The sequence below is a fragment of the Mus caroli genome, unplaced genomic scaffold, assembly GCF_978045245.1.
Source record: "Mus caroli unplaced genomic scaffold, Mus_caroli_1 scaffold_10, whole genome shotgun sequence".
NCBI classification, from domain to species: Eukaryota; Metazoa; Chordata; class Mammalia; order Rodentia; family Muridae; genus Mus; species Mus caroli.
The window spans coordinates 49,157,492-49,229,580 of NW_028227265.1; the positions used below are offsets into that span (position 1 = coordinate 49,157,492).

Below are 72,089 nucleotides of genomic sequence, written 5' to 3' on the forward strand. Positions count from 1 at the left end.
TACAATACATAGAAATTGTACTTCTTCCAAGAAATAATCTCCCAATCCTGCTACATTAGGAAAATCTATATGAAAAATACCAGATCTATGACTGAATGGTGCCTAAATATTAGATTGGAAAACTTGACCACTCTTACCAGCATTAGTATTATTTCAGCACAGGAATTTAAATAGGATATATATTAACAAAAACTTATTTTTCCTTTACCTTTTCCCCCCAGTCACTTATTTTACACCTTTGAAAAACTTGAGCTCTTGAGAAAATGTATGAAGCTTTTAATCATAGAGCAACAAACACCCTGTTTTCCACTGTTGGGGGCTGATTCCACAATGGCTGCACACCACACCCAAATGGATTTGATTGAGCACAAAGAATATTTTTAGAGGTTCCGGGACTCTGCCGAACTTAGGAACTTAATCTACACAGGTGAGAGTGTGCACCACAGAGGCAGACAGCTTCTGGGACAGGCTGGAGACACAGAGCCACTGAGGCAGCACTCTTTTGGGGCCGCAGACATCCAGCACCCTCCCAGCCGGAGGACAGTGGTCCTGCCCTGCACAGGAGCCCTCTGCCTCAGGAGCAGGGAGCGCCATCTTGGATCCGAGACTCCGCTTAGGAACTTAGTCTGCACAGGTGAGAGTGTGCACCACAGAAGCTGACAGCTTCTGTGACCTGCCAAAGCAACACAGCATCTGGGAAAGGTCCTGTTTTGGGCCTTCTTCTTCAGCCAGGAGGAGGTCCAAACACCAGATATCTGTGCACCTTCCCTGTAAGAGGAGAGCTTGCCAGCAGAGAGTGCTCTGACCAATGAAACTCAGAGGAGAGAGCCTGTCTCCCAGGTCTGCTGATAGATGGTAATTAGAATCACCAGAAGAACAATCTCTAAACAGAGACAACTATAACAACTCCAGAGATTACAGATGGCGAAAGGTAAACATAAGAATCTTACTAACAGAAACCAAGACCACTCACCATCATCAGAACCCAGCACTCCCACTTCGCCCAGTCCAGGGCACCCCAACACACCTGAAAAGCTAGACCTGGATTTAAAAGCATATCTCATGATGATGGTAGAGGACATCAAGAAGGACTTTAATAACTCACTTAAAGAATTACAGGAGAACATTGCTAAAGAGTTACAAGTCCTTAAAGAAAAACAGGATAACACAATCAAACAGGTAGAAGTGCTTAAAGAAAAACAGGAAAAGACAACCAAACAGGTAGAAGTCCTTAAAGAAAAACAGGAAAACACATCCAAACAGATGATGGAAATGAACAAAACCATACTAGACCTAAAAAGGGAAGTAGACACAATAAAGAAAACCCAAAATGAGGCAACACTGGAGATAGAAACCCTAGGAAAGAAATCTGGAACCATAGATACGAGCATCAGCAACAGAATACAAGAGATGGAAGAGAGAATCTCAGGTGCAGAAGATTCCATAGAGAACATCGGCACAACAATCAAAGAAAATGGAAAATGCAAAAAGATCCTAACTCAAAACATCCAGGAAATCCAGGACACAATGAGAAGACCAAACCTACGGATAATAGGAGTGGATGAGAATGAAGATTTTCAACTCAAAGGACCAGCAAATATCTTCAACAAAATTATAGAAGAAAACTTCCCAAATCTAAAGAAAGAGATGCCCATGAACATACAAGAAGCCTACAGAACTCCAAATAGACTGGATCAGAAAAGAAATACCTCCCGACACATAATAATCAGAACAACAAATGCTCTAAATAAAGATAGAATACTAAAAGCAGTAAGAGAAAAAGGCCAAGTAACATATAAAGGCAAGCCTATCAGAATTACACCAGATTTCTCACCAGAGACTATGAAAGCCAGAAGATCCTGGACGGATGTTATACAGAGACTAAAAGAACACAAACTCCAGCCCATGCTACTATACCCAGCCAAACTCTCAATTAACATAGATGGAGAAATCAAAGTATTCCACGACAAAACCAAATTCACACATTATCTCTCCACGAATCCAGCCCTTCAAAGGATAATAACAGAAAAAAGCCAATACAAGGACGGGAACCACGCCCTAGAAACAACAAGAAGGTAATCCCTCAACAAACCTAAAAGAAGACAGCCACAAGAACAGAATGCCAACTTTAACAACAAAGATAACAGGAAGCAACAATTACTTTTCCTTAATATCTCTTAATATCAATGGACTCAACTCCCCAATAAAAAGACATAGACTAACAAACTGGCTACACAAACAAGACCCAACATTTTGCTGCTTACAGAAAACTCATCTCAGAGAAAAAGATAGACACTACCTCAGAATGAAAGGCTGGAAAACAATTTTCCAAGAAAATGGTATGAAGAAACAAGCTGGAGTAGCGATTCTAATATCTGATAAGATTGACTTCCAACCCAAAGTTATCAAAAAATACAGGGAGGGGCACTTCATACTCATCAAAGGTAAAATCCTCCAAGAGGAACTATCAATTCTGAATATCTATGCTCCAAATACAAAGGCAGCCACATTCATTAAAGAAACTTTAGTAAAGCTCAAAGCACACATTGCACCTCATACAATAATAGTGGGAGACTTCAACATACCACTTTCACCAATGGACAGATCATGGACACAGAAACTAAACAGGGACACAGTGAAACTAACATGAATCAAATGGATCTGGCAGATATCTACAGAACATTCTATCCTAAAACAAAAGGATATACCTTCTTCTCAGCACCTCATGCTACCTTCTCCAAAATTGACCACATAATTGGACACAAAACAGGCCTCAACAGATACAAAAATATTGAAATTGTCCCATGCATCCTATCAGATCACCATGGACTAAGGCTGATCTTCAATAACAAAATAAATAATAGAGAGCCAACCTTCACGTGGAAACTGAACAACACTCTTCTCAATGATACCTTGGTCAAGGAAGGAATAACGAAAGAAATTAAGGACTTTTTAGAGTTCAATGAAAATGAAGCCACAACATACCCAAACTTATGGGACGCAATGAAAGCATTTCTAAGAGGAAAACTCATAGCTCTGAGTGCCTCCAAAAGGAAACTAGAGAGAGCACACAGTAGCAGCTTGACAACACACATAAAAGCACTAGAACAAAAGGAAGCAAATTCACCCAAGAGGAGTAGACGGCAGGAAATAATCAAACTCAGGGGCGAAATCAACCAAGTGGAAAAAAGAAGAACTATTCAAAGAATCAACCAATCAAAGAGCTGGTTCTTTGAGAAAATCAACAAGATAGATAAACCCTTAGCCAGACTCACTAGAGGGCACAGGGAAAGTATTCTAATTAACAAAATCAGAAATGAAAAAGGAGACATAACAACAGATCCTGAAGACATCCAAAACACCATCAGATCCTTCTACCAAAGGCTATACTCAACAAAACTGGAGAACCTGGATGAAATGGAGAAGTTTCTAGACAGATACCAGGTACCAAAGTTGAATCAAGATCAGGTTAATGATCTAAACAGCCCTATATCCCCCAAAGAAATAGAAGCAGTCATTAATAGTTTCCTAACCAAAAAAAGCCCAGGACCAGATGGGTTTAGTGCAGAGTTCTATCAGACCTTCAAAGAAGATCTAATCCCAGTTCTTCACAAACTATTCCACAAAATAGAAACAGAAGGTACTCTACCCAACTCATTCTATGAAGCAACAATTACTCTGATACCTAAACCACAAAAAGACCCAACAAAGATAGAGAAAACTTCAGACCAATATCCCTTATGAATATTGATGCAAAAATCCTCAATAAAGTTCTTGCTAATCGAATCCAAGAACACATCAAAACAATCATCCATCCTGACCAAGTCGGTTTCAGCCCATGGATGCAGGGATGGTTCAATATACAGAAATCCATCAACGTAATCCAGTATATAAACAAACTCAAAGACAAAAACAACATGATCATCTCGTTAGATGCGGAAAAAGCATTTGACAAGATCCAACACCCATTCATGATTAAAGTCTTGGAAAGATCAGTAATTCAAGGCCCATACCAAAACATGATAAAAACAATCTACAGGAAACCAGTAGCCAACATCAAAGTAAATGGTGAGAAGCTTGAAGCAATCCCTCTAAAATCAGGGAGTAGACAAGGCTGTCCACTTTCTCCATACCTATTCAACATCGTTCTTGAAGTCCTAGCCAGAGCAATTCTACAACAAAAGGAGATCAACGGGATACAAATTGGAAAAGAAGAAATCAAAATATCACTTTTTGCAGATGATATGATAGTATATATAAGTGACCCTAAAAATTCCACCAGAGAACTCCTAAGCCTGATAAACAGCTTCGGTGAAGTAGCTGGATATAAAATTAACTCAAACAAATCAATGGCCTTTCTCTACACAAAGAATAAACAGGCTGAGAAAGAAATCAGGGAAACAACACCCTTCTCAATAGTCACAAATAATATAAAATATCTTGGCGTGACTCTAACTAAGGAAGTGAAAGATCTGTATAATAAAAACTTCAAGTCTCTGAAGAAAGAAATTATAGAGGATCTCAGAAGATGGAAAGATCTCCCATGCTCATAGATTGGCAGGATCAACATTGTAGAAATGGCTATTTTGTCAAAAGCAATCTACAGATTCAATGCAATCCCCATCAAAATTCCAAATCAATTCTTCAACGAATTAGAAAGAGCAATCTGCAAATTCATCTGGAATAACAAAAAACCTAGGATAGCAAAAACTCTTTTCAAGGATAAAAGAACCTCTTGTGGAATCACCATGCCAGACCTAAAGCTTTACTACAGAGCAATTGTGATAAAAACTGCATGGTACTGGTATAGTGACAGAAAAATAGACCAATGGAATAGAATTGAAGACCCAGAAATGAACCCACACACCTACGGTCACTTGATCTTCGACAAGGGAGCTAAAAACATCCAGTGGAAGAAAGACAGCATTTTCAACAAATGGTGCTGGCACAACTGGTTGTTAACATGTAGAAGAATGCGAATCGATCCATTCCTATCTCCTTGTACTAAGGTCAAGTCTAAGTGGATCAAGGAACTTTACATAAAACCAGAGACACTGAAACTTATAGAGGAGAAAGTGGGGAAAAGCCTTGAAGATATGGGCACAGGGGAAAAATTCTTGAATAGAACAGCAATGGCTTGTGCTGTAAGATCGAGAATTGACAAGTGGAACCTCATGAAACTGCAAAGCTTCTGCAAGGCAAAAGGCACTGAAACTTATAGAGGAGAAAGTGGGGGAAAGCCGTGAAGATATGGGCACAGGGGAAAAATTCTTTAATAGAACAGCAATGGCTTGTGCTGTAAGATCGAGAATTGACAAGTGGGACCTCATGAAACTGCAAAGCTTCTGCAAGGCAAAAGACACCATCAATAAGACAAAAAAACCACCAACAGATTGGGAAAGGATCTTTACCTATCGTAAATCAGATAAGGGACTAATATCCAATATATATAAAGAACTCAAGAAGGTGGACTCCAGAAAGTCAAATAACCCCATTAAAAATGGGGCTCAGAACTGAACAAAGAATTCTCACCTGAGGAATACCGAATGGCAGAGAAGCACCTGAAAAAATGTTCAACATCCTTAATCATCAGGGAAATGCAAATCAAAACAACCCTGAGATTCCACCTCACACCAGTCAGAATGGTTAAGATCAAAAATTCAGGTGACAGCAGATGCTGGCGAGAATGTGGAGAATGAGGAACACTCCTCCATTGTTGGTGGGATTGCAAGCTTGTACAACCACTCTGGAAATCAGTCTGGCGGTTCCTCAGATAATTAGACATAGTACTACCAGAGGATCCCAGAATACCTCTCCTGGGCATATATCCAGAAGATGTCCCAACCGGTAAGAAGGACACATGCTCCACTATGTTCATAGCAGCCTTATTTATAATAGCCAGAAGCTGGAAAGAACCCAGATGCCCCTCAACAGAGGAATGGATACAGAAATTATGGTACATTTACACAATGGAGTACTACTCAGCTATTAAAAAGAATGAATATATGAAATTCCTAACCAAATGGATGGACCTCGAGGGCATCATCTTGAGTGAGGTAACACAATCACAAAGGAACTCACACAATATGTATTCACTGATAAGTGGATATTAGCCCAAAACTTAGGATACCCAAGATACAAGATACAATTTGCTAAACGCATGAAACTCAAGAAGAATGAAGACCAAAGTGTGGACACTATGCTCCTTCTTAGAATTGGGAACAAAAAACCCATGGAAGGAGTTACACAGACAAAGTTCGTAGCTGTGATGAAAGGATGGACCATCTAGAGACTGCCATATCCAGGGATCCATCCCATAATCAGCTTCCAAACGCTGACACCATTGCATACACTAGCAAGATTTTGCTGAAAGGACCCAGATATAGCTGTCTCTTGTGAGACTATGCCGGGGCCTAGCAAATACAGAAGTGGATGCTCACCGTCAGCTATTGGATGGATCACAGGGCTCTCAATGGAGAAGCTAGAGAAAGTACCCAAGGAGTTAAAGGGATCTGCAACCCTATAGGGGGTACAACATGATGAACTAACCAATACCCCGGAGCTCTTGTCTCTAGCTGCATATGTATCGAAAGATGGCCTTGTCGGCCATCACTGGAAAGAGAGGCCCATTGGACTTGCAAACTTTATATGCCCCAATACAGGGGAATGCCAGGGCCAAAAGAATGGGAATGGGTGGGTAGGGAAGTGGGGGGGGGGTATGGGGGACTTTTGGGATAGCATTGGAAATATAATTGAGGAAAATATGTAATAAAAATATTAAAAATTAAAAAAAAGAAACTAAAAAAAATAGAATCTTTTTAGAAAACCTAGAAAATGTATCAAAAGTCATGAGAACAAGAGGAACCTTGAAGTCTTTGAAAAATATGAGATTCACCTAGCCCCTGGCCAGCCCTGAGGAAAAAAGTGAATGAAGGAGTTATTCTACCCTACTGGGATTTTCAAAGTGTGTTTTGTCACACTGAAACCCATTTGTAAGTTCTATATGGGCATGAACAGAAACACATAAACAGAGAACAATTCAGCCATGTGTAGGAGGTACCCTCCTATGCAAACAAGGTTTAATAACAATTTCATCTCCCAAGTGCAAATGAATAACACTGAAAACTTGATTCCTCTCTTTTTATTTCACACTTGTCTGCAATTGCTATTTTATGGCATCCTCTGCTCTGATATGAAGTTGGGATGGTGAGTCCTGTCCTAGCCCTAAGCATAGTGAAAGTCAAGTAAAAACTCCCTTTGCTAGGAATCTGGAATTATAAGTAACATTGCTTGTCCCTGTCTCCCTCCACTGAGCACTGAACCCAGGACTCCAAGCATGCTAGGCCAGCACTTTAGTAACAAGCTACACCTCCCATTGCGTCTTACTTTTTGTTTTGAGTCAGGGCCTCTTTAAACTGCCCAGATTGCCCTTGAACTCACTCTATGGTCCCAGTTGGCCTTGAATGCACTCTATGGTCCCAGCTGGCCTTGAATTCACTCTGTGATCCCAGCTGGCCTTGAACTCTATGGCCCCAGCTGATCTTGAACTCACTCTATGATCCCAGCTGGTCTTGATCTCACTCTATGGTTACAGCTGGACTTGAACTTGTGATTCTCTCATCTCAGCTCGAGTAGCTAAGATTACAGTCCTACAACAGACGAGCCAATGCTTACTAATTTTAGGTTGCTTACCCTTTACCCTAAAGGCAGCCTGATGAAGGCTTTTGCTTTTGCTTTGGAAGGTTTTTGTTTGAAACCTACCTGCTGACCACTGGAATGTTAATTTCTCCAGGTTTCTGCTGGATATTCGCCCTTTTTGGTCCCCTAGAGAGTGAGAATCATAAACATATCCCACCCTTACAGAGCGGCACAGTTTATGGCATAGTCTAGTAGTGAATCTAGCCCAGGTTTTGTTACCTGGGAAGGCACTTAATGGAAAACCACTCTTTGGGTATGAGGTTGCTGGGTGAGCATTAAAGAATGGTTTTAAGTCCATCAAAGCTTTTGTAGCTCCCTGTCCAAGGCAGGTGAGCATCTAATTAGAGGAATCTGAGAGTTGGTAGCTTTAGTACTCAGGCATGGTCTGTGTTGAGTTTGACAAATGTCAGCTTCAGTTATAGTCTCCCTCCTGTTCGGTAGAAGGCAGTTTATTTCTCTGATGTATCTCTAATATAGTGCCCTATGACCAACCTGCCTTTCCTATATCTTCCTCCCCCTACCCTCATAACTGGCTTTTAGGTGATCTGGAACAATTTTTATTTTTAAGTGACCTGGAACAATTTGTTATTTATTTTACTATTATTTATTAATTTTATTTGAAAATCTCTAATTTTGGTACATCCCAAAACAGGAAACTGAGATTAATTAAATTTACAAATTTTTACTTGAGCATGAAAACATATTCTAGAACCAGACAGCATTTCAGACTGAAGGTAACTCAGAGTGCCCACATCAGCAGGTCATATTTGTAGCCCAAGAAAAAGTGCAACAAGCAGAAACAGCTTACTACTTGGGAGTCTAACAATCAAGGGATACTTGAACCCAGGAGTTCAAAACTGACCTGGGCACTATAGTAAGACCTAGATCCTCCTGCACCCCACAAAACAAAGGGGACACCCACAAACAAATAAAGAATCCAGGAAAACAAAAACAATTATTACACTGTACAAACATGATTTGAACAAGTAGCCTGCGATTCACTTCTTTGGCCAAGTGTATAATATCAAATGAGATTGTGATTTGTTTATACATGTAACTAGGGTGCCATTTGCTATGTACAAAGGCTCTTTGGGGACAAATTTATTGTTCAAGTGCAGAGGCTTCTTTATCCCAAACTTACTTTGATTCAACACACTCCTACCATCAGTTTATTGGATTCGCACATGGTTCCCTAGATAAAATTATTCATATTTTTCAGGTAAGGAAGCCAAGACTTAGGAGATAGCATAAGCTGCCAAGAGCAGCTAGGTTCTCTGCATTGTGAGGAGTGGGTCATACCTTAACAGCAGTGTCAGTAAAGACATGCCTTGGCTAGCATGGCTTTGTGCTATTGAAACATAAGATTTCCCCCTGAGATTCTCCTTTGGGAGCATACTATTCAAAATTATTCTTCCTATGCTTAAACCTGTTATAGACTGAATGCTGTGTCCTCGAAAAATTTATATGGCGAAGTTTTAATCCCAAATGTGGCTGGATTTGAAGACTGGCCCTCTAAAGAAGTAATTAAGATGGAAACAGGTAATCCATGCAGAATTCTGATCCAGAGGAATGTCTTTCTAAGAAGAGATTCAGAGCGAGACCCGACCCCCCCACCCACACACACACTGCAACTCCCTTTCTCCCCACACTGTATAGGGAACAGTGAGAAGGAATCATACGTAGCTAAGGAAATGGTCCCTCACTGCAAACTAAATCTCATTTGTGAACTTTCATAAGAAAATGTGTTTGTTGCTTGTTGTGGCATCTGGCAGGCTAGACAGGTGACCACAAGGATGCATATATTGGTATTCTCTTTTTTTTCAAATTTTTATTAGATATTTTCTTCATTTACATTTCAAATGCTATCCCAAAAGTCCACTATACCCTCCCCCTGCCCTGCTCCCCTACCCACCCACTCCCACTTCTTGGTCCTGGCATTCTCCTGTACTGGGGCATATAAAGTTTGCAAGACCAAGGGGGGCTCTCTTCCCAATGATGGCCAACTAGGCTATCTTCTGCTACATATGCAGTGAGAGACATGAGATCTGGGGGTACTGGTTAGTTCATATTGTTGTTTCTCCTATAGGGTTGCAGACCTCTTCAGCTCCTTGCGTTCTTTCTCTAGCTCCTCCATTGGGGGCCCCATGTTCCATCCAATAGATGACTGTGAGCATCCACTTCTGTATTTGCCAGGCACTGGCATACACGAGACAGCTATATCAGGGTCCTTTCAGCAAAGTCTTGCTGGCATATGCAATAGTGTCTCCATTTGGTGGCTGATTATGGGATGGATCCCTGGGGTGGGGTAGTCTCTGGATGGTCCATCTTTTCGTCTTAGCTCCAAACTTTGTCTCTGTAACTTCTTCCATGGGTATTTTGTTCCCTATTCTAAGGAGGAATGAAGCAGCCGCACGTTGGTCTTCTTTCTTCTTGATTTTCTTGTGTTTTGCAAATTGTATCTTGGGTATTCTAAGTTTCTGGGCTAATATCCACTTATCAGTGAGTGCATATCAAGTGACTTCTTTTGTGATCAGGTTACCTCACTCAGGATGATATCCTCCAGATACATCCATTTGCCCAAGAATTTCATAAATTCATTGTTTTTAATAGCTGAGTAGTACTGCATTGTGTAAATGTACCACATTTTCTGAATCCATTCCTCTGCTGAGGAACATCTGGGTTCTTTCCAGCTTCTGACTAGTAGGTATTCTCTTGTATACTCAGTGGTCATACTGATAAAGAGAAATTGTGTCTGTAGGAAAAAGGGGAGTTTTGGCTATTACTTACTTGATGTGGACCATCACATTACACACACACACACATATATATATAGTGTTATCACCCATTTAAAATGCTCTTAAAATCCTAGTTGATTTCAAGATGTTCAAATGATAAGATACAGTTTCCTTGTTAAATAGCCCATAAGAGAAATTTGTAACATGACATATATTGGACCAAGGAGATGGCACAGTGGATAAAGGTGCTGGTTCCAAATGCTGATGACCTGAGTGAGTTTAGTTTCCAAGATCTACATGGGGCAAAGAGAAAATTGGCTTCTATAAGTTCTCTGAATTTCATATGTGCATGCACACATGCACACATATACATACACACACGAGTAAATAAATAAATGCTTAAGAAGAGCATGCAAGCTCTGTGGGGTGGCATAAACCTTCAGGGAGGCAGAGTTAGGTGGATCTCTGTGAGTTCAAGGTTAGCCTGGTCTATACATTCCAGATCATCCGGGGCTAAACAGTTGAACCTGTTTCAAAAAACAAACAAACAAACACCAAACTAAACAAACAAAAACTCAAAATCCTAAAACTAAAAAAACAAAAATCACCCCTCAAAACATTCATTGATGATGTGTGTGATGTTTATATAATGGGTGTTCATATACACAAACAGACACACACTTGTAGTAATTTATGGGGGGTTTGCACCCCACACTAGCCTATGTAGCTCCTGAATAAATAGGATGGAGACTATATGATTTATTTAATCAAGCTTTACTGCACAATACCTGAGCAGTTATTACTTTATTCTATAGTCCAAGCTAATCTAGCTGCCTCCCAGCCAAAACCCCCGAGATACCTGCATTTTAGTATTGGTCTGGCTCTCTCTGCTCCAGTGCGTTCCCAAGGTGTCTCCTTGATCCTTTCCTCCTCCCTCTCTACCCCTCCCCTGTCTGGGATCAGAAGTCCAGCTTGATTCTCTCCTCTGCTTGGCCATCAGCTAATCATCTTTTATTGACAAATCATAGAAGGAATGGGGAGCAACGTTTACGCAACGTTCAGAAAGGAGATACTTGGAATAAACATCACAGTTTCGTGTCCAGATTGCAACCAGATATGGGGGCAGAGAAATCAGTATTTGAATAATACAAGGGTAATCCTTACACAGAGCACAATAACATTATGCTTACACACACTAGAGAGAGAGGAATGTGTGTGTGTGTGTGTATACTAGAGATTTACACAAATAGTCCTGTGATAATGTGATCTTTGTGAGGATGTACTATGTAATTTTCTTGATTTTGGTTACATACATTTTTTATGGTTTTATCATTGTATGTAAAAATGTGTAAAATAATACAAGTTACCACATAACCAGAAGACTGTTGGAGATGCGTGATATGTTTGTCTTCTCTGTAGGGTGATAGAGGGTTTAGGTGAATGTTAATAGATTGGAAGTGTGTTTTTTTTTTTTTCCCAGAAAATCTCTGACAATAAGAGGGAACATTGAAAAACAACGCCCCAGAATTCCCATAAACTATGTTTAGGTAAATACACCATTTGGAGTTGTAAAAGCTTCACCTAGGCTCCTTTAGGTGGGCTAGTGAAGTGGCTGCCCTCTCCTCTTCAGACAGCTGTGCTCTAGGGAATGATTAGTGTGCGACACGGATAGAAAGAGCGAGCGGTGGGTTGGGTGTGCATACACCTGGGCTCAACTCAGCTCCTTGATCTGCCGGACCTGGTGATCTGCCAAGGCTTTGTCTTTTACTATTTATTGTAATGTTAAGAGCTGCCCTAGAAGATTTGGAGTCTGAATGTAGCACGAGGGACCCTGACCTCAGTTAATTCTGATTGGTAAATTAAAATGGCAGCAGCCAATAACTGGGGAGAAGAGACATAGGTGGGGTTTAAGTTTCCTGGGCAAAGCAGAGCAAAACAAAACAAAACAAAACAAACAAACAAAAAAACCAAAGCGGCATTGGAAGGGTAAGGACATTCAGGGGGTGAGAGAAAGAAGCCATCATGGGGTAGAATGTGCAGAAAGGAGAAGGAGAGCGGCCATAAAAAAGGGCCAAGACAATGTGGCCCAGAGGGCTGCTCAGTTGTGTCAAGAGCAGCCAAGATGGAACATAGGAATTAGTAAGTGGTAACTGGGAGTTGTCGGTAGGACAGTAGATTCTACAGCATGGAGATTAGGCAGTTGCTTGGCTATTGTGATGCATAAGGCATATTTTAAAATATAAAGGCTACGTGTGTGTCTTTTATCTGGGAACATAAATGGTCTAAGGGAAGGAACCCCTGAGACGGGTTTTTCGTTTTACTGTTTTATGACAACATAGAGCTGCCACTGAAAAAGTCACTTCAATGTTCAAACCTTTGGTGTCTTCATTAGTAAAATTGGGATAACAATTCTGTGTCATTTACATAGTTTTCATCCGCATTGATCAGGCTGAAATAATATTTGCAAAGCTTTGTGACCTGGTGTGAATGCTAGCTATTATTCTGAAGGTGACTATTATAAAGTTAGACAAAATTATAAAAATGCAAGAATGCCCTAAGAGTGTTAGGGCCAGATAATTCTGCTGGGGCACCTCCCTTCATGTAGCCGACATTTCTGTCATGCTCAATAAGTGGCCACTAGTCCGTACACATTGGATTGCTGGTAGACAGTAAAATCTGGGGTTCAGGCACACTGCCAATCAATAGCCATGCAAACAGAACATAAAATTGTAAGTTCTAACTTTCCTTTGTTCAGTATTGATCATAGAAATCTATTTAGTGTTTACCTACAACCACTGCCAGCGGATCTAGCCAGAACTCTGATGCCCGGCTGAACACCACTGTCGCTGCCGACACGGGACTTAGGAACTTCAACCATGTGAGCTCTGCTATCCTGGTTCATCTTACAGGCCTGGCTTCCACGCTTCTATTTACCAGCTTGCTAAAATTCTCATACAGACACCAGCATATTAATTGGTAGAGTTGGTCGGCTGGAGGGCCTCTAATTTCCCAGATAAGGCTTGGCCAACCTTTTCTGGTGACTAAGGGGTTGGCATTTTACAGTTATGCCTCCCCCTGACACATGAGTTAAGACATCGACTGTTTAGGTAACTCCCGCCCTCCTCCCCCAAAGTTCCTCCACCTCTCCACTCTTGTAGTCTCTTGAAATGATCCAGGGTAGAGCACTTTCTACAGTAAGCCCAGGGCTTACTGGGTGACCACTAGAAGCCCTCATGACGACTTGGGCATCTAGCCTGGCTGATTTCCTTTTTGGTTTCTGGATTGTTCTCTGGACGCCGGTAGGAATAATCCAGTAACCCCCCAAATGGGTAATATGATGTCTTCGAATGTACACCCAGGCACCCTACTGAGATGTCTCCTAGAAAATCTCAAATCTTTGAACCTATTACCTCCCTTGAAGGCATCAAAATTAATATACCTCTGCAATAAGGTCTGGATTCAGTACCCACTAGATGATGGTTCCAAATGGCTACTTAATGGTACCCTAGATCCAAATATTTTAAGGGATCTTAATACATACTGTCAGCGAACTGGAAAATGGAAAGAGGTTATCTATACTAAAGCCTTCATCTATCTTCACTCTAATCCTTCTATGTGTTCTCCTTGCTCTCCAATCCAACTCCTCTTGGATGAAACCTATACAACCTCTGCTAGATGACACCACAATGTTAGATCCAGCTAACGAACAACCTCCTTTCCATGGCAGACCTGTTTCCAAGCCACCGAAAACCCAAACTGCTGCCTCAGTTTCTCCTCACCGAGATACCCCAGAGCCTGCTACCTCTAACTCTTCTTCTGTGCCAGCCATAGGCCCCTTCAAATATTCTACATTGGCACCTACCTGCACCCCGCCTATCACTCTCTCTAAGGACACAGTTCAACCCCCAAGTCCTTCCCCCCAGGGACACCTGACCCAGCAACGGTTCTTCCTCTAAGAGAAGTTGCGGGGGTAGATGGCCTTGTCAGAGTACATGTTCCTTTCTCACTGAGTGAACTTTCTCAGATAGGAAAGAGCTGGGTTCTTATACCTCTAACTCCTCTGCCTTTATTAAAGAGTTTCAGTGCAGTAGTCAATCTTACAGCCTGACTTTCCAAGATATACATATGAGACTTACTAATAACTTACTTCCTGAGGAATGCGGGCAAATTTGGGAGCAAGCGAGAACACATGCAGACGAAATTCATCACATAGTATCCAATCGGATCGGAGACAGTGCCTGAACAGAATCCTCAATGAACAGAATGCTCACTGGGATTATAACTCGGCAGGTGGTATTTTAGCCAGAGGGATACTTGTCTTACACTAAAACCTACATCTCCACCTTCACCCCCTGACACCCGCCACACTCTGTCCTATCTTCACCAACTCTTTCATCCTAACAGCCAAGCATTGTCTTCTTTTGTTAAGACTCACCTACAGTCTACTATTGAAGGCTTTTAAAGATCTATCACTGCTTCTTGCAAAAATCTGTCAGATGTCTGACTCCAACTCAAGGTATCATAGCACCCCTTTTCCTACCCATCAGGCTAGAGGTTCCCTTCCTGGAACTAACTGGGAACTTGACTTTACTCACATGCCCACTGTCAGATGTGTCAAGTACCTCCTGGTCTTGGTGGACACCTTCTCGGGTGGGTTGAGGCATTTCCCACAACTAACAAAAGGGCTCAGACAGTCTCTGATCTCCTCCTCCAAGAGATCATCCCCTAGTTTGGTGTCCCAGCCTCTCTCCAATCAGACAATGGTCCCAAATTTACTTCCCAAGTTTTAGAAATTCTATCTAAGGCCCTAGACGTCCCCTGGTATTTTCATATGTTCTACCACCCTCAATCTTCAGGCAAGGTAGAAAGACCTAATCACTCTTTTAAAAACCACTCTTATTAAGCTGTCACAAGAACGTCACATTGTTTGGGCAAAACTCCTACCTCTGGCTCTTTTCAGGGTACAAACTCTTTCCAAGCAACCTCTCTTCACTTTGAACTCATGTATGGATGTCCAGTCCTAACTACTGGTCTTTCACCTAAGTGCTCTCCCCTCCCAGACCCTTTACTTACTCCATTACTTTCCCATCTGCATTCTCCCCTATGGAACTTTGCTGATCACCACCTACCTCAGGCACTGTCTCCTGTTCACTGCCTGTCAACATTGGAGACCAAGTCCTTCTATCTCCTCCAGATCATCGGTCCTCACCCCTCTCTCCTAAATGGCAGGGCCCCTTATTTATTTATTTAGTAGGTATTTTCTTCATTTACATTTCCAATGCTATCCCAAAAGTCCCCCATACCCTCACCACAACTCCCCTACGCACCCACTCCCACTTCTTGGCCCTGGCATTCCCCTGTACTGAGGCATATAAAGTTTGCAAGACAAATGGGCCTCTCTTTCCAATGATGGCCGACTAGGCCATCTTCTGATACATATGCAGCTAGAGACACGAGCTGGGGGGCGAGGGGGGGACTGGTTAGTTCATATTGTTGTTCCACCTATAGGGTTGCAGACCCCTTTAGCTCCTTGGGTACTTCCTCTAGCTCCTCCATTGGTGGGCCCTGTGATCCATCCAATAGCTGACTGTGAGCATCCACTTCTGTGTTTGCTAGGTCCCGGCATTGCCTCACAAGAGACAGCTATATCTTGGTCCTTTCAGCAAAATCTTGCTGGTGTATGCAATGGTGTCAGCGTTTGGAGGCTGATTATAGGACCGATCCTTGGGTATGGCAGTCTCTAGATGGTCCATTCTTTCGTCACAGATCCAAACTTTGTCTCTGTAACTCCTTCCATGGGTGTTTTGTTCCCAATTCTAAGAAGGGGCAAAGTGTCCACACTATGGTCTTCGTTCTTCTTGAGTTTCATGTGTTTTGCAAATTGTATCTTGTATCTTGGAAATTCTAAGTATCTGGGCTAATATCCACTTATCAGTGAGTACATATCATGTGAATTCTTTTGTGATTGTGAAAGAACCTAGTGGGGAAACCCACACTCAACTAGCTCCGGGTTGTATCTCAGGCAGGAGACAGTAGATTCGACCATGAGACTTGAAAGTTAGGGGTTTTTATAGGGTCTGGGGTTGGGGGAGGAATTGGTGTGGTTTCACATGATTGGTTCATATAAACATCAGCAGACTGTACATGCAGATCAAGGTAACAGCAGAGCATCTGATTAACATTTAACTTAGGTCAGAAGGGCAGGAGATAGGGAGGTGCCAGGCCAGACTTGTATGTCTTCCCTATCTTTATGGCTAGTTGGTTCCTGGGATGACTTTACAGCCTTTGTTCTTGGCTCTAAGCCCAAAAAGCACTCCTAACTAGCAAGCTGCATGAGTCATGGACCTTGAATAAACTTTCTGGCTAGGGCTCTGAAGTCTTGAATTTAGTTTTCTTTCTTGCAATTGGGTTACCTCACTCAGAATGATGCCATCCAGGTCCATCCATTTGCCTAGGAATTTCATAAATTTATTGTTTTTAATAATTGAGTAGTACTCCATTGTGTAAATGTAACACATTTTCTGTATCCATTCCTCTGTTGAGGGACATCTGGGTTCTTTCCAGCTTCTGGCTATTATAAATAAGGCTGCTATGAACATAGTGGAGCATGTGTCCTTCTTACCGGTTGGGACATCTTCTGGATATATGCCCAGGAGAGGTATTGCTGTATTTTCTGGTAGTACTATGTCCAATTTTCTGAGGATCCGCCAGACTGATTTCCAGAGTGGTTGTACGAGCTTGCTATCCCACCAACAATGGAGGAGTGTTCCTCTTTCTCCACACCCTCACCAGCATCTGCTGTCACCTGAATTTTTGATCTTAGCCATTCTGATTGGTGTGAGGTGGAATCTTGGGGTTGCTTTGATATGCATTTCCCTGATGATTAAGGATGCTGAACATTTTTCCAGGTGCTTCTCAGCCATTTGGTATTCCTCAGGTGAGAATTCTTTGTTTAGCTCTGAGCCCCATTTTTTAATGGTGTTATTTGATTTTCTGAAGTCCACATTCTTGAGTTCTTTATATATATTGAATATTAGTTCCCTATCTGATTTAGGATAGGTAAAGATCCTTTCCCAATCTGTTGGTGTCCTTTTTGTCTTATTGGTGGTGTCTTTTGCCTTACAGAAGCTTTGCAATTTTATGAGGTCCCATTTGTCGATTCTCAATCTTACAGCAATTTAGGAGTTCTCCGGTGGAATTTTTAGGGTCACTTATATATACTATTATATCATCTGCAAAAAGTGATATTTTGACTTCTCCCTTCCAATTTGTATCCCCTTGATCTCCTTTTGTTGTCGAATTGCTCTGGCTAGGACTTCAAATACTATGCAGAATAGGTATAAAGTGGGCAGCCTTGTTTAGTCCCTGATTTTAGTGGGACTGCTTCCAGCTTCTCACCATTTACTTTGATGTTGGCTACTGGTTTGCTGTAGATTGCTTTTATCATGTTTAGGTATGGGCCTTGAATTCCTGATCTTTCCAAGACTTTTATCATGAATGGATGTTGGATTTTGTCAAAAGCTTTCTCCGCATCTAATGAGATGATCATGTAGTTTTTGTCTTTGAGTTTGTTTACATAGTAGATTACATTGATGGATATTAATTTCTGTATATTAAACCATCCCTGCATCCATGGAATGAAACCTACTTGGTCAGGATGGATGATTGTTTTGATGTGTTCTTGGATTCGGTTAGCGAGAATTTTATTGAGTATTTTTGCATTGACATTCATACAGGAAATTGGTCTGAGGTTCTCTATCTTTGTTGGGTCTTTCTGTGGTTTAGGTATCAGAGTAATTGTGGCTTCATAGAATGAATTGGGTAGAGTACCTTCTGCTTTTATTTTGTGGAATAGTTTGTGAAGAACTGGAATTAGATCTTCTTTGAAGGTTTGTTAGAACTCTGCACTAAACCCATCTGGTCCTGGGATTTTCTTTTGGGGAGACTATTAATGACTGCATCTATTTCTTTAGTGGATATAGGACTGTTTAGATCATTCACCTGATCCTAATTTAACTTTTGTACCTGGTATCTGTCTAGAAATTTGTTCATTTCATCCAGGTTCTCCAGTTATGTTGAGTATAGCCTTTTGTAGAAGGATCTGATGGTGTTTTGGATTTCTTCAGGATCTGTTGTTATGTCTCCCTTTTCATTTCTGATTTTGTTAATTAGGATGCTGTCCCTGTGCCCTCTAGTGAGTCTGGCTAAGGGTTTATCTATCTTGTTGATTTTCTCAAAGAACCAGCTCCTCGTTTGGTTGATACTGTGTAATTCTGATAGGCCTGCCTTTATATGTTACTTGACCTTTTTCCCTTATTGCTTTTAATATTCTATCTTTATTTAGTGTATTTGTTGTTCTGATTATTATGTGTCCGGAGGAATTTCTTTTCTGGTCCAGTCTATTTGGAGTTCTGTAGTATTCCTGTATGTTCATGGGCGTCTCTTTCTTTAGGCTTGGGAAGTTTTCTTCTATTATTTTGTTGAAGATATTTGCTGGCCTTTTAAGTTGAAAATCTTCATTCTTGTCTAGTCCTATTATCTGTAGTTTTGGTCTTCTCATTGTGTCCTGGATTTCCTGGATGTTTTGAGTTAGGATCTCATTTGGCATTTTGCATTTTCTTTGATTGTTGTGCCGATGTTCTCTATGGAATCTTCTGCACCTGAGATTCTCTCTTCCATCTCTTGTATTCTGTTGCTGATGCTCACATCTATGGTTCCGTATTCCTTTCCTAGGTTTTCTATCTCCAGCTTTGCTTCCCTTTGGGTTTTCTTTATTGTGTCTACTTCCCTTTTTAGGTCTAGTATGGTTTTGTTCATTTCCATCATCTGTTTGGATGTGTTTTCCTGTTTTTCTTTAAGGACTTGTAACTCTTTAGCAGTGTTCTCCTGTATTTCTTTAAGTGAGTTATTAAAGTCCTTCTTGATGTCCTCTACAATCATTATGAGATATGCTTTTAAATCTGGGACTAGGTTTTTGGGTGTGTTGGTGTGCCTAGGACTGGGTGAGGTGGGAGTGCTGTGTTCTGATGATGGTGAGTGGTCTTGGTTTCTGTTAGTCAGATTCTCAAGTTTGCCTTTCGCCATATGGTAATCTCTGGAATTAGTTGTTTTAGTTGTCTCTGGTTAGAGCTTGTTCCTCTCATGATTATTAGCCTCTATCAGCAGACATGGGAGACTAGCTCACTTCTGAGTTTCAGTGGTCATAGCATTCTCTGCAGGCAAGCTCTCCCTTGCAGGGTAGGTGCACAAATATCAGGTGTTCGGACCTGCCTCCTGGCAGAAGATGAAGGCTGAAACAGGGACTGGCCCAGAAGCTGTGTTGCTTCAGCCTGTCCCAGAAGATGTTAGCTTCTGTAGTCCACACTCTCACCTGTGCAGACTAGTCTCAGAGGGATCCAGGAACCAAGATGGCTCCCCCAGGTGCTTCGGAAAAGCCCTCCCAGGTGGGTCCTCTCCTCTGGCAAGGAAGGAGCCTGTATGCTGGAGCCCGAAACAAGGTATGCCTCAGCAGCTGTCCTCTAGGGACCTTGGGGAGTCCACTGACTCTGTGCCCAAGGTTACCTGGTGCTTGTGCCGACCAGAAGTGACTTGTGTGACCCTGGTCAGGCCGGGTTTTCTGCTTCCTTAATGCTGTCTCAGGCCCTGCACGATTGGAATGGAACAAAAGTTGTGTTCCATTCACCAGAGGTCCTATGATCATGTGGAGAGTCCTCTAGGGACCTTGGGGAGTCCGCCGACTCTGCGCCCAAAGTGACCCGGTGCTGTTGCAGAGCGGGAAGGGATTTGTGACCCTGGTCCGGCCAGGTTTTCTGCTTTCCTAATGCTGTCTCAGGTCCTGCGTGATTGGATTGGAACAGAAGTTGTGTTCCATTCATCAGAGGTCCTAAGATCACATGGAGAGTCCTCTAGGGACCTTGGAGGTATCCACTGACTCCACGCCCAAGGTTACCCAGTGCTGGCATGGACCACAAGGGACTTGTGACCCAGGTCAGGCCGGGTTTTCTGCTTCCCGAATGCTGTCTATTGGAATGGAACTGAAGTTGTGTTCCACTCACTGGTGATCCGTAGATCACGTGGAGAGTCCTCTAGGGACCTTGGGGGTGTCTGCCGACTCCGCGCCCAAGGTGACCTGGTGCTTGCTCCGACTGCAAGGGACTTGTGACCCTGGTCAGCCCGGGTTTTCTGCTTCCTTAATGCTGTCTCAGGTCCCACACGATTGGAATGGAACAAAAGTTGTGTTCCACTCACCGGTGCTCCTAAGATCTCGGGGAGAGTCCTCTAGGGATCTTGGGGGTGTCCACCAACTCCATTTCCGAGGTGACCCTGTGCTGGCGTGGACTGGAAAGGACTTGTGACCCAGGTCAGGCCGGGTTTTATTCTTTCCTAATGCTGTCTCAGGTCCTGTGTGATTGGAGTGGAACAGAAGTTGTTTCCCATTCACCCGAGGTCCTAAGATCACATGGAGAGTCCTCTAGGGACCTTGGAGGTGTCCACCGACTCCTTGCCCAAGGTTGCCAGTGCTGGCGCTGACCGGAAGGGACTTGTGACCCTGGTCAGGCCAGGTTCTGCTTCCCTAATGCTGTCTCAGGTCCCACACGATTGGGATGGAACAGAAGTTGTGTTCCACTCACCGGTGCTCCTAAGATCTCGTGGTGAGTCCTCTAGGGACTTTGGGGGTGTCCACCGACTCCGCACCCAAGGTGACCCGGTGCTGGTGCCAGGCAGAAGGGATTTGTGACCCTGGTCCGGCTGGGTTTTCTGCTTTCTTAATGCTGTCTCAAGTCCTGTGCAATTGGAATGGAACAGAAGTTGTGTTCCACTCATCAGTGGTCCTAAGACCGTGTGGAGTGTCCTCTAGGGACTTTGGGGAGTCCGCCAACTCTGCACCCAAAGTGACCCGGTGCTGGTGCCGGGCAAAAGGGATTAGTGACCCTGGTCCGGCTGGGTTTTCTGCTTCCTTAATGCTGTCTCATGTCCCACGCGATTGGAATGGAACAAAAGTTGTGTTCCTCTCACTGGTGCGCCTAAGATCACATGGAGAGTCCTCTAGAGATCTTGGGGATGTCTGCCAACTCCATTCCCGAGGTGACCCGGTGCTGGCCGGAAGGGATTTGTGACCCAGGTCAGGCCATGTTTTGCGCTTCCCTAATGCTGTCTATTGGAAGTTGTGTTCCACTCATCAGTGGTCCTAAGATCACGTGGAGAGTCCTCTAGGGACCTTGGGGGTGTCTGTTGACTTCATGCCCAAAGTCTGGCAGGGCCCTTTTAAGGTAATCCTCATGACCCCTACAGCTGCTAAACCCGAGGGTCTCTCTCATTGGATCCATCTGTCTCACCTTAAACCTTTCATTCCTCCACCTAAAGATGACCCTTTTCCATATACATCGACCCTAACAGGACAGTACTCTCTTAAGTTCCAGAAGATGTCAAGGCCACCTGTCCTATCTGCAACCCCAGAAAATAAGCCTCCACTCTGGCAGGTGAGCTCAACCTCACTGGATTAGACATGGGTTTCTCATCTTCCCCCTGATGTTCATTTCCATCCAGCATAGCCCTTACATCTGGATGTTCAAAGTCCAAGAAACCCCCACAGATAACAGTCTTTCCAAATAGGGTCAGCAAACTGCTCTATAGCCAGATGCCAGGAACCGATATAGGAATAGTAGGAGAGATAATCAAACACTCCTCTGAGGTCTTTACCTCTTTGACATCTCCCCTCATAAATGGCACTAACTTGTCATTTCACCTTTTGCTTGACCTCGGCATCTCAATATCTTACTCTCACCAGGCCTGGATGCTTTAAAGATTGCTGGTTATGTGTATATACTCTGGAGCTAACTCACAATTGTCACTTACAGCGTCTCTGGTGATACTGCCAAGCAACCTTACCTCATCCTTAGTCAGGTGCCCTGACTTTGATGTTGCCATGACTCCATACCTTACCTCTATCCCTCTCTTTGGCATGGCACACTGTTTTAAGACCTCTGGGACTTATTCTGTAGGAACGCTGAGCTCCCTGGACTGAAATATAATCATAACCCCCAATATATCATCTCTGCCACAATGTCCTGCAGTCCAGAACACATCAATTCTTTGTGGCACTCAGGTATATCATCACCTACCCACCAGTTGGTCAGGAGTTTGCATGTTGGTACTCCTTTTCTCTGAACTGGGAGTAATCCAGGGAAACGAGCCCCTGCCAATCCCAGTTGTAGATATGATAGCTGCTCAACATAAGAGGGCAGTTCAGGTCGTGCCACTCTTGGTTGCTATGGGAATAGCCATAGCTGCTGGTACTGGAATTGCAGGGATAACGACTTCTATGACCCAATATAATACATTCACTTCCCAGTTTAAAAGCAATCTTCAAGAAATGACTGAAACTGTGTTTATTATCCAGAAACAGATTGATTCTATGGCAGCCGTGGTGCTTCAGGGCCGACAGGGGCTTCATGTCCTGACAGCTAAAGAAGGTGGTCTCTGCCTGTTCCTCCAAGAAGAATGCTGTCTCTACATCAACCAATCGGGGAGGATAGTGAGAAATAAAATCCAGGAGCTATAGTCAGACATCAAGAACTTCAGAGACTGTGAGACCTCCAGCTCTGGGATTTTTGAAAATCCTGTATGGAAGTGGATACTGCATTTTGTAACGCCTTTCCTAGTCATCTTCCTGGCATTATTATTTGCTCCCTGCCTCATTAATCTTGTTTCTACATTCCTTCAAGGAGAAATATTAATCAGCTCCTTTTACAGGATTACCAGCTACTGCCCACAGAAGATCCTCTGTCCACAGAGGAACCTGAAGCAAACATTTATCAAGTGGATCCTGATGGTGATAGCCAGCTATACCCCAAAATTGACTATGCCCCTAGACAGCAGGAAGCAGCTTAAGAGACACTTCCCTTTTCACCATTGGCTTCCCTCTCCCCTTTCCTTCCCTTCTCTTTATAATAAGGGAGGTCGTTGGCTTTAGGACATTCCAAACCTATGACATCACATAAGTGACAATGGGATCTGTTGCTGTTGAGACGCGACCTGCCATTCTAACACATCAGTATGTACTCATTTTCCAGGATGAACAGTCAATAAATGATATGAACGCATGACGTTTCTTTCATCAAAAACCAGCATGGAGAACATGGAGAAAGCCTTTGTCTACAGAGCCACGCTACCTACGTATCCCACAGAAGGCTCCATGTTCCCAGACTCGCTGCTGCTGGGTTAAGCTGGAGTTCCCCATCCTCCCCGGCCCCTCGGCTCAACGTCCTCAGCCCGAGAGCCCCCTCTGTCCCCAACTTCCATCGACTCCCAGTGGTTTCTGGATGTTCAGAATATTGGGAACCCTCGGCCCTGGACTCCTCCTCGCAGGCCTGTAGGTCCTTTCCATTCCAGGCTCTACTCAGTTTCCAGCCCCGACTGGATGCCCAGGAGTCAGGAATCCTCAGCTTCGACCTCAGCCTATGTCGGTTTTTTTTTTTTTTCACTCGATCTGAGTCCCTCAGCCCAGGCTGCGTTCTCCTACCCCTTTGCCACAAGCCCAACAGGGTAGGATAAATGTCGTCTAGTGTAGTCTCCCTATTCTCCTGCCCAAACATCTTTCTCACACCCCAGCGGAGAGGTGCAACGTGGGACCACAGTGCAGCATCAGAGAAACGGTTTTCTAACTAGCTACACCACCCTTGCTTGCCTCAATCTCCAATTTTAAGAACTTCAACTAGAGTCAAACATGGAGTCGATGATGATGTTCACAGGAGAGAATTGTTTCTTTCTTCTTTTTCTACTGATTTAATTGTAAAAAAAAAATACAAAGAGGATAAAAGTTACCCTTCTTACAAACACTAAATTTCACTATGAAAGGCAGTAGAGAAGTCCATAGAAACCACCAGAACAGTTCAAGGAGGTGAAAGCAACTTACTCCTTAATTATCCTCTGCATTCTGGAGCTGAGGCAGCAGCGTCACTCTAATCATTTGACCAGTAAATTGCTTTAGAGACAAGGTTAGACTCACAGCCTCTCTTAGTCTAATGTTTTATATTTATTGAAATAAGTACACTTAAAATTACTGTGGCATTTGGGTCATCATTGAATTAAATTAACTTAATGATATTCTTAAGCCTACTTAAATATATCTCAACAAATATTCTCTATTTATTGCCATTCTTTTATTTTAAATAGGTGGCAAATATAAAACATTCGCTGAATATACAGGCAGATTTTTAAAAAGAAAACACATTAAAAATAGATTTGTTTCCAAGTCTAAATATGTACATATAGTTATTTACTTAGTTATCATAAAGCAAGGGAAGCCGTATGGACTTTTGTCAACTTGGAAATAGACAGTCACAGGTTTTGTTTTATATTGATTTTTTTAAAATATATTTTTTATTAATTCTTGAGAATTTCATACAATGTATTTTGAACATTTTCATCCCTTACTCTCTCCTTTTGCCAGTCCCAGATCCACCCCCTACCTCCCACCCCTCCCAAAGTCACGTCCTCTTAAAAAACATTTAGTATCTTAAGTTTCTCTATAAAGGAAAGGCAGCAGTATAGTCACAAAGCCCCTGAGTTCAAAGTTTTATTAAGAAGGGAAGATTCCACTGGATGGGTTCCAGTTTGTTGAAAACCCAGTTACTAACGCTTTCACCCATGCCTCTCACTTGCAGTTACAGTAGTCACTCTCTGATTTCCACTGCAAGGAAAGGGCCTTAATTATTTTTATCCTTAGGGGGTACTCTGAGTGGTTCCGGAAACTTCTCTTTGCAACATGACACACTGGTCCATACTCTGAAGGAGTTAATGTGCCACTGTCAAATTATTTTGAATTATCCAAAAAAGCAACTTCCTGTTTAAAATAGTAAATACTTTTTGTATTGACTTACACACTGAATGAGGGCTGTGAGTGTCCTTAGATACATTTATGTTTGTGGCATTTCTGAGTGTTGGCAAAGCATCCTTCCTAGGAAGAGAGCTGTGTGCTGCCTGCCTGGCAAGGAAGAACACGGGAAGACTTACTGGTCTTTTAATTTACTTAAATAAAAATGGGCTCTGGGGTTGAAGCGATGAGAAATCTTGGATTTCATGGAGACAGTAAAAGCCCTTCTGTGATGTCACCAGGAACAAACCATAACAGAGTTGAATACATCAGCCTTAAAGGACGGCACACAAACGCAATTGAAATTTTTGAGCAAAATATCTAGTCAAGCAGTTACAAAAATTTCTGCGAGCAAAATCAAGCACACAAGGAAGCTCTTGTTCATCTTCAGTTATTAATTAACAGAGTTTCCCATCCCCATAGTGAATCACAGACTCAAAAGCTGACATTTTCTTCTTACAACGGTGTAGTTCAGGAAGGTACATAATTTACTGAAACATCCGATTATTGCATTATTTTTCCCTTGATTGAAGTCTTGTTTTCCTTGAGGTCTTTCAAACACTGGAGGACTCTTGATTAGGAGTCTGTAGAAGGATGGGATTGAGGGGGGGTCACAAAGCAGTCATACAAGACACAGTTATACTTAAAATAACACGAAATCGCTGCACCGAATATATACCTGGATTCTACACTCTTGGAGTAGCCTTTGAATATAACTGTTGTAAAATATCTTTCATTTATCCCTACTTGAGGATTTCCATTTGTTTGTTTGTTTTCCTTTAGAAAATTTATTCTAGAAATCTTGGTGAGAAACAAGCACATTTCTCCTGCTCCTTTCTCTAGAGATGAGAAACTCATAGGAGGGTAGTGGCAGAGCCTAGTGCTAAGGCAGTAATGAAGTAAGTTGATTTAGATACAGGTGTTCAAATTGAAGGCAGGCTGTCAAGTCTGTGATCCACTCTTAGGAATAATGGTTTCTTGTGCCTGCTGAGAAGCTGAGTTTGGTGCCACAAGACAGTCTCCCAGACATCCCCAGTGAGCCATGGACTGGTGGGGCACACAAGGATGCTACAGTGGCTCCTGATTCAGTTTACTCATTTTAATTCCCCACCAAGCCCAAGTCACAGCCAAGTACCCCAAAGCCACAGCTCTCTGCCTTGCTCATTCCTGCCGATCGATGCCTGGTTCTTACAGAGGTCACAGAGCCATCCTGGCCTCAGGACTTCACCTTCAGCATCACTGTGGTAAAATATTACATAAAGTAACCAACCATCAGACTGAGCACATGACTCCAATGGAGGAGTTAGGGGAAGGACTGAAGGAGCTGAAGGGCCTTATCTGGCATCAATGGGAGGGGAGACCCTTGGTCCTGTGGAGGCTTGATGTCCCAGTGTAGAGGAATGCTAGGGTGGTGAGGTAGGAGTGCGTGGGTGGGTGGGGGAGCACCTTCATAGAAGCAGGGTAAGGGGGATGGGGTAGGGGGTTTGCAGAGGGGAATCCTGGAAAGGGGATAACATTTGAAATGTAAATAAGTAAAATTAAAAAAAGAACTAAAGCATTTTTAAACAATTTTGTATTTTCTCACATCTCTTATGGGATGCCTTTGAACTCTGTAACTCACTTCACTCACAAACAGACTCTCAATTATTTATTCTTCACAAATATGGGGAAAGAATGAAGCTGAAATTTGGTTCACTTGTTATGAATTTTAATAATTATGGGAACAACTTAAATTGATATTGAACATTCTAACTCATTGTTCTGGGCCGACTTCTCTCCCAGCACATCCCACTTAGGCTGATGCTTCAGGCAGTTTCCTGAGAACTGCACTAATGGTGGGAAACAAGGCCATAATGGAGCAAATAAACTATATCTGCAGTGTGTAGCCAAACTATAGAGTCCTCAGATCCACTGAATTCTTTTCTTACTAGTATGGAGGCTCCCAGTGTTTGTTGTTAAAGTCTAATGTCTTTCCTACAAAGGACCTTTCCTTTCCTTTCCTTTCCTTTCCTTTCCTTTCCTTTCCTTTCCTTTCCTTTCCTTTCCTTTCCTTTCCTTTCCTTTCCTTTCCTCTCCTCTCCTCTCCTCTCCTCTCCTCTCCTCTCCTCTCCTCTCCTCTCCTCTCCTCTCCTCTCCTCTCCTCTCCTCTCCTCTCCTCTCCTCTCCCCTCCCCTCCCCTCCCCTCCCCTCCCCTCCCCTCCCCTCCCCTCCCCTCCCCTCCCCTCCCCTCCCCTCCCCTCCCCTCCCCTCCCCTCCCCTCCCCTCCCCTCCCCTCCCCTCCCCTCCCCTCCCCTCCCCTCCCCTCCCCTCCCCTCCCCTCCCCTCCCCTCCCCTCCCCTCCCCTCCCCTCCCCTCCCCTCCCCTCCCCTCCCCTCCCCTCCCCTCCCCTCCCCTCCCCTCCCCTCCCCTCCCCTCCCCTCCCCTCCCCTCCCCTTCCTCTGTCTCCTTCCTCCTTCCTCCCCTCCCTTCCTTCCTCTGTCTCCTTCCTCCCTCCCCTCCCCTCCCCTCCCCTCCCCTCCCCTCCCCTCCCCTCCCCTCCCCTCCCCTCCCCTCCCCTCTTCTTCCTTTTTTCTTTTTTTTGGCTTTTCCAGACAGGGTTTATCTGTGTAACCCTGACTGTCCTTGAACTCACTCTTAAGACCATGCTGGCCTTGAACTCACAGAGATTCCCTGCATCTGCCTTCAGAGTAGTGGGATTAAATGCAATGTGCCACCTTCACTGGGCCTGACACTTTCTTTTTAAGATGTAAAATCTCCCACTTTTCTTTTTTTCTTTGTGATAGGACCTCTCTACACACACTGGCTGTCCTGAAACTCACTATGTAGACTAGCCCAGCCTTAAATTTACAGAAATTCACCTGCCATTGCTTCACAAGTGCTGGGATTAAAGGTGTGTGGCACCACACTTGACTTATTCCCCATCTTTAAGGTTGGTAATAAATTCTCTTTAAACAGACAATGACCCTGGGGCAATATTCTTCTAGATGAACAAATGTCCCTGCAATCTTCCATGTGTGTACCAAGTTAGCACCTGCATAAGGAAGTGGGATCAGGAGTCCAGCCTTGCTACAGGGTGTAAGGAGCTCACTTAGGAATGAAGTCTAAAGTGCTGATAACACCTAACAGGCATGTGTGCTCCTTGTAGCTCCCACATCATAGCCCAGGCCATCTATCCTCCAGTCCACAATCTTCCTTCCTCCAATCCACAGCCTCCTATGTGCTGGGAAAAGAAGGGCAACTTTCACAAGGTTTTACAGCTATGGAGTGGGGTGGAAGTTTGGAAGCTGGCTGTCTCCACAGCTGGAGCATCATATCCTAATCACTGCTGAGTCTCTTAGGTGCATCCTTTGCAGGCTGGGAACTAAGAAGTAACTAGGAGAGACTCTTTAAGCCACAGCAATTCTCACATTAAAAATAAAATCAGGCTTATAAATGTAGCATTGGCAAATGCAGGTACTCTTCTACCCTATGACTCCGAAAGACAGAATCTACCAATCCCTTTCTGTTCCCCCCATGCAAACGACAATACAGACATCAATACCAACCTGCTCAATAGAACTCAAAGGCACACTGTTGTCACCACCCTCAGGAGATTGGATGTCAACTGAACTTTTCTAGAAATAAAAGACAAAAAACTATCACCACTGTGTTTTAAGTTAAAGATACCCTGAAAATAAAAATGTTTCAAATGAAACATTTTTTCTAAAACCCTTTACTTTTGGTTAAACATTGTGTAGTTTAATTATATTGGGAAAGTCCCTGGTTCATAGACACATATGAACACTGGTTTAAATTCTGTTTTGTATTTGTTGTCACTAAGTAGCCCAGACTATTTTAGAGCCTTCTCTGTAGTCTAGGATGGCCTCAAACTTATAGAGATTCATCTGCCTCTGCGTCCCAAGTGTTGGGATTAAAGGCATGTACCACCATGTCCAACTCACTGATTTAAATTTATATCTGCATTTCTAAATAGTATTCAATTCAACAAGGGTCATATTATCCTATAGACTGATTTTTCCATATTCTCTGTTCTAGTGAATACTGAAAATGGAAATAAAATAAAAAATGAATGAAGTATGATTCCTGAGTCATGTTGGCCAGATCCAAATTCTTTTGTATACAAAGAGAGCCTATTCTATGAGTTTTTCCAGCCAGGAATTTCAGGGTTTGAATATCAGCTAAGAGAGAATTTCATTTTCACATGTTTTCTCAGAAAGTAACTTTTTTACAGTGAGAGAGAGAGAGAGAGAGAGAGAGAGAGAGAGAGAGAGAGAGAGAGAGAGAGAGAGAATAGAAGATGCAAAGTGCGCAGCTGTCAACCTTATGTGACTTGGTGTTCAGGACATAGGACCTAGCATTACAGATCCAGTGGCAGCATCAGGAATACACACACACACACACACAGGTTTTGGGTCTTAAATGTCTTAGGTAGATGTTTATGTGCTTTAGAAAGCTGTGCAGTATGTACTTAACAAATTATAGAAATAACCCCTGAAAGTACAGTCTTATAGTATGTATTTTAAAATAGCTTTATTATTAAAAAGTCACACAGTGAAAAATCATGGATGAATTTTTGATAATTTATTTCAGAAACAATGGGAATAGAAATAAGAGGAGGTGTGGCTGAAAAGACTATTCAGTGGTTTGGATCAGTTAACTGCTCTTGCAAAGGACCAAGATTCAGTTTCCAGCACCCATACTGGGCTACTTACAACCAGTTCTAGGGGATTTGATGACTTCTGGCCTCTGGAGGCAGCTGCATAAACATGGTACACATAAACTCACACACACACACACACACACACACATACACACACACACAGGCATGCAAACACATGCACAAATTCCTGAAATACATACATAACTCACACAAACACACATATAAACTCATGCACACAGACACACAAACTAATGCAAACACACGCATATGTGCACATGCACACAATTAAAATATAAATCTTAAAAATGAAATAAGTAAAAGTTCTAAATGTATCTTAAGCATGACATATTGTCTTAAATATTTTATACACAAATTAAAGTAGAAATCTGACTGGCTCCTCTCTAGCCATCAAAATATACTAAACCATATTAGGCAAGAACTTTGTGGAACCTTACATTGGAGGCATGGAGAATAAATTTATAGGCAAGAGTCATCTTAAATTTGGCAAATGCAAGACAGTTCAGTGAAGGATTCCATGTCTTTCTGTGTCCAGTTTAAGAGGGTGGAGTTTTATAAGATTCTCTTCCTCTGTGTGTTCAGTTATATGCAGAAGAACATGCCCCCAAGCTTGTTCACACTGGCACTTGAGATGCAACAGGTAACTCTTACCTTTGTCATTCGGCTGATAAAGTAATAGATGAGAAGGATAGTTCCGATAATCCCTGCCATCGCGCCCAAAATTATGAGTATCATCACTATGGAAGACAAAAAGCAAAGAAAACGCAAAATGAACTGTGTTATTTGAAAAACTGAACAGGGTGATATAATCTTACCTGTTTATAGAAAATGCATTAATATTTCATGATTTTGTGTACATTTAATCTTCAAAAATGTTGGATTTTGACAGTATTCTTGTAGGATTCTGGAACTTTCTGTTTCTGAGTCACACAGTGAGTTAACTTCTGACCAGGACCTCAGAGTTCTGAGGCCAAAGTTCAATGTTTGCAGGCATTAATCACAGTCAAGAGTCTGTGGATATTCTGCATTGGTGGGGAAACACCACAAACTCTTGATGGTTTTAACATTACTAGAGAAAACAACATTTTAATGTATCAAAGAGTATGAAATGGATCATAGAATCACAGGTTTGGAAGAGAAGTTACACAAATAGCTTACAAATGAGTAAATTAAGTCTACTGATGCTGAGTTACACAGTCAGCAACAGTTAAAAGCACCGTTTTCTGAGCTTTTTCACATGTTACGGCACATTTCCTGTACACTCGCTGATACAAGGACGAATACGTAGGCAAACTTTGGCATATTGTGAATAAAGTGTTTTAAATTAAGTAAGTTGGAAGGACTTCTCATTTTTGCAGTATATTTATAGTGCAGATCAATGAAATAAACGGAATGCAGGCTAGACATTCCAGTAAATTGACACATTCATCTGGCAAATTATGTCTTTAATACAGATTATTGACTTTAAGAGCAAAAGTAGCTTTTAAAGGTGTAGTGTCCCTTCCTACATGTGTTACACAGCCTTTTCCTTGAATCAGATATTTCTAGTGAGATTGTGGTGAAGGTCTACAATCCGTCTTTCTCACAAATTAAATGAGAACACTGGTCAAGTAGTACGACAGAGTTGAAAGTTACAGGGTAATGACATAGCGCACAGTGAAGTCCTCAGCACCTTCAAGGGCAGCGGGCATGATCCTACTCGCAGTGGAGGTTTTAAAGACGTGGCTGAAGGTGAATCAGGACTGAGTCAGGAATGCTTTCTCGGTATTTTTGATATTATGTCAACTAATTAGCAGAAAAAGGAAGACTCCGTTTTTTGTTTGTTTGTTTGTTTGTTTAATAAATGAAGAGATTTTTTTTCTCAGAAGTTTATAGTTGATTTAAAAAATTACAAAAATATAACAGGAAAAAAATCAAATTATCCATTCCTATATCCAAGGTTTAAAAAATTATTCCTTCAAAATCAGGAACATTTGCTTTTGTTACTAATGTTAATGACATATATCCTCTTTTAAACATGAAACTTTGTCAATTATTACATATTTGAAACTGAAACCCTACAACTTAAAAGTGTGATGGTTGACATTTCATCAACACATATCAACATACCTAGTGCAGGAAAATCGTGTTCAATTGGTGACGGCATTCCTGAAAAATCAAGTTTTCAAAGTAAGTCAGAATTAGTGGGGTATGCCTTTGCAACAAAACAAAACAAAACAAAACAAAACAAAACAAAACAAAACAAAACAAAACAAAAACCTTTTGGTAGTACAGGGTTTCTTATTTTCTTTTTTTCTTTCTTATTGAATATTTTCTTTATTTATATTTAAAATGTTATCCCCTTTCTCAGTTTCCCCCTCCTTCCCCCTGCTTTGTCTTTTCCTTTTGAGATTGAAATTTAATTACATTTCTCCCTTCCATTTCTTCTCTCTCAAATCTCCCATGGACCCCTCCCCACTGCCTTCAAATTTATGGTCTTGTTATTTAAAAAAACTGTTATTGCATACACATATTTATTTGTATATACATATATACGTATATATTCCTAAATATAACTTGTTCAGGCCATACGATGCTGACTCTGTTTTGAGAGAACTATAGGAAATTGAGGAATGCTGGGGATGGGGCACAGCCTTCTCCAAGGAAGAGCACGCCAGCTTGGCTGTTCAGTGCCAAAAGGATCTGTTTTCCTTGTCCATTTTTTGGTTCAGATGAGTGTTTGAACACTTGCTTCTTGGTGGTGGAACTCTTTGATGAGGATATAGGGAGGGTGAGCCTAGCTGGAGGGAATTCAGTGTTGGTGACAGGCTTTAGTAGTCACTTGTGTCACGTCTTAATGGCTCCCTCTGCTTTGTATTTGCAGCTGTAGATGTGCTATCTCCATGCCTCTCACTGCACAGACTCTCCCCTGGGATAATTGTTTCATATGACATGGTATCACACAGCCAAGACATTGAATGTATTTTGGTACTTTCCAGGACTGAGAATTCTGGAAGGTGGCAAAATTTATCCAAAACCTAAAGGTTCATCAAAGCTTGTCTCTTCATTCTTTGGTGCTGAGCCTGTTGGCCTTGGTTGAATCAGGGATGCCTTCCACTTATGTAAGTTCTTAAGCACATTGCTCAACTTCTCTGTGCTTTGCAGGTTGTGGTTTCTTTGTTTGTTTTTTTTTTTCAGAGAAAATAAGAATTATAACTTTTATGTCTCTGAGTTGTTGTTAGAATCTATTAACTAAGGTATGAAAATGAACAGTGCCTGTCCCCTAGTCAGCTGTCATTTATAGAATTTTTGTCATGTAGCACTGTGTGTCCACATAGGATCTAACTGGGTCCCAGCTGACATTGTCATTTTGTCTTCATGCTGAGGTTGAGACTGTTAATCATAGCCATGAGTGAGATAATTAGTTCTACACACTTGGCCTTATTTTTCTCCCTTGGCTTTTGAAAGTCATTGCTTCCATTCATCTCAGGAGACCCTTCCTAATAATGCCATCTTACTTAGGATCCTGCAGCCACACTGAGACTTTCTCAGGCTCTACTGTAAATGTGCCTTCCCTAAACACCACTCACAGAAGACCACTAACCTCCTTACTTTGAACCAGGTTTTGTGAAATTGTGTTCTTCCTTCTATAAAACTAGACCAGCGGGAGAGGTAGGAAGGGAGGGAGAGAGATCGCTCAAGCGAATGTACTACAGGCCCACCCCTTATCTTATCACCCAACTGGCTTACAGGCTATCATTTTGCAGGCACTGGGATCTGTCTGTCACTGGGCCCGCTCTCTTACCTACCTCTAAGTAATCTGTGGAGAAACACTGTGGGGGACTGGCTTCCTTTTAAGATTAATGGCATGGAGGCCCCATTAGTAATGATTCGAGGTCTGTAGGGGAGCAGGGTCAGCTCAGGTGAGATCATTTGGTTTTCTCCAGACTCTTTATGGCCTTCGGGCTCACTCCTGGCTCCCTTTATTTTTCACCCCACTCCCCATTTTATGGTCACATTTATCATTTGGGCATGTTCCCAGGCTTTTTGTTTTGTTTGGTTTGGTTTTTGATTCACAGTAATTTCTCTGATACAGAGTTATTTCTGTGCACTATTCCAAGTCAAGAGCCCCTGCACAGGGGGAACCTGTCCACTTAGCTTGCATTTCTCAGTGTTAGTCAGTTTCCCTACAGTCATCATGTCATCCGTCTGATCCTATCTCCATCACAACACAGACTCCAGGGCAACTAATGAAAGTATAACAAACCTCCAATGGGGGGGGAGACAGGGTGTTCTTCGAACACAGCAGTCACTTCAGTAGGGGCCGTGTGATGAGGTGTGACATTAATAGCTGTGCAAAACAGAAGTTGAGAGATAGAATAAACATGGAGTAACCAGGTGCATCAGAAAGAACTCAGCAGAAGCCAATTTCATCCAACACCGATTGGCCCCAGCTTCAGACGTCCACACAGAGAAGCCAACTTCATCCAACACCTATTGGCCCCAGCTTCAGACGTCCACACAGCACAGACACAGAGTCAGACAGCATAAATGTATGTCACCAGACTTAGACTGCATGGAGGTTTAGGTATAGAATCAATAGTATCACAGATGCTCTAGAATTCAAGACACCATTACAAGTTGTGGGCACTACAGGTGCCCACATAGCTCCTTCATAGTTCAGGAGAGGAAAGGGATAGAGCAGTGGAGGGATAGGCTCCAGGGTTAGGCAGGCTCCACACAGTGTGGACTTTATCCTACATTACAGGCTCAGTGGATGAAAAACCACTATCAACCTCATGCAGGGAGAGGGTGGATACAGAGCTTCGTGAGGGAACCCATCCTTATAGCTGAGAATGTTCTGGATAAGCAGCCCTCTTACCAACAAGCCAGCCCTCCTTCCAGAGTCCTTATCACTGGCGAACATTGCCTTTAGTGAAGAACTGTCAATTTAGATTGTTCTTGTGCAAAAGCAGGCAGACAGGGTGTAAGGAGAGGATTTGGCTGTACTCCAGTCAGGATAGATGGACAGAAAAGGCCGAGCTCACAGAACATTCACATGCTGTCAAATGTTCTTTTATTGTTGTCTTTTTTCTTTTATTGTTGTCTTAAGCACTTAAAAAAAATAAAGGCCACTCTTAAGTTGCAGGTTGTTCAAAGCCCACAGGCTATGTATAGTTCCTTGTACCCCATATTTCTCTAATGAGCCTCTTTGGCTATGTTATCAGGGTTCTTAGATCCTTTGAGACAGTTCCATTATTCAATCAAGATGTGGCATGCCTACACTAGTGAGCCATGAACTTCCCATTATATTTTGAGATGGCTCTGCCTAGCTGTCTCGTCTATGAATACTTCACTGTCACAGAACTGAGGGAATCTATAGCTCATGAGACACCGGAAGTTTACTCAAGGCACGTATAAGCCACTGGCCATTTGGTTCATGTACAACTTTATCAGTCTCCTGTATGATCAATTAAGACATAAAGATGCCCAGTGTAACAATGAATAGGCTAAATGGCTTTTCATATGTAAGAGAGGGTAAGAGCAAATAAATGTGAATATACTTCATACTTTCAACACATTTGCTTTATTTATTTATGTACACGGTGTGGATTCTGGGGATCAATTTTAGGGTGTTAAGCTTGGTAGCAAGCACCTGATCTTGAAAAGGATTAGGAGGGCTATCTGCATAAAGGGCACATTGAAAATGATGCTTATGTAAATATGGGGGATTATAGCTCCTGAACACCGAGCATGGACTGGGAACAGCAGGGGAAACCTGACAGAAATACGGTAGGACATTTTAACAGGTTTCTTCAATTGTGACAGGTCCAGAAAAATATGCAGTCCATCTGACTTGCAATCACAAATGATTACGTTTACTTCTAATTCTCCCATAAATAAATGAGCGTCTGCTTTGTCATTATGCCTGCTCTCATTTCCTTGCAAAGTAGGAGCACTCTTTCATTGCCTGACAGAAGGATTTTGAATTTCTGCTCAGGAAGGAAGACAAAGAGGGAACCTGTACAATATATTTTTTTTTCTAGTGAGCTACAAACCTCAGCATCACCATCCATTGTCCAGGTGACCTCAAATAGATTGCTGTATTTGTCTTGTTTTGTATTTTCAATTTAACTTCTATCATATTGAATATTGAGTATAATCACAATGTGACTGGCCATATCAAAGAGTTGCTCTTAGATTAAAAAATGTAATCCGAGTTACAAAAGAGTAAAATGTTAACAGGGTTGTCTTATGGGTTTAGAGGCAGCTTAATAGCTGTACTCACAAGGAAGACAATCAGCCTTCACTAATGGCTTCAGTTAGCGGGGAAAAGAAGCAGAACACATTCACATCGTAAGAGGAAGGAGGACCCAAGTCTGGAATTCAGTTGGGTGTGAGAAAGAAAACCGTCACAGCATATTCATCAAGCTCCTTGGCTGGGGTGTAATTACCTAAATGCAAATAACTCCACACCAGGCCACTTTGGCCAATTGTCTCTGTATCTTTCACCACTGTATAGTGAGATTATGAATAGTGCATACATTGTATCAATGCTGACCACATTGAGCACGTGCGTTCAGTGTTTCAACAGAATAGGAAAACTGATCCTGAAATACCCATGGAATTAAGAGATCCAAACAGCTAAAACAGTACTCAAGAACACAGTCTGAAGATTCAAACTTCCTGAGTTCAAAACTCACGACAAAAACAAACAAACAAAACAAAACAAAGACAAACAAAAAGAAAAACTGCAGTGTTTAGAGTGTGCTGTTGCCCTAGTGGACAGACACAAAGATCAGTGGCACAGGGTTTCGATCCAGAAGGGAAAATCTTATTTTCAATAACCTGGATCGGCACACTGCAAAGTACATTTTCTTCATATCAGAAAGAAACTTAGTCGTTACTATGGTGCTGCGGGCATGGGGGTGGGGAGTGACTGAAAATGAGCCTGACTGCATTTTGGAATAATGAAATGTTCTGAAGCCAGACCATGGTGATAAATACACATCACTATGTGTGGAGCAAACACCTAAGAAGGAGTCACGGTGAACATTATCTCAGGCACATCTCATGCTGATAAAAAAATTAAGTGACTGTTTTTTGGGGGTGGTGGTGGTAGGACATTGGTTAATTGTGAGGATACTGTATTAAAACTGCCCAGATTTGCACTGCAATGTCTCTGCTCACTGGCTTCAGGTAAGTTTTCAAAATATTTCAAATTCCCAGTTTGATTTTCATCTGCAAATGGAATACTGACTGCACAGAACTGGTAGAAAAATTGATTGGGGCTTGGGTCAGGATTCAGTAAAAACTCCTTACAAAGTCTCATTTTCTTTGAACAAATACACAGTGTTTAAATATACATCGCAACCCTGTTCAACAAAAACCAATAGAAGGCAATTCTCTTTGGAGATAGTTTCTGTGAAGTTAGGACACCTGCCTTTGTAGCCTTGGATGGAGAAGGCCAACAGATTGGTAACAGCACTGAGCATGTATGCTTGCTACCTGCATGGGAACTGCTAGGAAATGTTGACAAAGTGATGCTAAGGCTAGTGCTACTCAATGAAGATGTCTCTTTTCACCCTTACTGGAAGAAAGACAGCAAACCCCCTTTTACTTATATCCACACACATTACCAGGAACTAAATTATTCTTCCTTGAATTGAGTGGGTTGTTTTCCTGAATTCTGTCAAGTTCATTGTTTAAATTGGCCAGTGTTTTTGTTCTATACACCTTAGAGGAGGTTCAGGCCAGCTGCTGAACTTGAGCCTGATCTAAAACATCTCAGGACATGTCTGAGGAGGAGATAAGGTCTAGATCTCCTCTCACAGAGCTTTGCTGAGGTGCTCATGGGGCAAGGAAACTTGGGGAAAGCTAGGCAATACTTGGGGCAAGGGACATTGACGGCTATGAATTAGGCATTGGCCCAAACACCACCTCATTATGTTATGGTTCAAGCAGAGGGGTGGCCTGGGGTTTTATTACAGCCATTTTTGATACTTTTAGTTACAGAAGGTATGAGGATGAATATCTACCTCACAGTAGAGACAAACTCACTGAAACACTAAAAGGAGAGAGTGACACCAAGCCCTGCCTGACATGACCACTGTGACTCCTTGCTCGGTCCTCTGCTGCTTCACCAGGAGCCTCTAAGCTGATTCTAACGACCACAGCACAGTGACCATTGTCACGCGTCTTCTCCACCGTGGTGCAAGCGCCTCTCAGTATAGGCTTCCTAAGACGCAGCAGTTGTGTTCATTCATCTTGATTTTCTAAATCTTTTAAATGTTTCTTCAGTGTACGATGTGACTGATTCTCTTTGCAGAAAAATTTCTGCTTAGGAAAAATCCTCAGGGACAAGAGATTCAGGAACCTATCCCCAGAGACAACCACGGGAGTGTCTGTTTGATTTGTTTTTTAATGTCAGTTCATTAACCCCAGAAGACATTGCATATACATCTTACTAGGGATTCAGATAAAATACTAATGGCTACAAACCTATTATGCAAAAATGCAGAACCTACCTGATGTTGACATTGTTGCTGAATGCTGATGTGGGTTACCTACAGTTGAAGCCACCACAGGAGTGGTTATGTGAAGAAGAGAATCTATACAGAAAAGAAAGAAGTTAGATAAAATGCTTCCCACAGCCCACAGGGGACTGCCATCTCACCTCCAGTTACAATGGTTACTTTTTAAAAACACATTTATTGATTTTTATTTTATGGGGATGAGTGTTTGCTTCTCTCTCTCTCTCTCTCTCTCTCTCTCTCTCTCTCTCTCTCTCTCTCTCTGTGTGTGTGTGTGTGTGTGTGTGTGTGTGTGTGTGTGTATACCCCTTTATGTACCTGGTGCCTGTGGGAGGCAGCAGTGGCAGGAGATCCTCTAGAGCTAGAGTTACAGACAGCTGTGAGCTGCTATGTGGGTTCTGGAAACGCTAGTTTTCAAGAACAACAAGTGCTCCTCACTATGGAAATGTGTAATGCACTTATGTTTTATAGGTCCTACCCGATCCTGACAATGATGGTGAATGGTCTTCTTGGAAATGTTGACTTGACGATATATGGAAGGTGGTTGTAAGAGAATGACCTGTAAAGAAAAATCAGGAAAGTTATGCTAAATATGATTCCCACAGCCTGCAGAGTGGCATAAGATTAGTCAACTGTTTGTCTGGCAGAAGGTCACAATGCAGAACACACCTCAAAAACAAGGGGAAATTGGTAAACCCAGGGAAAAGATCCGAACAGATCCTTCCTATAAACATAGAAGAGGCCAACGGTGTGTGAACGGATGCTAGTCCCGCCAGGGAATTGCTGGCTTACTCCAGTTGGAATCGCTACTTGTAAAAGATTTATCTAGTTCTGTTTTATGGGTATGAGTGTTTGGCTGCATGTGTGTATGTGCACCTTGTGTGTGCCTGGTGCTGGTGGAGCCCCCAAAAGGCATCAGACTCCTTAAGACTGGAGCTGCAATGGTTGTAAGCTGCTCTGGAGGATCTGGGAACAGAACTCAGGGCCTCAGCAAGAGAACAAGGACTCTGAGTTATAAAGCCATCTTGCCAGCTTTTCGCTTTGACACAGGTCATGCTATGTAGACCAGACACACAGAGATCCTCCTGCCTCTGCCTCTGAGTGCTGGGATCGCAGCATGCTCCCCAGCTGCAACAGGTATTCTTTAAAAAAGGAAAAAAAGTTCTGAGGATGTGGAATAAACGTAACCTTTATAAAGAAGTCACTGTCCCGACATTGTGGAGACCCCAAACATATTACACAGTCATTCTATCCGTGGCTATATATTGAAAGGGTGTGAAATGAGCACCCCAAAGATACCTGATATCCACATGTTCTGCTGATCGCAGCTCTAGTTGTGTGGACTGAAATACAAAGGCAGCCAGGGACCTCACATGATACAGACACCTCATGGAGTACTACTATTCCGCCACGTGTCCAGTCATGGCTACCATAGCGAGCACCTATTTTAATGGTACTTAGCTCAGCCCTTATGCGGTTATCTACGAGATCAGTATCAGTATTGCCTGCATTTTATAGATGAGGCCAAGATAGGGCCAATGATTTGCCTCGGGTATACCAGACTTAGATTTGAACTCACTTCTACTGTTTCTTGTGCCCGTGTTTCTAACGCTTGCCTCATCCCCTCTGCCAGGGAGTCTGAATCTCACCCAGTGTCCTACAGAGAGCTCAGCACTTCTCTGCTGTCCACCCTGACTCAGGCCGTAGCTGTGCCATGGATGAAATACGCTTCACCCCACTGCCTGGGCTGTGTGTTTCTAACACAGAGTCACTCACTGTGTTTGAGAGAACATGGCTTAAAATATCCTCAGGAGGCCAAAAGTAAGGCTACTTTAAAATATTTTATTTTATTAACATATTTATTTTATTTTATATTTATTTTATGATATCAATTTATCTTAATAATTTTTAAAATTTAAATCTAAATTTAAAATTAGATTAAACTTTAAAAAATTTAAATTAAAAATGTAATTAATTACTTTAATTATTTTAATAAATTAAATTATATTAATTTATTTTAAAAACATACTACTTTGGATTCAGCCCAGCCATAGAGCAATTAGAAAGGTCTTTGTGGTTATTGTTGTTTTTGTTGTTGTTGTCTTAGTAGCAGTGGTAACAGTTCCACAAAGAGAAACCCCTCGCAGTTTCATGCTGACAGCTTGTCTCCTCTCAGCAGGAGAAACTGGCTATCCTAGTTTTGAAAAAGAAAGGGCATAAGTCTACCCTAACCTTCACTAGTTAACCTTAGCTTAGAAATAAGTCTCTTCATAGCCCCAAGCAAAGTAACATGCTTATTTATGTAACGATATTACTTACACTTGATACAAGTTTACTGCTATCTAGGCTTAGAATCAAAGGCATTTCTTAGACTGGGGAACTGCTATTCAGGCACAAATGGTTGTGGGCTGCAGTGTGCCACTCCTGTCCCTGGCTGAATCCTATTTAAACGCATCCTCCAGACTGAAACGAAATGTACTGCTCAGTCATTGGTTCAGTGAAGTAAGAAAACCAGCATTGGGGCGATTCATAGTTTAAATAAGTCATCGAGAATAAAATATCATCAAGCTGAAAATATTCACTCACCTGATGTTGTCACAGCAGCTGTGCTCTCGGTCATACTGGGAGTGTCTGTCAGCCTTACCAAGGCCTTGCCTACTTGCTGGTATCTCCCAGGCCCACCTTCCCGGGGCCTCTATCCGTTGACACACATTGGCTAGCATTCAAATGATGCAACATTATTTAGTGTCTGTTAATAAAGATAACTAGAGGTCTGCATAACTGCGAGGACCAGAGTGTAATTAAAATCTTTGTTCCAAAGAATTGCCTGCTGTGTTAAATTTACTTCATGTAATTGAAGTGAGCACCACAAGGCAGCAGCGAGGACCACTCAACTGGACATAGAGAGACTGCAGAGGTCAGGGCAGGCGCTGGACTTGAGAGAGTAGGAGTGTTTCTAATGCGGAGGTCCCCATGATCCCTTGAGAAAGTGGCTTCTTGTGTACGAACTGCATGCATTGAAAACTTTACTCAGTGTTTGCGTACTCTGAGGTTTGAAAGGCTGTCAAGCTCGTGACAGCTCAAACAGTAATGAAAGAAACGTGAGTCGGGAGAATTCTTCCAGGAAAGTGGAATTCAAACTGAACTGCAGTGTCCTTGTGGCTGTAAAAGCAGTTAGTGCTTTACAATGCTTTAAAATGCTCTGTTGCTCACTGAGAGTGAGGCAATCCCCAAATAACAAAAGTAAACGCTAGAAAACAAAACCCGGCAAACCCCAACCACCCTGAAAGCATAAAGGGAGTGTGTTTAGCGCTGAGCAGGAGCAGGAAGCCCGACCACAGCGGAGACAAACCCCAGGCAGATACAGGCTTGGGCATAGGAGAAGAGTAGCTTTGATTCAAAAGTCTTTGGAAATCAGCCCTTATTAAGCTGCGGAACGGGAGCTGACCACCAGCTAATAGAGAATTGCGGTTCTGTCTGGTGTCCTTGATGCATCCTGCCCCTCAACCCCGCATTTAAAGAAATGCAAAAGCTGGTGGCTTCTCAGGTTGAAAATTCGAGTGTGTGGAAATGGAGCCACGTGGCGACCTCTAGTGGCTGATCTGCATAATAGAAACGAAACGTGAAAACAAAACAAGAAAACACAACTGGAGAAAACATTAAGTCTTTCCCCTCCTCTTCATTGTTCAGGAGTATCATCAGGTCGTATCTATGACTTACATCCCGCAAATGTGTCAGGCAAACACAACTGTGTTTTGAGAATTTTGAGCCAGCGTCTGAAGATTAAAACAAATGTGCTTGAGACGTGCAATCTGACAGAGATCTCATCAGGTTGGTTCTGTATGTGCTTGGCTACTTTTCTCTAAGTAGTATTGGGCCAGTCACTGCAGCGCCATGCAGAAACGCAAGCTACGATGTTGGAGAGGAGGAAAATGTTTGGCTCATTGGGCTCTGTCCGACGTCTATCGTACTTGTTTTAGCCGTTCATTTCTGCCTACCAGTATCTGCCAGCTACCTCTGCTTCAGATGGCGATTCCTGCCGATCTCAACAGGAGGGCGAGACTTTTATGGTTTTTTCCATGGGAGTTCACACCTTGTCTCTGTGTTCCTATAGAATGTTCAAACTACTTCCTGTTTTATTTTCTTCATCCAAATGCTGTTTTAAACGTAAGGAAACGCAAGGTTATACACATATGACACTCAAAATGACCCACTTGGGGAGGAAGGGGGCAGACGCAAGAGCCAAGGAGTGGACAAGTTTGCAACATAGCCCTTGCTTATTCCCATAGGAAGCTGTGAGATTTCTTTAAGGATGAATTTATTCATCATTTATCAAAAGGAGGTATAGTTCAATTAAAAACCAGGGTATTAAATGGAAAAAACAAGATTATTCCTTTTTTTGTTTGTTTGTTTGTTTGTTTGTTTTGTGGTATTGACAAGAGAGTAAATGGAGACAAAAAACAGATTACTCTTTGCTTCTTAGTGGTTTTGACAGGCTGCAACTCAGGGATGAAAATGGAGGATGGATTAGGAAGAATGGAGGGAGAGGTCAAGTTCCACAGCCAGTCTACCTGCTTTCTTGGCTTGAGTGGCCTGTGGGTCCCCAGGAAATGCCTGCTGGGGCCAGGGCGTCAGATAATGCCATGAGTCCAGGGAGAGAGTTTTGGAAGGAAAGATCTGTGTGATCCAATAAGGGCCATGGCAGGTGGTCTCTGCAGCATTAGAGGTGAGACTGGGGATTAGATTTAGGAGAGAGGTTGGCCAGATGAATGTCTGCAGGGAGTCTACTTGCTTCTCTGGTTATAGTTGTGTATTGGAGTTTGGTGTTGGGATAAGATAGCCAGAGGAGAAGATCTTTGAAATTCATTAGAGGGGGCAGAGATGAAAGAGGGACCTCTGCTGATGGTCTCCTGCAGAAGTTAGAAGGAGAATGTCCGAGTTGGATTTGAGAGTGAAGGAAGAGGTAAAGGTCTACCCCCTTCTTTCTCCAGAGTCCCAACATTATATTTTAAGAAAGGTTTTCTGATAACATCCCAGAGAAGAATTTATTCAGTTTCTGGATTTAAATGCTTTTTGTTTTTCTTTAGTTTTTGAAGGATACTCTAACTTTGTACTGATTTGTAAGTGTCTATGATTTTTCTTTTGTTACTTTAAAAGTGCATTCTTTGGTGAAGTCAAAGACACTTCTCTCACCTCAAAGGGAATAGGAGATTATTTCAGACCTAAATATGAGTGACTGTAGCCTGGGAACATATATGTTGGTTACCTACAAATACCACATTCCAGTGTGGAAACAATCTCATGAAGTGTTTGTAGTAACAAAAGAAAGTCATAAGTCATGGCCTTTGTACAATGTGTTGGTGGAAGCACGAGGTAGGCAGGGTCTAGGCGAGAGGGGAACCTGCTGTAGTCCTCAGTTGTATTTATTCTAAGCCTTTGGGCCAGTGGAAACTGGGTGCTTGCTTACACATTCCCAAAGGGTTTACCCAATAGTCAAGAACGTCATATCACACATAGAGGTGGGCATACAGGGCTTCTTTGAGAGATAAACAGTTTGGGGTAACTACTCTCCAGTGTGTAACATTCCAGCCCTGCACTTTCTTTCTTTCTTTCTTTCTTTCTTTCTTTCTTTCTTTCTTTCTTTCTTTCTTTCTTTCTTTCTTTCTTTCTTTCTTTTTTTTTTTTTTTTTTTTTTGGTTTTTCGAGTCAGGGTTTCTCTTTATAGCTCTGGCTGTCCTGGAACTCACTTTGTAGACCAGGCTGGCCTCGAACTCAGAAATCCGCCTGCTTCTGCCTCCCGAGTGCTGGGATTAAAGGTGTGTGCCACCATGCCCGGCTCCCAGCCCTGAAATCTTAATCAGTTTTATAAGATGCTTGACACATTCATGTCTTTTTAAGGAAACATCAGTTCATACCTTACTTTATGGCCTCTATAATTTCTGCTGAAAACTTGATCCTTGGCCTTGCTGTGCCTTCATCAAAGATACTGCATGTTTTTACTTCCACTGCATTTCTTATTTTAGGTGTATATTTGTGGGTCTGTGCTGGTTAGGACGTTATCCCCTCGACACCTGTGATGGTCATTTGGGGAGAGGGAACCTCTATTGAGCATGTGCTTCCATTGAATTGGCCTGTAGTTAAGTTTGTGGGAGCATTCCCTTGATTAATGATTGATGTGGGAGGGCCCAACCCACTTCAGGTGGTGTCACCCCTGGGCAAGTAATTCTAGGTTGTATGAAAGCAAGCGGGCGAACCATAGAGTGGAAGGCAGTAGGCAGATTTCCTCCGTAGCTCCATAGCTCCGGGCTCTGCTCCTGTTTGAGTTTATGCCCCCACGTCTCTCAACAATAGACTATGATTGGGATGGGTCAGCCAAATTAACCCACTTTTACCGCCCCATCCCGAAGTTGCCTTTGTTCATAGTGTTTAGGATAGCAGCAGGAAGCAAACCTTGACAGGGCCTGGGTATACAAGTGGGTGTCCTCGGAGGCCACAAGGCATAGAAACCTCTGGAACGAAAGTTACAGGGAGTTATGAACCACCAGATGTGGGTGCTGCAAACCAAACCTGGGTCTTCTGCAAGAGGGAAAGTGCTCTTTATCACTGAGCAATCCCTCCAGCTCCGATACTATGTGGCTTTGATGTCTGTTTTCAAGACTTTGTTTTGCTTTAGATTGTGATGTGGCTGAAGGTAATTTCCTTGGAGATCTGTTAGCTTCATAAATGTGTATGCTGATACTTTTAGCCATTAAAAAATTGACTTTTAAAAATATTTTCGAGTATCGTCTTTCTCCCCTCTCCCCCAGGTATGCCAATTATAAGCAACAGACTTTTAACTGTGCTGAGGTGTTTTTTCCCCCACATTATTATATTTTTCCTTGTTATTATGTTTCATTTGCTATTAATGACCACTAGTAAGCATACTTACTGTGTTAAGACTGCTAGAAACCTATGTGAGACACTTCTAGAGGATAATTATTCCCTCCACTTTTACAATTTGCCAATTCCAGAGAAGTAGTTTTATTAGGTGTCAGAATTATCAATGGCAAATAGCTGATAGTCAGTTTGAATGACAAATTTTCTTAAAAATTAGCCCCAAAGGGTCAGTTACATTTCATTAAATATTCAAACTGTAGATCTTAATGCTTTCTGATTTACCTTTCTTACTGTAGTTTGTGTGTGTGTTGGGGGTGGGTGGGGAGGTAGACAGAAACGGCTGGGTTAGTATAACAACAGATGTAAGCCTATCCTTAGGTCCTGAGATTCAGATAAGCTCAAGAAAGTGAGTTTACTCTCTAATTATGTGTGTGTGTGTGTGTGTGTTTTACTCATTATCTTGTTTTCTGTTGACTCTATCATATCACTCTTGCTTCTGACAAGGGCATTACATTAGTGAAAAGGCATTGGTTCCTTACCATGCTTACTTATTCTCGTGGGTGAATATTCATTCCTCATCATGATTTCATGTACTATTACCACAGAATATGGTTGGGCTAAGATCTGAACCCAGGCAGCCTGTCAGTAGGGCTGTTACACTACATAACAACAACAAAAAAAAAATCAAAAATAAAATTCTCTGTAGCTGCAGGAAAAGGACAAACTGATGAGAACTGGACCTTTGTTCATGAAATCACAGGACAAGGGGCTTTGTGTAGGTGCCTTATCTTGGAGCCCAGGGCAAGTATGTACCATTCAGAAGAGTGAAAGTGACTCACTTTGGCTGGGACAGATGGAGAAGTGGACAGAGATAAGAGACACGGGTAAAGGCTGTGATCCGAGTCACCTTACACCATGTTTGGATGTGGACTACATCTCACAGCAATTGGTAAGTCACGCAAACTGTGGGGCAGGCTCAAACCACACAAGAGGGAAGAGGCATATTATTAGAAGTGACACTTGATGAGTGTAAAAAGTGTAAAAAGACTTTAGTGGAAACTGAGGGGAGAGTGGAGTCCAATGTTTCAACTAAAGGAGCCATTGTAGAGGTGACTGCACCGATCAAGCAACTTTAGACTTCATATCGGATGTTTAGTTGGATAAGGGAGAGTGAGAAAAGCTAGGCTCAAGTTTTCCAGGTTTCGTGACTGGTCCTGACTATAGAGCTAGGAATTCAGGAAGCAACCACACTTGTAGAGAAAGACCGTGAGTTTCCTTCAGACATGTTGAATTCGAAGTTTCTTTGAAGCACACCAATGAAGTATGAAGAATGAAGATGGATTACTGGATTTGGTACTTAGAAGACTAATCTAGACTGGAGTAGACATGTGACCATTACCCATCATCCACATGTGGCATGTACAAGGGTGCCTGCTACTCTCATGAACAAGTTATCTTCTCAGTGATGAACAAAGCTTAGTAGATCTCTATGCCTCACTATAGGAACTGAAGTCATGGGATGGCCTTGGTAATAGCAACAAAGAAGTCCTTGGTTTCTTTAGCTTCCAGTTGCAGCCTTCTGAAGGATGTTCTGTGCTCAGCATCTGTCTCCTATTTGGGAGTACTTTTCCTCAGGCTCAGTGATGGATCCCAAGGAGTTATATACTTTATTATGTGACCAATACTTCTGGGTTTGGCTGCTTGTCACTTCTTCAGGCATCCCATACAACCCAAGCTTGTCTGCTTTCTTTTGAAGAAACAAAGAAGTGGAAGTCAGAAGCCACAGTATAATGATGATGGGGTTCTCAGATGCATTGCCACAACCTCCAGCAATAAACCTGCAACCTCTGGCCTTCCTGCTGCCTGTTAGTAGCCTGGTGTTCTTAGAAGCTTCTGTGAAGTGGGTTTGGGATGCTTGATACCCAAAGTATCTTCATTAGGACAAGCTTGTGTCTAATTAGAGAACCGTAGCATAGTGAGTCTGGGGTAAACTGGTTTGGGGTCAAGAAAACTGACAGTGTCAGACTCCAGGACATACATGAAGAATGTAGATGGCATTGGCTGAAGCCACAGAAGATAATTTGGCTTCACATGACAAGAAAAGCCTTTTGCATGTGGCTATCATGTGGAGATGTTGAGCAAAATCCTAAATGCACTCCTCAGGCTTGCCACACACCCCTGTCCCCCAAGCAAGCTGCAAGACTGTACTGCCTCTGTGGGGTACACTCCACTCCCCGTATATTTATGTTTGTTTTTCTCTTATTGTTGAGTGTAGAAGGGTTTCAATTACTTATCACTCTTAAAGATATATCAAGGGGTAGTTTATGCTTCTTTGGCTTGGTGCAGTCTCATTATAGAAATGTATGGCTCAGCCAGAGTACCAGGGCTGTTGGATTTTTCCCCTCATAGAAAAATGACGTTTCAGAAAGTCGATAACCTGGATATAGTGAGTAGGGAGAAGAGATTAAAGTGAGTTTATGCTTTTCTTTAGAAGACAAAGATGTCAGAATGAGAAATACTGAAAGAAGCCATTTCTAAATAACTGATTTTCTTGTTATTAGTCTCATATCTCATTAGATGATATAATCTAATACAATCTAATAGATTATTATCTATAATAATCATGAGTAATGCTGCAGGTCTGAGGTTAGTCTGGGCTACAAATTACCCCCTCCCAATTAAGCTGTACAAATAGAGTTTCTAATGTACTGTTGGTTTTCTTTCTCTCTTTCTTTCTTTCTTTCTTTCTTTCTTTCTTTCTTTCTTTCTTTCTTTCTTTCTTTCTTTCTTTCTTTCTTCCTTTCTTCCTTCCTTCCTTCCTTCCTTCCTTCCTTCCTTCCTTCCTTCCTTTCTTTCTTTCTTTTTTTTTTTTTTGAAAATATATAAGTCATGGCCAGTATGACGTTTTAACTAAGACACTACACCATAAAAAGACAATCTCAGTAGTATGATGTCAGTGTTATATTTATCTATTTATATTTTGTTTATTTGTTTAATGACTCTGCAAAATGCCCTGCTTCAACCACAAAATTAATATCTTCAACTGGCCATGTGTATCATTCAGTAAATAAAGTCTACCTTGGTTGGGTAGAGTTTTTCTTGAGTAATTAGGGTTAAAAGGGAAATCTGTGGGTAGTTCACATGGCATGTGGAATGAGGGATTCAAACACATAACATATCCTTATGGTCTGAGCTGTTTCTTCCTATCCAGGCACTGGGCAGACAACTCTTACTGTCTTCTTAGATCCTCCAAGCTCCTCTTGCTGTTCACCTCCTTGTTTTTGATGTCTCTTAGCCGACACTGACTTATTTTACATGTCACCATAAGGTCCTAACTAAACATAACCGAAGGTACCCTGCATCTCTTATGAGCATCTTAGAGGTGAGGCATACCTGGCTGTGGATAGTACAGACACATCCCAGACCTTGGCCAGGACGCGGCATCTCTGTGGCATCTGGATCATCTTCAGGCTGTGGGGAGGAGGCTGAAGAGACAGATTAAGTACTTCACTCTGTGTGGAGATCTGGTGCACACTGTTGCTATTCCATCTTGGGAAAATATCCAGGAAGTGACTGTTTGTAGCTTTTGGGAGGCCAGGAGTACCTTGATGAAAAGGGCAGGTTGGCCTGACCCATGCTCTTTCACCAAATGAGTTTGTACTGAGGACATAACACATGAACTGCTCCAAGGCAGTGCCTCGCAAGCTTTTTGCCCTTTCTACCTGTTTAAACCAGAAAGCCTGATTGGTTTTTCACTTTCTGCAATTGGCATTAAAGAAACTAAGCATATGTAAATAAGTTTCTTAAAAACCACTCAATTCCTGTGGTACATCAATATGTGCTCTGGGAAGATGCAGCCCAGAGTGTTCTTAAATACAACGCAATACAACAATGAAATCTAATTCATTCCATTATTCCTAGATTTATACATACACAGCACTTTAGAGTGCATTACAAAGTTTCCACCCTGCCAACTTTCTGCCCATCACCCCTGTTTTGTAAGCTTTACCCAGAAAGTTTACAGTGGAAAACTAAGCCTTCAGCAAACACGCTCATTATGAAACCTTCAGTTGATAGCTACTGGGTGGGGACTTAACGTAGCAATAGAGGATTTAGGTGGGGTGCTGGTACACGCCTGTAGTCACGATACTTAAAAGGAAGGGGAGGTAGAGTGGTGAGTTCGAACTCAGACTGGGCTCCATAGTGAAATCCTAGCTTCTAAAACAACACATCAAAAATTTCTTTTTTCTCTTTTTCTGATGTAGGAACTATATTTTCCATGTTAAAGATGCCCTGGGGTCTGATAACTCTGTAGTGACTCCCTCCATCAAGCAACATACCTTGAATCAACACACAGGGGCACTATGTAGCTTACCTACTTCTCTATTTTAAAAATATATTTATTTTATTTTAAAATATGTGTCCACATCTCAGTCTGTGCACATAATGCAGATGTTCTCAGAGGTCAGAGGTCTTGGATCCTCTGTAGCTGGAGTTACGGGCAGTTGTAAATCTTTCTACCCCTGGCGGGGCATGGGTGCTAGGAACTAAACTCCAGTCCTCTGAAAGAGCAGCAAGAGCTCGCAAATGTTGAGCCAGCTCTCCAGCCATCTTTATTTACTTTCTTACATTTTTATTTTGTGTGTGTGTGAGAGAGAGAGAGAGAGAGAGAGAGAGAGAGAGAGAGAGAGAGAGAGAGAGAGAGAGACATACATGAGTGAGGGTATGTGTGTATGTATGCATAAGTGTGTGTACTTGCATGTGCCACAAAGCATGTTTGAAGGTCAGAGAACAGCGTGCAGAATTCATTTCTATCCTTCTACCATGTGGATCTTGGGGACCAGACTTATGTCATTAGGCTTGGTAACAGGTGCCTTTACCCACTGAGCCTCTCAACAGCCTCTATTTCAGCACTATCATCGTCATCATCACCATCACCACCACCATCATCACCGCCGCCACCACCATCATCATCATCATCAATTATGTGGGAAGTGAAGTGTTGGATCCAGACCCTCACTCATGTCAGGCAAGCATCCCATGATTGGAGTTCCAGTTCCAGCCTTTTTGTTGGCTATATTTGCTTCCTTTGGCCACTGGCAAGGAATGTCTGGTTGTAGCTGGGCTCTGTTTATGTTCTCCCATAAACTGCAGAGTACCATACATCCTCTTGGTAAGGACACTGTAATCTCATCCATGTAAACATTTCTCTCTCAGTTATTTGGAAATTTGATAATATGTACTGAAAATATTTGTATTCTCCATGGATGTGCTTTTTAAATGTTCATTTATTTTTTGAGATAGGGCCCCTCTTGTGTAGTAATGGTTGGCCTTAAACTTGTGTTCCTTCAGCCTCAGCCTCAGCCTCCTGGATGCTGGAATTACAGGTGTGTACTATTCCATGTAGCTCATGATTTTAACAAGAAAATTTTATTTTTTAAATTATTTTTTCAGTTACAGAGGTAGTCAATTTTATCATCTGAAGCAGGTTAATGTGGCAGCTATGCGTTCCTAGGTACAGTTTCCTTTCTGCTTATTAAATTTATTTTTAAATGGATATATAAAAGCATAAGAACTGCACAATGATGTTTTGACATATACATACGGTGTGAGGAAATTTTATTTCCAAGTCAGCACCTTGACGCCACAATGCTGAAAGAGATTTAGCTCCCAAAATAATGGAAACAATTGGAACCTAAATAGCTGATAGAAATGAATAACGTGATGAAATATTAAGCAACTAGGGTGAGGAACATGGCAGAAGGCAAGATAATGACATCATCAGCCAGATGTGGTGGCGCATCATCATCAGGTTAGGTAATGACACAGGAAGATACTGAAAATCCACCACTAATGCAGTGTGATTTGGCAACTAGCCTGCTGTGGAGAACCCCCTGCTGTTGTATACTATTGCAAGTCTGAATGTAAACTCACAGAAACAGGGTTGAAAGCACTGGAGACTTGGCTGGGGAGGTCATGCTCCCCTTTTCTTTATGATTTTATCACTAGAGAGAAATTTCAGTAGTGCTGCTTTGTTAGGAGAAAGAACAGTAGAGATTGGAAAATGGCCCAGTGGATGGGGGTGCTTGATGTGTTAGCACGAAGACCTGAGTTCTAATCCCCAGCACCAGTGGGAAAAGCCAGTGCATTTGTAACCCCAGCACTTGGGGGAGAAGGTGGGGAAACAGAGACAGGAGGATCATGGGGACTGACTGACAGCTACCCTAATTCCAGGTTCAGGAAGAGATTCTATCTCAAGTGAATAGGTGAAGAGTAGTAGAGTGGCCCCCAAAGTCCTCCTCTGATTTTTGTACGTGCACATACAGAATGTGTCCTTGCATACACATGTGTATAAGGAACATACACATACACACAAATACATACACACACTCACACACACATCTATAAACACACTGCTCACATACACACCACACAGACACACAGATACACAGACACATAGACACACAGATACACAGACACAGACACACATACACACACACACACACACAAACACACAAACACACACACACACACACACACACTAAAAGGAAAGAGTAAAAGGCAGAGTTGCAAAGCAAGCATAGCATTAAAATGCATTCGTCCTCAGTTTTGATCGCTAGAGGTCACTAAAGTCACAGGGATTATCAATGATCGCTTTCCCCGGGTTTTGGGTTTTTTTAATTTTTTAATTTTTAATTTTTCATATTTTTTAGACAAGGGCTGTTTCTGGCCTTCTCCCTTTTCAGTTTCAAGCATTTACTGGAACATCTCTTTCTGCTTAGACTTAAAGCAGAGTAAACTATTTGGATTAGTTTTCCCCTCCTAATATTAATATTCCCTGAACAGACAGCCGTCTATCCATGGGACTATTCAAAACAGATGGGTGTTTCAGGAGAAGTGATTCATTCACTCCTCTGATACCACAGGGCTTGCTGGCTGATACCAGCTCAATGCGAGTTCTGAGTAATGTTGTTGAGACAGAACCACAGCTCGTCCGGCAGCGGCACACACCGTTCAAACGAAACAGCATGGGCCATTTCAAGGAAAAAACGTCCTGCCTTTACTAGCAACGTGTGTGGGGTAGGAGGGCTTCAATGAAGCAGAACCTCTGGGAACACCCAATGCATCTTCTGAATAACAGACTGCACTCCCTTTCCGAGTGCTTCCTCCTCCTCCTCCTCCTCTTCTTCCTCCTCCTATTAAACTTCACATTAACCCAAAGTTATGGAGAGGCAGAATTTATCACAAAACTAAATTGGGTCCTGAAAACATTCAAGAGACTGTCTTCCTCAAACAGAGCTAGAAAAACCACAGTTGTTAATGTCAATGTTCTTAACATATTGACATCCCAGAAAGCGATAATTCACACCCCAGACTGAAGTTGTCTTGCTTAGCCAAGATGCAGCATGCAGAATGTGTGTATTCATCAGGAGTTAAAAGGGCAAAGATGTGATAGGTGGTGGGCTGTGGGGCCTCTCCTGTGGTCAACGCTTCAGTTACCAACAGCTAAAGTGCTTATCTGCTTGTGAGAACTTCATTTTGAGCCTTTGTTTGCACTGTTTCCGAAAATCCTCTCAGTAAGTAAGAAACCCCCTGCGTTCAGATAGCTGACAGGTCCAAGGTTGAGCCTTTCTGACAAGCCATAAACTAAGAGCCTTCAAGCCAACATCAACCTGGCAGGTTCTGCAGCTGAGCTTACTCCTTGTGCAATGGATTTGATTGGACTTTGATCTCTGTTAACTTTGAAGTAGCCAAGGTCCCTACTTTCCATAAGGTTTTCTCCACCTTTCCCTGAAGTTAAAGCAGACAGGCGGGCAAAGAAAAATCTAAACCCGAAAGAAGCAAAAGCAGCTAGGTGCAGTCAGGTTTTCACTATTTCGTTTCATGTAGCACATTGCTGTAGTGAAAGCACACACGTCAGCAAATTATTCATTAAATTGTAAATGATAGTCGCATTTCCCATTGCACTGTGGGAGAAAGCAATATTGAGAACCTGTTGTGTGATTCATCTGAAAAGTGCATTGAATTGCAAGACTACTAGATTGTAGTTAATGGAGAAATTAAAATGATAACCACACACAAACTTGGATAAAGGAGCGTAGAGACACATGGGAAAATTTTGATATTTGAAACTATCTATGTGAAAGCTGGGTCTTCTCTGCAAGTTTGTAGAATTTGAGATTTGTACTTGTGTTTATTAGTGATTGCTGCGCACATGTCAGGCACTCTTTGATTTTTACTCATTGTGTTCCCGGTGCATAAGAGGATGTTTTACTGTTCCAGAGACAGTTGCATTGAATGAAGGAGTCCATATACAATATATACACGTGTACATGATGTGTATGTATAAATGAAATTTTCATCTAAAAAGAGTAATTACAAAACTTGTACCACCCAAGCACCAATTATCTCATCTATGGCATCTCACCTCATTCTCCTTTCTAAGTGTGAGGAGACCAGGAAAGGTAAGTACAGATTTCTGTCATACAAGGTCATGTGCAGACTGCCCTAGGATCTGTGCTTTTAGTCACTTCAGCCTAATGCAGAAAGAAGCAGAAGTGTGTGTTACCTTTCAGGTCATGAAGGAGGACTGTTCTCTTTTGGGTATGTCAGAGCCTGTTAACTTTCAAACCCAGCAGAGTTACTGGGCATTCTGTCTGACTGGTAATGCAGTAAAGACATCGGTACATTTCCTAACTGGTGCTTGAAAGTCTTTTGGAGTAGGAAGCAAGCTACTCCTCTCCCTGGGTACTAAAGCACTCATTCCTACACTAGCTTTCTGATTCCCTTTGACGTTTGGAAAAAAAAAAGCCAGAAGGAGATAAATTCACTATCTATACTGGAAAAACGTAGGACAGGATCTTTAAATATGAGGCTTCAGAGATAAAGAGGTGATAGAAAGAAGAACAACCCCACATGAGCCTCCACGGTCATGCTTCTCAGTGACAGCTCTGCCTGGTCAAATGAGACGGTGTCCAGGTGACGAGATGCATGGCTTTAACTGTGTGCTGTGGGATAAAACTGAGAGCATGACAGTGGGCTGGTTTATCCCGGTCCACCCTTGGATCTGTGAGTCTCTGTATCCTTTGCTGGAATCTTAAAGCCATGTGCTAGGCAAGATAGTCTTTGAATCTCGGTTTCATCATTTCTAAAGTAGAGCTGGGACCCAGGTGAGAATGAAGAAAGAATCGTAATGTGAGATACTCGTGCATTTTCCTTCTATGGGGTTGGCTGTAAGATTAAGTGGGGGCACTACTTTGTAAACTACAAGGTGCTAGTCAAGTACTGAGCCATTATTAGTGTTATTCTTAATCTATATTCTGGATGCACTTATTTCTACTATTAAGCAACTTTAGTGAACAGAATAGGTTGTTTAGAATTGATGTAGGAAATCTACTCGTTAATGTAAAGCCAAACTTAGGGGAGTCACCATTTATACCTCCCCCCTCCGGGGTGGGCAGTGGTCTTTGGAAAGCTTCCATTTGTCCTCATTTGGACACTAAGATGCTCCTGAGGGAGGAAAAGACAAGGAGTTAGGAGTTGAGGTGGAAAAGAAATAATGCCTGGACACAGACTGTGATCTTGATTACTTTTAAGGATGAAAATATTATCTCTGATTCTGTTTCTGCTCTCGGTACTCCCTTCCTCCTACTGGGTTGCCTTAGGCAGCCTTGATATGAGGGCTCTTGCTTTGTCTTAGTGTATCTTGTTTTAGCCTGATTGGCTGGGATTTCTCGGAGATCTGATCTTTTCTGAAAAGGAAATGAAAGGGGGGTGGATCTGGCGAAGAGGGGAGGTGGGGGGAGCTAGGAGGAGTAGAAGGAGGAAAAAGTGTGGTTGATGGATATTGTATTTTTATGAGAGAAGAATCTATTTTTAATAAAAGAATAAAGAATGAAAACTGTCTGAATGTGTCGTTTTCTTCGCAGGACAAACATCTGTAATAAACACACACCACAAGGTAGACCTAGAAAGAGTTGTTTTGGGGCTGAAGGTTCACCTCCAAGGAATGGTAGAATATTCTTGAAGTTCCTTATATGTACTGAAAACGTTCAAGCCATGCAGATAAATCATAGGCCACTTCTAGAAAAAGCTGACACCACGGGATGAGACCCAGAGACTTAAATGCCTTGGGGCAAACAATTCTGCACATCCGTGGGGGGCCCTAAAAATAGAAGCCCAATTTAGAAGTCCAGGACTCATGTAACCAGGAATTACTAAACCTGGTTGATACTCTGTGTGGGTGTTTCTTCATAAACTAGGTTACTAATGGACAATAGCTTTGTTCAAAGTCTCAGAAGACACCCGAGAGAATAAAGCTCAGCTGCCAATCAACCTGATATCAAGTGACAAGAGCCAGGGGAAGAAACAGCACTGAAACTTAAGGACTTGCTGGAAAACCAGCCCATTTCTGCTTCTGGCTGCGAGTTTGTTCAAATTGTCAAAAAAAAAAATCTTCTGAACTCCATTATTTTTATGTGGAATAAGGCACTATTGGGTTACATGCAAAATGTATGTAAAGACTTTAGTGCTGTGACATAGTGTGCAGCTAGAATAATGGATCACATTTTTAATAAAATGCTCACAAAATGCCCCATCATGTGGTCAAGGGCTTCAACCAGAGGCCCTCTGTGGAAGTATGTTAGGAATGTCGGAGCTGTCCTGAAGAATGTTCTATGCTAACTTAGAGGGAGAAAAATGAGGGCTCAGATAACAAGAGCCAATCAAAATGGGAATCATACTCTAATATGCTCTTTGAATGTCTTTTCAAGTAAAGGTCTCTTTGGACCAAATAGAAACAATCTCCAATGAAAAGATTTATTCCTTTGAACTCTGGAAATTGTCTTTGTGTCCAGAGACTTTGTTCACACTATTTGTTTTTCAGTTTTGGTGAAAGTATTTTCATTTATTTATTTTGTTTTCAGACAGGGTCTGACAGGGTTCAGGTTGGCTCCAAACTCACTATGTATCCAACCTTTGGAATTCTGATCCTCCTGCCTCCATCTTCCAAGTCTGTGATTGCAGGAATGGCACCACACCAAGCAAAAGGCATTATTTTAAAATATACTTAATTTTATTAAAATCAATTTTTTGGTTAAGGCTGCTTTACTGAATATGTTAAATTCCAATAAATGTTTATAAAATATACATTCTTGTACTTATCTGCACTTAGTTCTTTCTGAGGGAAATTTAGCCAACAAAATTGATGACCCAGAATTGATATAATTCTATCATATGCTGAAAAGGTAATTTTAAGTCAATATACATTTTTTCGCCATGAAAAATATGTATAGTGGCTAAAAACCAATTAGCATTGATGTTTATTTAGTGACAGCCATTCTTACCCTTGGAACAGCTGTATACAGTGTATACAGTGTATACAGTGTATACAGTGACTGAAGAGGCGGGAAGATTCCTCATCTTCAATGGACTATGTCCTCTTGTTGGCTCATGATGGTGTGCTCATTGCCAATTCTGTAGCCTGTCCATATCTACAGTGAAAACCATCAGAGGAGGGGTAGATTTCCAAACCCCACCTACACGACATGTCAGAGAAAAGTCAAAGAGGAGATGGACGGAGTTTCCCCTGACACTGACAGTTTGTTCTGATTTTCATCTTGGATGATTCATTGGCTTTGTCCACTGATGCTTCACTGAAGGCCAGGCTGTACTGTCCTTAGTGATAATTTGTAGTCATTTATCATGAGGAGAGTATGGTCTTTTGTTCATAAAGTACTCAGTGAAGTGTTCAGCAAAGTGATCACAGAAGCATTAGATACCAGTAAGTAGTTATAATGGGACAAAATTAAATTATTGCAAGGCCTTCCAAGGACAGATTCATTACGCAAACCAGAGCCATGGACAAGACATGAAGAAGAAGACAGATAGGGCAGTCAGTGCAGGGATTGCTGACCCTGACAGGCACTAACAGAGATCCTGGAAAGGATGGGGTGTGTAGAGAAGCAGCAGAGTATCAGCAGGGAGAGGTGAGATAGCACATGAGTAGGTGACTCCTGGCTTGTAGATTGGCAGTCTGGGAGTCTGTTAGAATTGTTCCCCGAGATGGAAAAAATCAGAAAGCCAGCACGCAGAGAAGGACAGAGAGTGAATAGATAACAGGCAGGCTCAAATATCAGATAGTACCAAAAAAAAAAAAAAAAAAAAACCAATGGGATACAGAGAAATATGAATTTTCTAGAATAGTACCTAAAATAATAGGGCATCAAAATCAGAGACACCAAGGACTTTGGTTATGACAAAGAAATATTTCCATCATGGCTCAGACCTGTCTTTCATGACTCAATGGATTTCTAGCTAAATATGAGACTACTCACTGTAATAAAACCTGAGAAAATATGGTAATGAATATCAAAAGGACTCCCAAGGTTAGAATTTTGTTCAATAATTTCACTAATAGGGAGCTAGGAAACTAAGCACTGATGTATATAATGCACAAAAGATGTATGGAGCAGCAGCGAAAAGATTGAGACAGCGTCAAACTGGACATCAAACAAGAAGGTGGAAAACAACCACTCACATATAGCAACACACAGATAAATCAGTCTTAAAAGTTAGTTTTCTTGTCAAATCTTAAAAAATGTGAATTCTTTAGTTTATTTTCCTCACTGAACAAATCATCAGCACAAGGCATAGGCATGAAATAAAAAGCACATATCATCTCCCGGGCTGCTCAGCTTTGGGGTCCAGGAGTGGCTTCTCCAGCTGTTGGCCCCCAGCTGGCCACAACTTCTCCAGGCTTCCCACCTTGGCCTGGAGAGCCTGGCTCCTGGTTCTAGATGCTGGCTGGAAACCTGTATGGTGCCATGTGGAGCTTGTCACAGGGATACAACAGCTCAGCACCCCCAGACTGAGTGATGACTCGCAGAACACAAACTGGAATCCACAGTTGTTTCTGTATTTCTCCTGAGTGACACCTGTCATTTCTGTCATAAGCCATTGTTAGTGACCAGTCTTGATACAGTATGGGAGGATTCTGCATAAGAGTCAGGAGGCACAGATCCTTAAAGGACATCTTGGAGTGGTAATCTAGCTATTTCATGCATGACGATGATAGTGACAACCTACTAACTGAGTGGAGAGATGGCTCAGCTGTTAAGAGTGCATAATGTGTCAGGCAGTGGTGGCGCACGCCTTTAATCCCAGCACTCAGGAGCCAGAGGCAAGCAGATTTCTGAGTTTGAGGCCAGCCTGGCCTACAAAGTGAGTTCCAGGACAGCCAGGGCTACACAGAGAAACCCTGTCTTGAACCGCCCCCCCCCCAAAAAAAAAAGGAAAAAAAAAAGAGTGCATAATGCTTTTGTAGTGGACCAGAGGTCCACTCACAGCATGCATATCAGGTGTCACACAACTATCTCTAACTCCATCTCTAGAGTGGTTCTATGCCCCTGTCCAGCCTCCATGGGTACCTACCTAGAGAAACATGCACCTACCCTTCCTTCATAATTTACAAAGAAAAGGCAAAATAAAAATAAAAACCTTAATTATTATAGGAAAAGGACAATATAGGTAACAGATATTGTTTGTCTATATTATTATTTTTAAGATAATTTTTAATTTATGTTCTTCCTTTATTGTATGAGTATTCTGTCTACATGTACATCTGCATACCCGAAGAGGGCATCAGATCCCTTTATAGATGGTTGTGAGCCACCATGTGATTGCTGAGAATTGAACTCAGTACCGTGGAAGAGTAGCCAGTGCTCTCAACCGTTGAACCCTCTCATTAGCTCCCATTTTTCTATATTATTAATAATGGTTTGTTTCTTTTTTCTGTGTAGATTTTGACATAGTATAGAAATTATATAGTGGGCTGGAGAGAGGGCTCAGCAATTAAGAGCATTTGCTGCCCTTCTAGAGAACCAGTTCCCAGACCTGTTTGGAGGTCTAGTATCGAGGAGTCAGTAACTCTAGTTGCAAGTGATTTGATGTCCTCATCTGACTTCTCTGCATACCCTTACATGACATATGCACATAAAGGTACACACACATAAATAAAAGTAATAAAAATAAATATTTAAAAAGGAATTTTATAACTAGCACAAATTTGTTCATTACATTCTTTGTAAATGTTAAAGGATACCAGAACAATTATTGACCAGTCAATATTAACTAGTCTTACATTCAGTATGAACATGTACAATACAAACCAAAGGGTGACACAATCCAGTAACTCCATCTGATTAGGTAAAATCAGAATGCCGAGATTTGAAAGGATCCTCACGCCTCAGAGCACAGGTATTGTCTATGGATTCAAAGACAGTAACTAGGCTTCTGGTTGGTGACTGTGAAGCTAATTTTATTTCCACCTTCTAGAAAAGGTTCTTTGTGCCTATACATGGTGGCTTCTCAGGTAAGTTTCTAACTTCAAACTCTATTGATTTTCTGCAGATACTTATTAAATGCTTAAAAGGTACTGAAAGCATAATGCTTTCTTATTCAACTGCACCACAGTCCAAGATTCACAAGAAATTTCAAGGTGTTTTGGAAAGGAAAGTTGCTGCAAATGTTTATGTCTCACTTGCTCCATGAAATCCAGACACTGTCACAGTACACCAGAGCTTGGCATTTGGAGACATGAGAAGCAATACAGCAGTTTTCTGCAGCATTAACAACTTCAATTGCTCACTCCATGGATGGGGCCATATCTGTGATTCTGCGCATTTAACCCTGAGCAGCGTCTGTTGACACCCAACAGAGGTCGATCCTGGTATTTTATTATTTACTGGTATTTCCTTCTGCAGGATGTCCGCTCTGCTTGTCTTCCCGCATGAGAGACTGCAGATGTTCCTGAAAACTTCTTTGCTTGGTGGATTGACTTGAAGCAAGATGCTGAAAGAGAAGGCACGGAGCTTAAGGGGAGCTGTCAGGGCCAGCCAAGGGGAGGCAGCAGACTAGGGCTTTGCAGCTACTGAAAATGAGCTGTTCTCCAGGAAACAGATTCAGATTCTTTTATTTCTGCTGAATCAGAGAATAAAATGTTCTGCTGCTCTTTTAAAGTTTAGAGATCCAAATGATACCATGACAAGGATGCTCTTGGATAATCTGTGTCCATGAAATGTCACTAAGATGTTTCTTGGAGTCTGTGGTACAGACCTGGATGCAGGAAAGATCCAAAGATCATGGAAGATATTATGTGACTGCTAAGAGGGATGGATGAACTAGTATGAAGCCCAAAAAGTTCTAGACATCTCTACAAGCATATCACTCACACAATAAGACCACTGCATCCTGTGAAGGGATTTACAAGGCCACTTATGATATAGACACCAATAATATGCTTAACAACCTATGGCATATTGTGTGCTTGAGCAGGTGGGTTTCGTGGTAGATGGAAAAATCACCAAAGTCTGCCCCAGGCAAGGAAAGAGCTTTGAGGATGTTGCTCTTAAGATGCTATGTTGAGAAGATACATCTAGCTCATTCATGCACTAATGTTATAAACATGTTCCATGAGGGGCTACTCTCAGTCATATATAAAGGAATACACAGGAGGAAGTCAGACACTAGGGCATGGGCTAAGTCAAGATTCAAAAGTATAGTTGGACTTTTGGATAGACGTTTGCACCAAAGCAGACCATGGAATGCAGAAACATCTCAGTCACATTCAAACCACAAATTAGGCAGGATAGTCCATGAAGATTAGTCTGAGAAGTGAAAAGAAGTTCCCCAACTTCATTTCCTCCACACTGGCACAGATGGTGACTACTACATCAGAGCTTACATGAAATGAATGAGTAATAGCAAGTCAGAATAAGGCAGAGAGATGCTAAGTTACAGGTTCATCTTTCAAACTTTCACAGCCAAGAACTACCAATCAAATCCTTAATACTCGAACACAGCCTCCAAGGTGGGCTGCGTCAGACAAGCCCTGGCTTGCTATAAACTTCTTTTAGAAAGCCTGACTGTTTTTACTATCTCATCACCGTCCTCACCGGGTAGTAGGGCAGGCTTTCCGAGATGGTCAAAGATAAGTCCATGAAAGAGATAAGACATGAAAGTTGTCTATCTAGAAGAAGAATGGAAAGAGAGAAAAATAAATTCCTTCCATTTACATTTTCATTCCTAGGACCACATGTGGAGGGAGTGATGATAATATTTAATTAATATTTACAATACAAGAATTAGTAACTTGAATGCATTATCTTATATAAACCTTATAGGAACACAATAAGGTTGATGTCTTCACCTTGTGAATGAAAAGTTGGAGGCCAAATCCACTCATGATTTACCAAAAATAGTAAGTGAAAACCTCTCTTTGCACCATGTTCTTAGTCTCAGAGACCATTCTTTTTCCACTGGCCAATGTTTCTTTCCTTAACAGTCTGGCATAAAGTGGCTCACACAGCACTGTTAAAGGGGCCAGCTGTTCCGTGTTACTCCTTGGAAAGTTCAACATGCTTCAAGGGTCTCCTCATCTTCTGCCCTAGTCATCATAACAAGCTATCTCATCACGTGCCCATTAAACGTTTGCCATGTCATATCATATCTACTATATCATACCATATTTCCCTTTATGTCTTTGATTTTATTTATTGTGCTCATTTCTATATGATAATTTAGAACAATTTTGTATTACCTTATCTTTTGATCCTCATTTTAGCATGCATGCTTCATGATATTGTGAACTTGCTCTGCCTCCTCTTCCTTCTTTGTAGAACTCAGATGAGTTCAGTGCCTAACAGACAAGAGATAATCTATAAATATTTAATTTTTTCATATGCATGAATATATTGTTATGAGTGTTTTACTTGGTTTGAGGTAAAGGAGAAAGACCAAAACCAGCCACATCTTTGTTTCTACCCTCTACCTTTGCCCACAGTACTCTGTCACTGTATTTATGAAATGTCCAGCTTTAGTTTGCTCATCTTCTGTCCAGTGTTCAAACTCACTATAGTATAAAGGAAGACAGATGATCATGGATCCATGTAAACCCACTATTCCTGTTCTGAAATGCTTGGAGGTGACAGCTTAGCCTTCAGTAGTGTCTGCCAGGGTCTTCTTCCTGCGTGGGAAGACAGTCCTGGGACTAGTCCTTGGTGATGATGAACTCGGTGGATCCCTTCTGAGATGACTTTTAAGCATCAGATGAGCTTCCCACAGGTTTCTCCAGCTAACCACAATCAGCATTGATGGTAGATAATTCAAGGATTCAATCTAGATCTGTGTCATTCTAGGAAGGAGAATCACTTGCTCTTTTTAGGTATAACACTGGCACGTTAAACAAATAAAATATATGCCACGTATCTTCAGGATTTATTTATTCTAATGTCAGTTTCACTTACATTTGTATAGTAGGCGAGAGAAATCCGGGAAGACTGGTGGAAATCTTAGACCAGGCTTACAGTCTTTTTGAACTAGGAGGCATATAAAAGATATTTTATATTTTCTAATTTTTCAGGTTTAAGATATTCTTTAAAAAAAGAAATCATTACAATGTTGCTTTTTATTGGTAGGCATGGTTTTTCTGCTTACTGAGTCAAAATTTCCAAGAGAGGAGAACTTGTGACTATGGACTTTTGAAAGGTATCAGTAAAGTTCTGAGCAGGATAAGGCAACTTATGTCTCCATGTTAACACAGTAACAAAGGCCGTGTGAGTGGATACCCCTGAAATAGAGCTGACTAGACTCCCCATAGGCCATCCAGTCAAGTTAAATCACAATGGACTTTGCAGCAACTAGAGCCCTGCCTTAGCTGGCATTATTTATCACTTATCTTTGCTCAGATGGAGCAGGGCCTTTGAGAAAGACCATATTAACTTGGAAGAGTCCAATTAAAGGCTTTCTAAAAGAACAAGATTCAGTTTGACTCATAGTGTCAAGGGAGATTTTACCCATTTAGAAGGAAATGTATGCCTACAGGAGTGTCTTCAGATAACACGGCACCTATGCTTTGCCTCATACTGCAGTGGTAACATGTGACTGCTGCTTTTCATATCCTGGCTGCCCAGGAAATAGAGTGCTCATGCCAGAACCACAAACGGTTCTTTAGTCCTGCCACCAGTATATAGGCTACACTGCCCAAAGGGTCCAGAGTTTCCCAGAACAGCGCCACCAGTTGGAGACCAAGTGTTGAAACACATAACCTATGGAGAACATTTTAAAGCCAAATCATAGCAGTCAGTGGTTAAACTCATCTTTCACAATTATTGTTCTGGAGTACAGAAGATATATAATAGCTGTTTTTCTAAATGACACAAGCTGTCGAGAGAGAAGTGTTTTAAAAACTGTTGATATGAAATACATATTGATTACATATCTTGTACAAACCTTGATGGATTTTTCACAGACTAAACAGATCTTAGTACTCCTGCAAAATAGCAACCCCACCACACACCGTTGAGATGATTCACACTCCTTCTAATGAGATTAATCTCTAACAAGACTTCTAACACACTAACCTAGTTCTGCTCTTTTTATAATATGTTTGAATGGCATCACATGGTGGGTAGTCGTCTGTATCTGGCTTCTTAACATTGAATATTTAGCTGGCAAGCTCTACCCTGTCCTTCTACTTGTACATTATCCATTCTTACTACTTCCATTAAATAAATACACCCACACTTTGTTTAGACACTCTACCCCACAGACATTTGTATTGTAGCCATTGTGGCTTGAGGTTATTCTAAATGGCTCTTTCTGTTAAGCACTTTCTAGTTGCCTTTTAGTGAAGCCAAACTGTATTTTTATAGAATATATGTGCTGATAGCTAGGTCAGAAGAATATTAGATACCACCAAAATTCTTTCTGTGATGGCCTAGCCAGTGAACATCCCCACTAGCAGTGGGTAAAGACTTGAGCTGCTCTGTTAGCACTTAGAATGTTTTGTTTTTATTGTATTAACCATTCTAGAGGATAGTGATAGTATCATGTGATTAAATTGGTATTTCCTTCATGACTTACAAATTTGATAATATGGGAATTTATTGTTGTTCATTTGGATATTGTGGTGTTTTGAATGAGCAATGTACCCACAGGCTCAGGTATCTGAGCACTTGGTCCCCTGCTGGTGGCATTGCCTGTTGAGGGTTTGGAGCCTTTGGCAGATTGAGCCCCGCTGGAGGAACTGAGGTGGATGTTGAGAACGTAGACCCCTGCTTTACTTGTAGTTCACGATCTCTACATGCTTTGTATGGCTGAGATGTCATCTCTAGTCCCCTCTGCCATGGTTCCCTCGTCACTGTGACTCCCTGTCTGGAACCATAGATGAAATTCTTTCATCCATAAGTCATTTTGGTTATGGTATTTATCATGGAAACAAGAAGTGACTCAGATACATTTATGAAGTCTCTTTTTAGCCCCCTTTAGCCACTTTTCTCTTGAGTATCTGTACTTTTTTCTTGTTGATTTGATTTATAGCTCTTTATATTCTTTAGGTAATAATCTTTTGATACACACACACACACACACACACACACACACACACACACACACACACACAATATCTTTCCTCTTAATGGGTTGTTGTTTTATTCACTTAATATATTTTCATGAACATATGCTCTCCTTTACTTAGGCAAAGATACAAGGCAAGAATGATACAGTGCTAAGTGTCAAATGCAATTAATCTAATGAATGGAAGAAACTTTGAGATTCTTAAACTATAGAGCTGCATAGAACTGCACAGACTGCACAGACCTGCGTAGAACTGCATAAAATTGCATAGATCACTTCTGGAAGCCAGTGATTACATTTGTTTTTCAGCTTTGCCTTTCTAATAACAATATTTGAAAACCAGCATCATGAAATTGTAGAAGTAATTAAGAATTCGTTTACATTTATCCTGTGTGTGTGTGTGTGTGTGTGTGTGTATTGCACACACAGCACCAGAAAACAAAGCACAAAAGCTGTTGTTCTCCTTTCACTGCATGGGTACCAGGGGATGGAAGTCAAGTTGTCATGTTTACCAGCAAGGACCTATGCCAGCTGACCCATCCCATTAGCCCTAGTAGGAGTCATTAAAAATATTACCAACAAGACATTCCCACGTGAATACTTAAATTATCAAATTTGTCAGCAAAGATGGTCACAAGAGCAAAGCCCCTTTAGAGCTTTCAGTCAGCTCCACAACAGGCTTCAGCAGACGGTCAGCATTCTGAGAACATGGAGCTGGAAAAGTCCACAAGGGAGGCAGCAGAAGCAGTGTTTTACCATTTAAACTTACCTCACAAATCTTCTTAGGCCTTCTAGTTTAACTAGTGATATTTTTAATCTTAAAAATGAAGACAGATATCATTAACACAACTAGAATTTGATACTAGGACACAGTTTAACATAAGATCTAAAAAAAAAAAAAGACAAAGTAAGTTAGAATTCTCTGTCCAGCAACATAAGTAAATAAATACATTCTCTAGAGAATTGGAATTTACTATGTGAAGTCTAGTAAATAAGAGGTATTTTTAAAATCTTGGCTCAGAACTGGTTTGTTGAAATGATTATTTTCCTCATAAGACAAAATGTATTCTTGTCATATAATTAAATATTTTGTAACCTCAAAATGCTGTTTTACAGTAGACCGACTATGAGCTGGGATTAGGGCTGACTGTACTGTGGTCGGGCGGGAGTTGAAGCAGAGGACATGGTTTCTAGAAGTTATTTCTTCAGCCTGGATGTCAAGGATCAGCCAACTGCTTGAGGCTTCCTTGCTTCCTTCAGATTGCTGTTTCCTCTGCTCCCTGGAGAAAGGTATGATTACTTAAAGACTCTCTGAACGCCTTGTATGTTCCCAACATAAGGGATTACCAATTAACACAAGGTTTTATTGTTAACAAACAAAAATATCAAGGGACATACATATAAGAACCATATAGGAGTAAAATTAAAACATCAAAGTGTTGTATTTTTGACTATCAAAACCCCATTAAAATACCACTGTGCCTGTGTCTTTTGGAAATCATCTTAGAAGTGGGGTGGCTTGATTTTTCCCTTTCTTGGCTTCATCGTCCTTAGTATTTTGTTATGCATGAAGTACAATGTAAGTGTACATCTGGTGTAAGTGAATGTCAGCTCTTCCCTTTGAAATTTTAAGATATGAATTTAACAGCTATTGTTGTTACTGTTATTGCCTCTGCCTTCCAAGGAATTAAAGGTGTGTGCCGCCATGCCTGGCTGCTCTTGTTTATTATAACTATACAACTCCAAGTATTCAGAATTTGTAAGGTGAATCATTTAGTAGCAAATTCTTCTAACTAGGTATCTTTCTTTTCCTATGAAAAATGTGATCAATCGTCTACAAATTTTGGTGTTTGTTTTGTTTGCTTTGAGACAAGATCTCATATAGACCAGTCTGTCTTAAACTTGCTATGTGGCAGAAGCTGGCCTTGAACTAACTCTCTTGTCTCTACCTTTCAAGTGCTGGGATTACAAGCATGTGCCCTCACACTTGGCTCATGGCAACGTTGTAAAATACAAATCTCCCTCAAAGAATGTATAAAGAGATAACCTCACAATGGTCCAATGCAATTTTTATGGCTTAAATTTTCTCTAAACATGGTCTGTTTTATTTTAAGGTATAAATATTTTTAAAAGCATAAGTTGTAAGCAACTGGAAAATTGGTTTTAAGTACATGCAATATATGATTTCAAAAATGTTTAGAATCATGGTGTTATTTCCATGACTGAGATTTCATAAACATATCCTCCAGTAACTCTTTGTGGTTTGGTATGTTTCTGTAAAACTGAGGCACTCATTAAACACAAACACATTTTCTACCCATCATTGTGGATGCTATGCTTTATTGTATTGGTGGAGAGTTTTATGTATAAATCTTCTCAACTTTTTTTCCTTCAGTCATAACTGTATCCAGGGGCAATTGTGTAGGTCGACAGCTAAGTTTAGTCCCAGCTGCCATTTATACAGGTGTTTGAAGGTAAACTGATATTATATGCAAACCAATTCTGTTCCTGCCTCATCTAGACCTCTTGGTGTTCAAATTATTGTGCTAATAAAGTTATCACTGCCTCTGCTGAGTGGCACAATATCAATTCTGTTTACTTATCCTTAACATACAGTAGAATTAAAACTATAGAGGAAAATCTATTTTTCTTATTAGACTGTTGCAAGAAAAAAAACCCTTCCTTCAGTGATATCTGTTTCTAATTTGTCTTTGGGAGAAAGAAATGCCAAATGGTTGCCCTGTTTTCCCTTCAGACACTCAGAACCTCACCAAACTGCAGTCCAACCAAGACGAGAGTCCCGGCACGGGTTTCCCCCTCAGGATCATAGTCAATAAATTTGATTAGTTTGTAAAGCATTCCAAGCCAGCAGCCCACAGAGCAGGTTGAGCCATTTCTTCTCTTACTCCCTGTTCCTTCTAGACCACCAGGGCTCTAGTTTGTATTTTTAAACCTGGGTTAAATTGTGGCATAACCACAAACCATTGTATGCTATTAACAGCAGGGTTCCAACGATTGACTGACAAACAAAATCTTAGCACACGAAGCCCATTCCTCTCAATGGTAAACACATGTTATTAATGAAATGTTTCTACCCGGCCCAGGCAGTTTTGAAGTCTGTCTTAACTGATGAGACTGTATTTTGCTGTACGAGCTAAACAAACAAAATATTTAAAATGGCTTATTAAAAGAATATGTCTCAGTGAATTACGAAGATATAATTTTCAGATCTGGACTTGGAATGAAATGTCCTCTCTTCCTAGATGATACTCATATCCCTCCAGAGGTCAAAGAAAGCACATAGCTCTTCTCTCTTTCTTAAGAAGATCTGGATGGTGTTAAAGTTAACTGCTAGTCCAGCTTCAAAGAGAAATATCTTGATGCCAAAAAAGATGTGGACACAGGTACTCCATGGGACTCTGTGGGCGAGAATCTGTTTCCTGTGAACTCAGATTCCAAATCCAGTTCCTTGGAGAATTTGTTCTCTGTAGGATGCTAAATAAAGATCAGATGCGATTCGCCCTGAGTTTCATCTGAGTTCATGAGGTAGGTGTCTGAAGACCATGTTAATGCCCGTGTGGTGTTTTCATTCATCAGTAACCCCAGCTGCTTAGCATGTAGGCATCCGTGAACACAGACAGTGAGTGTTTTGTGCAGACTTTCCTAACTCCCGTTTAACATAAAGGGATAGTAAACCCCAAACCAAATAAAACAGCACTGGCATTGCAAGTTACATGTCTGTGAAACATTCCAGGGGTTCAGACCACCAAACTCGAACCCACGATGGTTGCACTTAGTTTTGATCAAATTGGGCAGTGCTGCCTCAAGCTGGTTCGTATTTCTTCTTTTCAAATTTGCCCAGGCCCTGTTAGAGTAACCAGAGAGGACAGAACTAACAGAAGCAGAATGGATCGTTAATCTGCCTGTAGTCCTTTTTTTTTTTTTTTTTGTAAAGTGCACCGAGCTGGGAGGAAATGAGGGGGCAATACTACCAGCCTCCGAAGAGCTCTGAGTAGCAAATATGCAAAGGGAATCATCAGAATGGCCAGGTGACAGTAAAGACTTCACACAAACCACACCACGACAGAGTTCTCCTTTGTTGGATGAAGTTGATGTCATATGTATAATGTACCTTAAGCTGAGAAAGTATTGTCTGAGAGAGCTCAGGGGCCATGACAGAGTGAGAAAGTCCAAGATCAATGCCAGAGAATGATGTAATGGCACAAAGTCTGATTGGCCCCACTTACACTTTGTCACACTCTATTTCTCTTTTCATTTTATCTGCACATGCCGTCTTCCCAGTCAACAGCCCCACCTTATATGTGCCAATAAACACTCTGCCCACCTGAGTCCTAGGTGTTCTAGTTTCTCTACAAATGGTACAGAAGCCTGTAGGTCCCGGTATCTTTGCTTTCCCAACTCCTGCTCACTGGTGGTCCTTTACGCTCATGATATGCAATGAACAGACTGTGGCACATCTTATCTTTTCCACCAAAACATATCCCTTAGACATTCCTTTCCCCAAAGTCCTAAGAGGTCAAATCAATAATCTAAAAATTAAAAATGCAGGTCTGGAAGCCCTGATGGTTCAGTAGTTAGGGTGCTTGCTCTGCAAGTGTGAGGACTGAGGTTCAGCTCCATAGAAACCCACCTAAGTGATGGGTGAGCAGCTTTCCTGCAGTCCCCACCTTGGAAGGCAGAGACAGGTACAGCTTGCTGACCAGTAAGGCCGGCTGGAACAGTGAGCTCGGGGATTGAGAGACTCTGCCTCAATGAACAAGGCAGAGGAACAATGGAACATGAGTCTTAACATCCAGGCCTCCACATGTATACATAGACACACACATGTGCACTCATGCATGCAAAAACATACACAGAATCACATGTATACCACACACATATTTAAAAAGTGGGGAAAATAACAATACAATTTTATCTGACAAGAGCTAATCATGAACTCAAGTTTTCTTGTGTATATTTCCCAATAGCCTGTGTGGAGAGAACACATCTGAAGTATGCTAATGAGTTAGGATTGACGGTTAGTGAAGATGGTGTCATGCAGCAGCAGAAGGCTTCCAGATGTCAGATGTCCCCTCATGCCTGTGCTATAGTAACCATAAACTTCTGCCTAGAGAGCTTATCAGCTCCCTGCTGCCTGGATGATGGTCAACCAGAGAGGAAACCTAAAGCCTGCTTTCTTACATTTCCCTTTTGCATGCAAAGAAACCATGAGGGGAACTAGCCTCTGAAGTTCAAATAAAAACCTTATCTATAGTTATTCGGTTTGACAAACAGGTAGGGAAAATGAGGAATTTCTATATTACACACATGATAAGGAATTCAGCATTCCATGTTTTTATAGCTGATAGGAAACTAAATCAAATAAATGCACATGATAAATAACAGAATAAAGGCTAGATACCAAGTCTCTTGGCTTTTCTGTTCCCTGTGCTTATATATCACACACAGAGAGACAGACTAGATTGTTTAGATTTTTCAATTGTAGAACTTGCAACATACTTGATATAAAAGGTACTCAAGTTACCAACAGTGTGATATTAAATACAAACACATACTACACATTCTGTGGAAACAGAAGGACTAGCCAGCCTGCTAGGGTGAGAGACTGTATCAAAATACAAGGTAGAGAGTGACTGAGAAGGATATCTGATATTAACCTCTGTACTCCACACATATATGTGCACATGTGTACATACACCTACATACATGTACACACACACACAAAGGGGGGAGGAGAATATTTGGAGGAAACAGACATTTAACACTAAATAAGTTTCTAATTTGTCCTTCTAAATTTGATAGTCCTACAAATTCCAAGGTAATGGAAGTTGTTATTTCACTCTTTGATTTTAAGGAACCCAGCACAGCAAGGCAGGGTTCATTTCTTGTTGGTTTTTGTGTTTGTAATTGCTGTCTTGTAACTCAGTGCTTCGAAGACTCAGAGTTCAGTCGAGGAAATAAATATGCTTCTTAAAGTGTCTTAAAGCATGTGTGATGACACCGGCTTAAAATCAGGAGGCTGAGGCAGGAGGACCAGGGTACAAGTTCAACCTCAACTATAATGTGCATTTGTAGCCAGCCTGGGCTATATTATGCCCTGTCTCAGACAGGCAAGCAGACAGACAGACAGACAGACAGACAAACAGATAGAAAGACAGCTTAAGTCTTATTTTAAATGGTGTGACAACTCACCAGTTGTTTCATTCTTCTGTGCTTTGAAGTTTATGGGGGATTTCCTATAATTCAAGCACCATGTCTGGCACTGGTTACACAATGAAATAAGACATTCTGCCAGTGAATTCTGGCAGTGCCAGTGATATGTTAGTCTCAACCAACTTGAATTACTCCCACACTTCTCTTTTGGGGCACACAGGTGGACTGTATCTTTCAATCTCCTTTACCATATCTCAGTCAGAAAAAAAGAGGAAACTCCATTAACAGTCCTGACTTATTCTACAGGTGTATTCTGTGTACAAGGCCATTTCTATCTAGTCCATGACATAAAACAACAGGACTCTACTAAGCTAGGAAAGGGAGGAACCCCAAGAAGAAAGGAGGCTCTTGAGAGGCTGTGTGGAACAGAGACTCTCCCCAGCCTCCATCAGCTTGCAGTTGACCAGGGATGGGAAGTTAATTTCACCGTGTTAAGTCATCAACATGTCTAATTGTTTGTTAGAATGGTTAGAACAATAGTCATCATATATCACAAACTCCACAAATTTAGTGGCTTAAGATGAGAGTGATGCTGTACTAGCAATTTGGTCAGGGCTCATCTGGAATGCCCTCCTTCTCAAAGTACCGCTGGATGGGCTCACTCTTGGCTTTGTGTTCAGTTGCAAACCAAGTGGAACTTGGTCAGTCTCAGCTAACTTCCCAGAAACCTGGGAAGTGATGCTGGGTGTGTGCTGAACCTGTGTCTCCCCAAGCGGCTAGCCTAGGCTTCTTTCAGTGGAAAGAGGATCTTTACTGAAGGTAAAGCATTTTTAAAGTTTGTTGCCGTGTCCTATTGACTCAAACAGATCTACCTCTAGGCTTTGCATCAATATAGGAGAAGACCAAGTTAGGACACACATGCAAAGCTTCAGGATGCACCAGCACCTCACCAGGATCAGTGAGCGTATTTTATCTTGAGGATCTCAGGGTTTTTAAAAGGATGAGCACACCAATAAGCAGTTGAGACACTATGAGAAAAGTTAGAAAATGACTTTGAGAAAGAATGCAGTAGATGTAGTAAAAAGGAAAGAGCTAACTTTGCTTTGCTGGATACTAAATTTGGATAG

General features: G+C 41.7%; 1 protein-coding gene across 1 annotated transcript; it reads right to left on the minus strand.

The window, feature by feature from the left end:
• Positions 1-24,940: 24,940 nt before the first annotated feature.
• LOC110300718 (glycophorin-A) lies at positions 24,941-41,130 on the minus strand. The gene is made up of 8 exons (XM_021170978.2): positions 41,086-41,130; positions 38,978-39,058; positions 38,494-38,577; positions 34,233-34,316; positions 32,096-32,134; positions 30,638-30,723; positions 28,854-28,922; positions 24,941-25,892 (listed from the first exon to the last, which is right to left on the minus strand). The coding sequence occupies exons 1-8, from the start codon at positions 41,117-41,119 to the stop codon at positions 25,863-25,865; spliced, it is 507 nt and encodes a 168-aa protein (XP_021026637.1). The 5' UTR covers positions 41,120-41,130; the 3' UTR covers positions 24,941-25,862.
• Positions 41,131-72,089: the final 30,959 nt, after the last annotated feature.

Excerpts from the sequence above, each read along its gene's own strand:
- LOC110300718 (XM_021170978.2), bottom strand. The coding sequence starts at position 41,119 with ATGACCGAGAGCACAGCTGCTGTGACAACATCAG. Across the intron at positions 30,724-32,095 it reads ACACGATTTTCCTGCACTAG|TGATGATACTCATAATTTTG; the intron begins GTATGTTGATAT and ends TGTCTTCCATAG. Across the intron at positions 28,923-30,637 it reads TTATCAGCCGAATGACAAAG|AAAAGTTCAGTTGACATCCA; the intron begins GTAAGAGTTACC and ends TTTTATTTCTAG.